The 61,414-nt window shown below is 35.2% G+C and overlaps 4 protein-coding genes across 5 annotated transcripts; 1 reads left to right on the top strand and 3 right to left on the bottom strand.

Annotated features, from left to right (window-relative positions):
• Positions 1-15,320: 15,320 nt before the first annotated feature.
• LOC125645511 (zinc finger MYM-type protein 1-like) lies at positions 15,321-17,795 on the bottom strand. The gene has a single exon (XM_048871060.1). The coding sequence runs from the start codon at positions 17,793-17,795 to the stop codon at positions 15,321-15,323; it is 2,475 nt and encodes an 824-aa protein (XP_048727017.1).
• Positions 17,796-24,274: 6,479 nt separating this feature from the next.
• LOC125650012 (circumsporozoite protein-like) lies at positions 24,275-25,898 on the bottom strand. 2 transcript variants are annotated; one of them, XM_048877951.2, is made up of 3 exons: positions 25,792-25,898; positions 24,510-25,244; positions 24,275-24,356 (listed from the first exon to the last, which is right to left on the bottom strand). In XM_048877951.2, the coding sequence occupies exons 2-3, from the start codon at positions 25,239-25,241 to the stop codon at positions 24,348-24,350; spliced, it is 741 nt and encodes a 246-aa protein (XP_048733908.2). In that variant the 5' UTR covers positions 25,242-25,244; positions 25,792-25,898; the 3' UTR covers positions 24,275-24,347. The 2 variants fall into 2 exon arrangements, with proteins under 2 accessions (XP_048733908.2, XP_056023135.1); XM_056167160.1 differs by having other exon boundaries at positions 24,275-25,244; positions 25,792-25,878.
• A 5,580-nt stretch (positions 25,899-31,478) lies between these two features.
• Positions 31,479-33,499, top strand: LOC125650010 (glycine-rich protein 1-like). Its single transcript, XM_048877949.2, has 3 exons — positions 31,479-31,573; positions 32,555-33,235; positions 33,406-33,499. The coding sequence occupies exons 1-3, from the start codon at positions 31,514-31,516 to the stop codon at positions 33,412-33,414; spliced, it is 750 nt and encodes a 249-aa protein (XP_048733906.2). The 5' UTR covers positions 31,479-31,513; the 3' UTR covers positions 33,415-33,499.
• A 4,443-nt stretch (positions 33,500-37,942) lies between these two features.
• Positions 37,943-40,072, bottom strand: LOC125650014 (circumsporozoite protein-like). Its single transcript, XM_048877953.2, has 3 exons — positions 39,990-40,072; positions 38,200-38,946; positions 37,943-38,029 (listed from the first exon to the last, which is right to left on the bottom strand). The coding sequence occupies exons 2-3, from the start codon at positions 38,941-38,943 to the stop codon at positions 38,021-38,023; spliced, it is 753 nt and encodes a 250-aa protein (XP_048733910.2). The 5' UTR covers positions 38,944-38,946; positions 39,990-40,072; the 3' UTR covers positions 37,943-38,020.
• Between the last annotated feature and the right edge of the window lie 21,342 nt (positions 40,073-61,414).

Genomic DNA, 61,414 nt, shown 5'->3' with positions numbered 1-61,414 from the left:
TTGTATTTTGAGACTACTCTTGGTACACTGATTCTGATTAGGGATATCTCCGTTTACCTGATCAGGATACAGGGTCCACGGGTGTGACCGGTCGACAGGGGAGGCTTACTCCTCCTAGGCACCTGATCCCACCTGGGGTCCGTGTTTGTCCACCTCTTTATTATGTATTACTTATAGGAGTTTTGAGATTGATCACTGTTCGTTATCTTCACCTTTCAACCGTCTGAACATCGGGAATCTATCCAGAAAAGTAAGTTATAAAACACCATTTTGAAAGGACCAATCGAAAGCTCTCCCAAAGCTATAAATGAATAGCTATAAATAACAGCATAACAGAACTTTTTAATGAAAGGTAAAGATAATAAACAGTGATCAATCTCATAACTCGTATAATGGATAACATCATTTTAGATAGCAGGCTTGATACATTCTTGACTGAAAATAAAATAATACATGATAGTCAAACACAATTTTCAAAACAACCTAGAATATCAGACCATCAATTTGTAATGAAGTGTTTAGTTTTGGTCACCAAGTTAAAGACACATTCATGTTTGGTAATGCATGTATTGAATTTGCTAACAAATATAAATATCTAGGTGCACTGCTATTCTCCTGTGGTTCATTTATGAAAGCAAAGTATGATTTGTGCAATAAAACTCTTAAGGCCTCATTCAAACTTTATAAAGTCATCAAATCTATAGATCCATCCATTAAAACAAATTTCCACCTTTTGAACATTTGGCAAAACCTATTGCCTTATATGACTATGAGATATGGTAAATACGTTCGGCACACATGCTCGAAGAAAACAGATTAATTCGATATCTTCAAAGTTTGGAAGGTAGAAAACTTAAATATTCTAATATTGCAATAATTTCAGAATTAGGTAGGTTCCCCGGTTCCATCCCTGGTGCCGGCAGGTTGTATCACACACTTCCTTTCCTATTACATTTACCGGCTCGTCTAATCCGTGGTCCAAAATTGTTGGAGAGAAAAGAATTCGTGTTTAAATTCACCTGGGTAGGTTAAATCTGAAGAGGGGGAGGGTCACCCCTCTAAATCCGCCTCTGTATTCGACTCGTGCAATATGTACGGAATCGTATTAGTGCCACTTTTTATTTTTGTTTTTATTCTTTAAACTTTAATCTGTAAAATTTACACTTTAATCTGTAAAATTTACACTTTAATCTGAAAACTTTACACTTTAATCTGTAAAATTTACACTTTAATCTGTAAATTTTACACATTAATCTGTAAATGTTTACACTATAGTCAGTAATTTTACACTTTAATATGTAAAATTAATACTTTAAACTGTGACATTTACACATTAATCTAAAAATTGTACACTTTAATCTGTAAATTTTGCACTTAAATCTATAATATTTACATTTTCATTTGAAAAATTTACACTTTAATGTAAAATTTACACTTTAATCATCATTCTGTAAATTTTGCACATTAATCTGAAAATTTTACACTTTAATCTAGAAGTTTACACTTTAATCCGTAAAATTTATACTTTAATCTGTAAATTTTACACTTTAATCTGTAAAATTTACACTATGACCTGTGAATTTTACCCTTTAATCTGTGAATTTTACACTTTAATCTGTAAAATTTACACTCTAATCTGTAAATGTTACACTTTAATCTGTAATATTTACACTTTAATCTGTACACTATGGCACGGAAATAAACGAAAATGATGTGAATATTTGTGAAATGGAGACATTACCTCAGGATCCAGAAAGTATGCAAGTATGGATATATTTCTCAGAGATATGACAGCGTATTAGTGCTACGTTTTTATTTTTATCATTTTATAGTTTACACTTTAATCTGTAAAATTTACACTTTAATATGTAACATTTACACTTTAATCTGTAATATTTACCATTAAAGTGTAAAAAAAAAAAAAAAAAAAAAAAAAAAAAAAAATGAAAATAACAATATCGCACTAATACGCTTCCGTAGATATATGAATGCTATTTACTTACCAGGTACTTTCACAATCGAGATCGATATTTTAACTTTTACTTTGCTGCACGCATATCTGTAATTAAGATATATTGTTTCATCTATCAGTTACATATGTATATATATATATATATATATATATATATATATATATATATATATATCAGACAACATTCAAAGTTTTGGCAGTATAGATCAGAAGCAACGAAGGTAAGATTCCTTCTTCTTTTTTTGGGGGGGGGGGGGTTCACCTGAGTAAACTCAGGTGACCTATTGATGCTGCTGTATAAAATCTAAATGCATATTTAGGAATAGCAGAAAAGGATGTACAAAAAATGGTGAATTTCACAACCCAGGGTTATGACTTTGACTGTGACTCCCTCACGCATAGCTCTTATCCTTAGACGAATTTGACTCCACTTTTTTGGCACACTGTTTTTCCCTATAATAGCTCTAAAACTTCATTGTTATTTCGAATTTCAAACATTTCGGTTGAGCATCACTGAAGAGACATGATTTGTCGAAATGCGCATCTGGTGCATCAAAATTGGTACCGTTTAAGTTTTACTTTATGATGAGTCCAAATTAGTCATATCTTTTGATGTTTTAATGTTAATACACCTATTATTTAAAGCCTTTCATCAGTGTATGCACTTTTGAGGGCAGTGAAGTTTTAAGAATACATCTTGTTTTATACTGTTGCTGAACATTAGAATTTAATGTTCAAAACAGGAAACATTTTCTAGATTTCATAGCCCATGGAAGTAGTGATACTTTTTCACTAGTATTTAGGTGACCGATAAGGCCTGTGGACCTCTTGTTTTTCGATACAACAAAAATTTATTGCAAATCATTTTCTTTAAGTTTATGACTACATTTGTATGTCAACCAAAAATGATAATAACAAAAACGTCTGAGTGTAGATTTGATTAAGACTGTTATATATTCGTTAAGTACTGCCGAATATGAGAAAATAAACGCTTTCATCAACAAACACAGGGGTGTACTTGCTGCCATGAAAAATTGCTGTAGATATGTATTCCCCTTTAACTTTTGTGCAAACTAAGGGAATGATTGCTTGGTTTCAAAATGCTCGTTACCGAAATGTTCGTTACTGCATTTCATAAACTCTTTGTGAATTTAAACCTAGCTGGAGTCACAGCCTTCAGAATATTGTTTGTCATCAATAACGAGTATTGGAAAAGCTTCATGATATGTAGTTTTATATGTACTCCAGGTAACGGACATTTCCTAAAACTGCATACTTTTGATATTTATCTAATCAAATTTTACAATGTAAATGATGTTTTCTTATTTCTATTTGTTTTAAATGTTCCAACTCATAATCTGCAGGCCAGGGTGAGGTCCCAAGAGAGTTTCAATTTTTTTTTTAATAGGAATGTATACATGTATATGAAAATCTGTAAAATATATATATATATATATATATATATATATATATATATATATATATATATATTCGAAAGAAAATCACAAGGGTATTTATAAATGATAAATGCAAGCATACATTTGAGTTTTATATCACCATGACGCCTAGTTATACCATCTTGTCGTGATATATTTTGGGCAAATCGCTATATCTGTCCTTCCTTGTTATAACTATTTTTGTAAAGCTTTCTTTTTTATCTTTATGAGTTTTCTAGAATGGACCACAAGATTCTCATATTTGCTTTTCTCCTGGTCGCCAAAGCATCTGGATTGAACATTCACCCAGTAAAAGGTAATTCACCAGCGTGATCGAAAGATAATGTCAACAAACACCTTTAATTTTGTAGGTGTGGTTTACATGACTTTTTTCCATAACACACCAGGTCATGTTGCTGATTATCTGAAATCCGCTAAATGGAGACAACTAATACGTACGCAAAGATTCACAATCCGATATCCTTGGACATAACGTCTAACTACAGACTTCCTGCCGGGACGATTTTTCATGCATGTAAGTCAGTGTATGTTTGATCAGCTTGTTCCCTAGTCATATGAATATCATTGAATATTTGTTTAAAGGGAAAGAACATGATGCTAATAAACATACCCAAAAATCTTTGTAATGTTTCAAAAAGAACGCATGTTATTTGTATATGATAGTACAAATTGAATGTAATTTTGGACTGGATAACAATGTTTTTGGTGCACGAGCTCTTAACGTTAAAAAAGATCCCCATTTACATACATTGAAAATCACGTTGATATTTAGTGTAGATACATTGTTTACAATATCACGCGCCTGTGATTTGATGTCTTATTCATTAAAGCCGGAAAATCACGTGACTGTAAAGACATTCTGAAGAGAAACTCCAAAACCAGAGGAAGAGACGGGTGTACACAGTCTATCCAGACAAGAAAAATCCGACGAGAGTCTACTATGACATGACCATAGACGGAGGGGGCTGGACGGTAGGGCTATTTAAATATGATTAGTTACATTAAGTTCATGTTTTATCAGTGATCACTATTAGCAACATTGGATATGTTGCAGGTGGGGCTAATGATTTGAGAAGCAATTAAGTGAAATTTCATAGAATCTTATGTTATCAAGGATGATGTTCGAGACACCCACAATAATAGAACATATTTTGAATATCTTTTATTTCAAACATTTTAGGTGATATAGAGGAGATTTGATGGTAAGACGAATTTTCGCTTGAACTGGAATGATTACAAGAGAGGATTCGGTGATGCAAACAAGGAATACTGGTTAGGTAAGTGTGTATTCTGTACCTACAGATCTGTAGGGCTCTGGTAAAATACTGAGATAGAACAGAGAACTATTCATCGAGCCACCTCTTGTAAAACAATTGCGAATAGTTGAGTCATTATATCGCTGAATTCTTGCATAGCCATCTTAAAACATTGGCATGAAATATTCTTGACATATTTTCCCACTATAAATGTGTCCAAAGATGCGACCCCAAAACTCACAGCTTAAAATGATATCGATTGTTGACGTGGCCATGGTAGGTGAACAGAGTTGGAGAGATGAATGTATAGGTGAGGGAAAGAGAAGGAAGATGCATATAGGGGAGAGGGACGGGGTTAGAGAGGGAGGGGGTTAGAGAGGGAGGGGGTTAGAGAGGGAGGGGTTAGAGAGGGAGGGGGTTAGAGAGAGGCCCCCTGTCTATTTGATAAATGGAACAAACGAATAAATTCCTTATATTGCCCATCGAAGAATATGTAGTCTTGAGACTACTTATTATTTACAGGGGTGTGTATCATTGTTCGGTGCTCATCCTAGTGCTTTTAACCCGTTACCACGGGAATAGTGTCGGTAGATTGTAGTGCTTTCTTATAAATAGTGCATGACACTGCATGTAATTTCATTTGCTGTTCCTTTGTCCTGACAAATTCATGGGTTGTTCAGAAAATTTGACCATTTTAATTCTTCGAGTCGTTGGTCATTAGCACATTGTACACAAACACACATACCAAAATTTGAAGAAAATTCTAATACCAATCGATCATATTTCTGAAGGAAATGACAACATCCATAGCTTGACCAGCGGAAGAAACCAGGAACTGCGCATTGATATGGAAAGATTCTCTGGATCCATGGTGTATGCTCGGTACTCACATTTCTCTGTTGGGAGTGAATCTTCTAAATATAGACTCTCCATCAGTGGCTACAGCGGAAATGCAGGTAAAGTTTTATTCGTTTTGCTCCTAATGACAAATATATGGGATGATGTTGCAATTATATCAGCGATGAACACTGATTGATTAGTTTTTGAAATCAAGTTGATATGATTGCCTAGTGTTGTGGTGACATGAACACTACAGTTTGTCTGTCCGTGTGTGGTTATTCATTATTTACTCTTGATGTCTACAAGTAATATGTACGAAAGCCGGATGGGCTCAGTTTTTAAAAGTGAAAAAAAAAAAACTCGTTATAAAGTATTTCGTTATAACGAGTTAGTTATCTCTTTAGAACGACTTAATTATCTCGTTATAACGAGTTGGTTATCTCGTTATAATGAGTTAATCATCTCGTTATAACGAGATAATTAACTCGTTATAACGAATTAATTAACTAGTTATAACGAGTTAGTATCTCATTACGAGTTAATCATCTCGTTATAACGAGACAATTAACTCGTTATAATGCATTAATTATCTCGTCATAACGAATTAGCTATCTCGTTATAACAAGATAGCTAAATCGTTAAAATGATATATTACGGAAACGTTGTAAGACCTTCTCTTATTCCCGAAATCTAATATTAATTTGAAAACAAGCAAGTAGCAATGATACTTAACAGATAAACAAAATGTTTCTTAATCTAGAAATTTCCAAGATAAAAAAAAAACACATGTCAACTTCGTAAGTGTTTGTAAAAATGCATATCTTATAAAATAAATGATCAAAATATCAATTTGCAGATGTTTGTAAGTTTATATATCTTACCGGTAATATTTGAATATTTTTTCGTGATATTTAACAACAGGAATAAATCCAAGCTGCTTTTAGCTTGGTCAGCCCGTATTTACATTTTAACTTATTGGTGGATAGGCATTATGTACAGGCTCATAGCCCTGTTTTTCAAAGCAAGGGAGAGGACAGTGCTATGAGAAGTTGACTTCACAGTTGTCTATAATTCTTTACAAGCAAAAATATATGAATAAATAAAAATCCATAAAAATTTAAAATCTAAATAAACACATTAAACGACGGTTTTTACTCAGAACTCAAACTTCATAATCTTAAATCGTAAAGGGGAGGGGGGGAGTTGGCAAGTTTTCCTCCTCTTCTACACGGGTTCAATTCATAGCGTCAAATGTTGTCTGACGAATTACAGTGCATGCCATACTGTGAGGACGTTCTTTCTATACTACTTTTGACTAGGGATTACTCCGATTGCCTGATCAAGATATGGGCTTACCGCGGGGTACGACTGTCAACGCTCGCTACCTTCATTTGTTCAAGCTTACATCCTTAACACTCGATAAAACTTTGAAAAGGTAACCCAATATATTTTACTTTGAATTGTAAAGATAGTTTTTGAATGTAGAAATTAACGGGAAATGTACGCTGTCAAACACGTGGCCAATGGGCCACATCGAGTAGCTGAGCCATCTTACCCCTGCCGTTGTTCAAGGTCATTAGGTCAAACCGCGAAGTATAACAAGGTATATATGCAAAATATGAAAACCCTACCATAAATAGTTGCGAGGTCGTATTGACGAACTAGATCGTTATAACGACCATAGAATTTGCGAAATGCTGACTTCAATCGAGACTGTTGAAATCCCTGTACCATCAACTTGTTTGTCAGTAGCTTACCTCGATTTAAAAACCGACTATACCCAGAACAAGCTCTTGCATATCGAATTAGTTGAGATATATAAACACCATATGCAGGTGATAATGGAATATTGCTACATAAATGTGGGAAGTTGACGATGGAGAAGCTGAAATCATCCCGTTTGTCATACAGTTGAGTTGTCTACTTTCAATAAAATATCTAAGTATGAAGCAGAAGTGGACAACTCTGTGGTGTCCTTTATTTCGAGCTCACAGGGATATATCAAATCGACATATGAATGAAAGTCATTATTGGTAATAGACAAAACGTTATCGATATATCTAAAAGTCGAATTGAAGGTCACAGCGAGAGATTTTTTCTTCTCACGTAGAAGTTTTTGAATAAATTCTGCTTCATATGAATATAAAAACAGGTCAGCTAACAAAGGAGCACAATTCGTGCCCATGGGAATTCCAACAGACTGTTGGAAGACCTGCTCACCAAAGACCACGAAGATATTGTCAATGAGGAACTCTAGCATATTTTTTATTTCAACTTCAGAGTACTTGTGCATGGAATCAGAGTGGTGTTTAACAAAGTAAGTTTTTGAATGACTGATCACTAGATATGAGTATTTCCGTTTTACGTTTTTGTTGAAGAAGCAACTGTCTATGATGTCAAAAAGTCTAGTCTTTAATTTATCGTGAGGAATGGTCGTGTATAGTGTTGAAAAGTCATAGGTTTTAATGCTATTGATTTGGGGAAAATTCTGCTATTTCAAGTTTACTATAAGTTCTTTAGCATTTTTTAGAATCCACATTTGATTTACACCACTTCTGGTATATGTAGTTGCACAGTAAGTTTGAAGTGAGAAGCAAAGATATGGGCTTGGTAGAGCACTTACTGGATCCAGCAATGTATCTTTGTTTGCATGTGACGTGGATGAGATAAGAAGTGTGGAAAATTTCACAGGGTGATATTGTTCTATCAACTTCTAAAAGAATGTCTAAATTGAAATCATAAGTTATGCGTGTTTGATGTATTCTGTATTTCTATCACACATTGAATTCCATATCTATATATTGATGGAACAAAGTCTCTTTCCCAGATCAGATTTGCACTTCTGTGAATTGTTGTGATATTACTACTGGACTTTTGCGAAAACGACTGACTTTCACGGTCAACGGCTGACTTGGACATTTAAACCTGAGTATTGTACGGAAGCACGGAATCGTTAAATATATGCAATGTCGATTTGTTGAACAGAATATAGGTAACTTCTGCCTCGCTCTTGAGCTAACTTTATAGTGATTTCTCTTGATCACGCAAATTAAGTAAAGACGAGCTTGTTCAAACCGCTGCACGTTGCAAAATGGTGACAGTGTAGTGACTCGGGTGTTTGGCTGTCCAGTGGCTTGCTTCAGGTAGAGTATGTTTGGAGCTCTGGGACTGTGTGTCCTTATACGCACGTGGTTTCGTCCTGGGGCGACGGTGGTTGTTGTCCTGAACGACAGATGCTTTTGCTAAAGAGGTGTCAAAATCATAGAAGACTCAATGCTAAGCTTCAGGACGAAGCCTCCCTGAGCAGGGGAAGTGTAGCAGACAGTAGGTAGGGATTTTTTTCTAGTGATATGGTAGAGCCTCTCTCTAAGCAACGGCGAGCGTGTTCAGATCGCTGCATGTTACAATATTATTACGGTAGGCCTGTTACGTTTCAAACCACTTGAACTTCTTTCATTTATCTGACAATTATCGAAACATATTTCACACATGGCTATTGATTCATTTCATTGTTTGCATGCATACCTGGATTTTTAACTCGCGCAGGTACCTTGTTAAAACATTACAAAAAGTCATTCAATTTTGCATCATGATAAATCAAATGTAAGTTTATCATGCAAGAGTTTTGCATTTTACTTTATCATGAAAATATATAACGGTGTTACACAACTTTATTCAATTAAACACACAAACAGATACAACACAGAACATGATAAACGTACCTACATTTCGGAATTTTTATTTAAACAATATTCTATTCACTGATAAGTAAGTGGGATTCAGCAGTAGGCATAGCCTATTTCAATCCTCTCCCTACTTCGGGATTACATGTGCATCTGCACTAATTCAGATATGTAGCTCTCTGGGGAAATATTTGGACATACCAGAGAGCTACAAATCCACCCATTATAAAAACCTCCGATTTACGGCGTAGGTCGCTGTATTCTTGCATCATAATATAAAAAATCCTAATATATTTTCCCAGTATACCGTATTTTTGTCCAAACATTTATTAAAGCCGCATGTGAACCCAAAAAGCATATCTTCAATTGATTCTGTTTGTAGAGGTAGCCATGTTAGGTAGCAGTCAATTCGAACCCCGTTGATTTTTATATGTATTCATTCTATCCAATATGAAGTACGTAAATATTGAAAAGTAATCCTAGTACGTTATGAAAACCATAAATCTGGTCCCCTTTCTCCAATTAATCTTTTCAATACTGACGTATAAAACAGAACTTGGCGGGGATGGAACTGGAATTGTTTCATCTACATGTAAAATATTTACTAACAAGAGGCCCACGGCATAGCATTGAAGAAGATCTATGCTATTTTTAAATGGTTTACACATAAACACTAAATACTAGTACCTAGTTTGGTCCCGTCCTGCAGTCAGAACGTCTACCACGGATATCATGAAATTTACAATTTCGGTAGACGCCTTCCAGCGCTACATGATCAGATTTTCTTACAAATGTAAGGAAGATTTTTAACATTATTCAATTTTTGTTCCATCCTTGCAGATGTCCTCAAGTTTATACTTTACCCCCCCCCCCCCCTTTGTCCCAAAGATGCTTCATACCAGATTTGAAAAAAATTGAATGGCAGTTACAGTATCAGGAAGACGTTAAGAATGATCAAGTGTTCACGCACGGCGACGGATGCTGACCAATTGCATTAGATCAGGTGACCAAAAATATTTATGGGGATATTAGGTCACATAGTCTTTACTGTTTTAGAAACAGTACGAGTATGGAAATGAACCGGAACAACTCTATAATGTTTGGACAACTTGACCATTTCTGTACATTACTTATTCATGTATACAGATATGTCACGAAAAAGGTTTCCGTATAGTATGCTCTTGTCAAAGTCAGCCGTTGATTGTAAAAGTCAGCCCATCTCGCAAAAGTCCATTACTCAACTTGTAGTAATGACTAGAATAGATAACATGGCTGGATGGTTTATAAATATAACAGGAGATGTGTTACAGGATATCTACTATACCAACACATCCGGACATTCTACCACACACACACACACACACAGACAAACTGGCAATGGAAATATAATTTGATAGCATGTATGTATAATCCCTGTAAATTCCTTCATTTACTATCTCGTTGTCTAGAATATAATTCTTTAAAATCATAACTAATCCAAAATTATTGAGTTAATAACAATAATTTATACTTCAAATCCATTAATACCGATAGTTCAATACACACTCTCATCACATAATCAAATGACTCATCAACCATATACTGTAGTTTACTATGCAAAGAACGACGACTCTGACAATCCCGCGTCATCCGAAGCTCTGAATTTACAGTAACACTGTAATTCATGAATTGCTAATGAAGATAATGATGAACTAACTAATAAGTTGGTTGGTTGTATATTGTTTAATCTTTCACTCATATGGAGACGTCACCATTGCCGGTGAAGGGCTGCAAAATTGCTCGGCACATGCTTATGGCCTTTGAACAGGGAGGGATCTTTATCGTGCCACACCTGCTGTGACACAGAGCCTCGGTTTTTTTAGGTCTCATCCATCTGGTGCATCAAAATTGGTGCCGTATAAGTTTTAAATTATGACCCCTGGGTCGAGGCCTCTGCTGTTGGACTGTTAGTCCCCGAGGGTCTCTACAGCCCAGTAGCTAAGTACTTCGTTACTAGCTTGAAAATACAGATGTATATTTAATTGCTGTTATAAAATTTAGAAATTCATTTCAAAATTAAGGATTATCTCCCTCATGCATAGCTCTTATCCTTGGACAAATTTGGCTCCACTTTTTTGGCATGCTGTTTTTGGCTATATTTAGCTCTAAAACTTCATAGTTATTTCGGATTTCAAACATTTCGGTTGAGCATCACTGAAGAGACTTTATTTGTCGAAATGCGCATCTGGTGCATCAAAATTGGTACCGTATAAGTTTTACATCCAAAGGACCGTCCTATTTAATCACCTCTTACGACAAGCAAGAGGCACTGAGGACCCATTCTGACCCGTGTCCTCTAATATTTCAATTACAGGTATGCTTATCAATACACATTTCCTTACAAAATAATACATAATGTTTAATGGTTTAATTCAGTGGCTATGACAATCAAGCTAATACTCACAAAGTACATAGTGTTTCATCATGTGTATCAGAAATCATGATTGTTGATATCTTTGATAATGCATAAACATTGCAAACATGACTAAAATAACACAGATAATGTGTTACATCATACCTACATCATTAAACTATCATTGTATCGCAAACCAAGAAATGGTGCGAAAATGAAGAATCGGTGGCAAATTCAATCACCGAAACATAGATTTAAAAAAAAATACTACCCTCTAAACAAACAGGTCAACAATTAAAATCATGAGGGCAACTTCGAACCCCTGGACATAATACAGGTGGGATCAGATGTCTAGGAGGAGTAAGCAACCCCTGTAGACCGATCACACTCGCCGTTAGCCCTATCTCTCGAAAAAAAAACCTCATGGCTCAGTTTTTTCTTTGTTGAACAATTCTGCAAGATACTGATCACATTTAATCATTGTATAATATACATACATATGTAAGCGATAGAAAAAACCATCACAGGAGTTATTGCCTTTACAGCATTTGTACACATAGATTACTGATTATTTGTAGGAAATATATACTTTTACACTTTCAAACAGATCACCATAAACCACCACCCCCCACCCCCTACCCCCCTTGCACTAGAACTAGGGAGAAATCATCATATTGATAATTTTTCGGGCTGGCCTTGATAAACATTCCGTTTTTAATATCAAGCCTGCAGCGAAACGATTTGCTTGGTCTCACACCGGTATACATACAAATAGACTCGTTAAGACAGAATGGATCAGCTGCATATCAACATAGGAAATGTAGGAAGTTCATCCAAAGTCAAGAAACTCGGAACCGATCATCATCCAGTACGGTGTGTTGATTAGGGGTCGTATCTTGAAATGGCCTGTTTTCATTTCAAAGGATGACATCGAGTGACAGTCCCACTTCATTTCCGGTGCAGTTTTTTCTTAAATGTTTTTGTTTTTATTAATATTGGATATGAAGTCAAAATGGATTAAATGTTTGATTTACTATTTTTATAGGTAGCGGAAGCTCAGTGGTAGAGCTTTCGCTTCGTAACTGGGATGTCACGAGTTTGAGCCCAGCTCGTGCAATGGCCGTGTCAAATCTAAGACGTAAACATAGGTAGCGATTGCTCTTTCGCCAAACGTTCGGCTAAAAACGGAAGTCCCGTGTCGCGGCGGGCGTTGGAACGTTAACGAACCCTTACCACTACGGCCGTAAGTTCTAAGCATAGGTCTAAATTTGTGATAATTCACGAATAACTGGTGACGTCTTGACATGAGTAAAAGAATTGACAGGACGTAAAACAAATAACTGCTGGAATTTATCATAAGAAAAACCGATCAACCGAAACGAAAAGTTCCTTATACAGGTTCTTTACAAGCAAGAGAAGTGCTTAAATTTTTTATCAAAAGAATTGTATGAGCGGAACCCAGTCCCTTGAAAAATTGTGTTGGATCAGCGCCTGTAATTGTGCATGTCATCACAGTTGCAGCGTCATGTGTGTGGAAAACCGACAGACAACCAGACAGACAAACAGACAAACAAGTGATATCGATAGTATGTTTCTACGAAATTGGATTACAAAGGTCGACTCATTAAAATAGTGCAGACACAATGCAGATTAATTTGAAATGTCTGAAAGCAAACACATGGGACTAAGTATCTGTTAATTATTATTTTATTCTAATTTTTGTTGCAAGTGGATGAAAAGGGACAATAAATTCACTTATAGTCCACGGACGTGCATTTGTATGATTAATGGTAATAATTAAATGAGAGACAATGTATCTGTTGACAGTGAATTAATAAGCTTTAGAACAACCAAGTCGTTATGGATGTCATCATTGTGCCTGTCAAGCTGTAAACTTTCGATTGTCATTTAGTTAGGAAATGCATCTATATGTTTAGTTATCTTGTATGCATTTATAAGATCATTAATCATTAGTTGCTTGCACTAATGAAGGTAAAATTGAGGGTCGGGCAGCATGCATTCGACCGATTGGTACCTTGTTTTTACAAATCAGATGGTTTTAAATACCATAGAACTTGCAAAGTATGACTTTAAACAAAATTGCTAAAACTCCTGTAATATTTGTCAATAACCTTTAACATTTAATAATTTATCACCCACAGAACATACTCTCGAATATCAAATTAGTTTGGAAACATAAACATAATTTGCAAGTAAAAATGGAAGATTAATGCACAATTATGGGGTTTGATTGATTGATTGATTTGCTGTTTTCCGCCACACTCAACAATTTTCAGTTATCTGGTGGCGCCCAGTTTGTATTGGTGGAGAACCCAAATACAATGTACCTGGAAAGAGACTACCGACATTCCGAAAGTAAACTTGGAAACTTCCTCACTTACCGGTGTTGTATAACAGCCTTTCCCCATAGTAGCTTTACACCCCCCCCCCCCCCGGAAAAATGGCTATATAGGGGGAAAGTCTACTATATAGTAGATCTTCCCCCATAGCAGGGTTTCCCCCTCACGTTATTTTTCTTATTTTAGAAAACAGATTATGGAAAGTAAATCAGGCTTTGTACAACAAATATTGATATTGCATAGATCTGAGTATCGAAGAGTGTATGTTGCCGATAGTTTGAATGTAGATACATGTATTTTCATAGATATACGTTTTAGAGATATAGTTTACGGTATTACTGAGAAAGTATAAAACATGCGAAAATATATATAAATTCATAAAAAGCATTTTGTGGAAAACAAAGAGTAAGCCCACTTACAATGTATCGGAATAAATCTTTATGTTCAATGATGTTCTGCAGTCTTAATTGTATCGATATCTTGAATTAACAAGAAGCGGCCTTGACGGTCACCTGAGCCCATGCATGGACCTGTCTGAAAGGCTCTTATATACAAAATCCCCCAAAGCCTTTACAATTGAAATATTTGGTAGACTGCATTATGTAACCTCTTTGCAAAGGCATTCAGTGTTTGACATATTAATTGACGGAATTTCAGATACCACCACCCTTCCAGCAAAGTCTTTCCCCAAAAGTATTACTGGGGTAGGCAGCATCTTGATCACCTCATCTTTCATCTTTTTATTTATCTAGTTCTCATATAGAATCAAAAGAACTAGACATAAGGTTTTAAGCATTATAAACATTAACTCTCTTTGACCATTTTACCCCTCCCCCATCCTGAAACCCTGCAACCTAGTTTACAAAATAAACAATTTTGTTAGATCATGAAATTTACATTTTTTTTAGAGGTTTCCTTGCCTATCATTACTATATGCTCAGTTTGTCTATTATTTGCCTCGTAGTAGAGAAGATTTTTGAAGGAATTGTCACTATATGACTAATATGACCACGCCCTAACACAGGAACCCCTGTCATGAAATTTACAATTTCAGGGCCGTAAGTAGGGTTCTAAATCAGGGGAGGCAGGGGATTGGGGGCCGCCGATTGACTTTACGACTGAAAATGACACTTTTTAAATCCCAATTTATCATGTTTGTGTTTCATTTGTACTATGTAAAGAATCGTAATATGGTGTCAAAGACAAAGGTGCTTGTCTTCATTTTAAACATATATCCTATAATATAACATTTATATTAAATTAAGGATTAGCCATTTGATAGCAAGCAGAACAAATGTCTCTTGTCAAAGCTTCACTAAAAATATTAACACATCTTGATTTGTTTGATAATTTTTATTAATTAGTCAGTGTCTGTGAATGCAAGTTCGATCTTTCTAGTTCCACTGAGATCCCATCTTTTTAACACAGCTTCTGGACTCACTTTCCCTGCATTGTCATTACGGTGAACATGCAACATGGCTAAACCACACAGTCGATTCTCAGTCATCGTTGCCCTGCACCATGTTTTTAAACGCCGCAAAGCTGAGAACGATCTCTCGCACGCACAAGAACCGACCGGTAATGTCAGAAGTAGTTTTAATATTACATGAATATTTGGATACAATTCCACATCGGCATACTTAATCGAGTCTGTAAGTGTCTTTACAGACTGCAAGTTTGCGCGGACACATGTTGCTGCCCATCTGTCAATTTCTTGTTGTAGATCATTTGGATGTGGTAAGTCATTCATGTACTCTGTTTTCATTGCATTTACTATTTCCGGATTGATCTTATTCAAAAGGGCTGGAACTAGGTAATTGCCATAGAAAATGGCTTTCAGTTCTTCTGGAAATCGGGAATTCAAATGTGAAATGATGTGGTCAATAAAAGGAAGAAAGTAGTTAACACGATAATGATCTTCTATACTCTCAACTGGTGCATTTGCTCTGTGTCTTTGCCGTTGTGCGATTCGTGGCTTTGTTGGCACAACATTATTTTCATCACCGATCGATTCGCTTCTCTCATACAGATCATGAAACTTTCTATCTGAATCAGACCTTATTCCTTGAAAAATCAACAAAAGATCACGCGCCTCTTGATGAGCCTTCACCAGGTCACAACTCTCAGACTGGAGAAGTATTGACAATGGTCTAATGTAGCCAAGCGTGTACTGTAGCATAACTACAACAACGATAAAATCAAATTTCAGTAATACAGCATGATATGATGAAGCATCGGCTGCTGCCTGACCTTTAGATTTTGACTGTACAGTTTCAAGAACATTCAGAAGGGACTTATAATGAGCCAAAAGCCAAGAAAGAGTGTCGACCCTTGACGTCCACCTCGTTTCAGACAGTTTAGGCATCATGGTTTGTCTCATTGCAGCTTCAAAAAGGGCGTCTTCATTTTCATACAGTAGGTCGAAGTCTAGGTCTTTGTTTGCTTCTTGTACCTCTTTCATCAAGATGGCCTTCCTTTTACTGACACCACAAATAAACCATGTTATTTTACCAAGTATTGTAAGCGCATTTCTTGCTTCCACCACTTTATTACATGTATTGACTATTACCAGATTAAGACGATGTGAATTACAGTGAACAAAATACTTTGCTTCCGGGTGTGCTTCCTGAATTCTTTTCTGGACTCCTGATATTGCACCGGACATTGTAGCACAACCGTCATAGCCTTGTCCTCTCAGCTTTGTCAGGTCGAAACTCCAATTCTGTCCAAGATTATGCAAAATTACGTCACTAATAGTCTGTGCGTCAGTTTGGTCAACTTCTAAAAATCCAAGGAAATCTTCGTTGACTTTGTAACCGTCCTCCTCCATATTAACATATCTTACGCAAATAGACAGCTGTGCTTTCTCTGAAACATCTGTTGTCTCGTCAGCCATAACACTGAAAAATTCGGACTCTGTACAACGATCTCTTATTGCTTCACGAATTTCCAGTTCACATAAATTAATAAATTCATTTTGAACTTTTGGCGACAAATATTTGTATTGTGCTGTCGATAAATGCAAACTCAGAACATCATCGAACTTGGCTTTCCAGTCAATAAAATATTGAAAATTGCCGTCTTCTTTACCGTCCTCCTTTATCCAGTTGCCCCGAAAAGCAATGTTTCTATGTCCAAGTCTTATTATAACGTCTATTATGGATATCAAGCATGCTCTGTTTCTCTTGATCTTTTCCTGGTGTGCTTTACTAATACTTTCTGTAACTTGTTCCTTCTCACCTTTAATTGTCATCAAAAACATCTCACATTTTTCTTGGGATAATTTATGTCTTTCTGATTTTGAATGTTTGTCTAATGCGCCTCGTTTATCTCCCATGGCGTTTTTCCAATCCCTGAATCCAATCTTTACAAATTCAGGATTTGTTTCTGATACTGTTACTGGAAATGCAATACAGTAGGCACAAAATGCACTTTCGTTTGAAAGTGAATACCGTAACCATGGTCTTTTTTCTTCCCAGCTATTGTTGTACCGCCTGCCTTGTTCGTTGACTGGATATCTAAATTTACTGTCTGGTACCCATTTATGTTCCAATAATTGTTGCCGTTCGTATTCTGTGAGATTTCTATCGATGAATTTTATTGGATCCTCATGATGAGTGAAATTCATTTGTGGATTATCTGATGGTGACGGACTTTTCGTGGTTGATGGAACATTCTCTGAGCTAGATCTCGAGGGCTCCTGCATATCTATATCGGAAGTTGGTTCTTGTGACGGAACATCAGTTGAACTAGATGGATCATGGGGCTCCTGTGGATCTTCCTCGGGTGTGCGTTTACTGAAATACGCCCCCAGTTTTGACTGTTTAAACGACATGGCTACCGGCGTCAGATAACCTGCATCAAAATATGTGCAATTCGTGATAACGGTTAGAGTGTCAATATCATCAGTTCGCAAAGTGCTCTTTCAAACAATTAAATCATAAATCAATACTATATATACATGTAGTGAGAAATTTCTGAAATTCTCCCAGGATAAAACCATAGGTAAAACCAAAAAAAATACCGATATTGCAGTAAATAAATAAATATTAAACACTACAGAAGCATAAAACATGAAGGATAAGGGGTAAATGTACATGAGACAAAGTCCCTGACCCAATAAAATACATGGTAAAATCGCAATGGAACAACGTTTTTATTGTTGTTCTTCATATTTAAGTCGCAATGATCCCATCAACAATAAGCACCGGTTTGAGCAGAAGTCATTACTAGATGTCAATCAACACAACATCCGTTCCTTTTTTATACAAATGTTCAATACACATGAAATAACGACAAACAGACCAGAAAACAATTGGCGTCGTCGACAGATTATTAACTTTTTTTTGTGTATCAATACCAGAATAAAAAACAATATTGGTCATTTCACTATTATCATATCGGGTCCCGAGGATTTGCTACTAATATCAGACCGATTTTCAAGAGTATATAATGTGGCATTTACCCGTAAATTTCATCTGGACATTCGACAATTTTTTTTTCCGAATACGACCTAACCATTAGACATACAAACAATGATTTTTTTTCATAAAGCGATAGCTTAATTAATAACAGCAGAACTTTCATGATTCAATGGGGGATTGCGAATTAGCACAGAAAGACGGACAGCGCAGTCAACGTGACTGAATACCTCTGAACTTCGTTCGTTGGTGTATTTGATTGTTTGACTGGTTGAATGGGATTTAAGTCACTTTCAGCAGTATTTCAGCCATACCATTTAGTCGGTAGAGGAAGCCAGATTACCCGGAGGGTACCACTCCAATTTTACTTTACATGCCACCGACCTTTGGCAGGTAACTGGTCAATTTTATCAGAGCGTAGTTTAATGCATCACTATGTACTGAAAGAGTCCGATATGACGAACCCCTCGAAAATAAATTATGATTATAGTTTTGACACTTACCGTTGAATTTAGCCACGGTCTCAGGACTGTGAACTGTCACGATTTCGCGGGAAATAAATAATTCAAGAACTAATGCCGGTTTACTGACGAAAAAAATCCGACAAAAAGATCGATGTCAATATTGATGTAGACAGTGTCACATCAAGTTGAAGTAAACACCTGTCATTATAAGTTTAACTATTCCTACTCAATTTTCCCTCTTCATTTCCTCTTTTTCTCTGACTTTTATTTTCTTTTTTGCCAAAAAATCAGACGAGGCAGTTGCCTCGTCTGCCTCATCGGCAGTTACGGCCCTGAATTTTGGTAGAGACATTCTGGCTCATCATTGCTATATATTCAGTTAGTCTGCTATATGCCCAGGAGTAGAGAAGATTTTGAAAGAATTGCAAAAATTTTACAGTTTATACCCCAACATTAAGGCCCATTAGGATGGTGGGTCATGAAATTTACATTTTCTGGTTCCCTCCTCCTACAGATGTTACATATCAAATTAGGTAAAGATTGGTGTAGTAGTTTTTGAGAAGTTGTTAACACTGGACGGACGATGGACAAGGGACGACGACTGACGCAGACCAATAGCAATAGGTCACCTGAGTGATCCAGGTCACCTAAAAATGTGTATTATAAATGGTATTTATAAGATGTTATACTTAGTTCATATAAGACTTTAAACTGTATCGGAGAACAGTTACGTAATTTATGTTACAAAACGGCTCCTCAAGTATCAAGGTATTAGCATTTTACAAGGAGACGAAATAGGGAGGAAATTAGTGAATCTCTTATATTCAGCTTTAGATGAATATTCATAGGATTTCCAGTTGCATTCTAGAAATGAGTTTGAAACATTCAAGAATAGTCGCTTTTTCATTTTATTTGTAAAAGAATATTAACAAAATTAAATAAAATCTACAAATCAGAGAGAAACACACATGAATGTCTGAGCAGGACAGGAGTTTTAACATTGTTATATGAAACTTTAAAAAAAAAAACGAGAGGCCCATAAGCAACATTGCTCACCTGAGAAGCAGATTCTAACAATAAACAAGCTTGAGCAAAACTATCATTATAGTAGTACTTTGATTCAGAAAAAAAATTCAAAGGTAACAACACAAAATGTATTATCTGATTATCATATCCCCCTGTAGAGGCCCTATAACCCTTCATTTAAACAGATTTAATCTAAGAATGCTTTATACCAAGTTTGGTTGAAATTGGCCTAGTGGTTTTGGAGAAGAAGATTTTGAAAAGTCGTTAATGCATTTTTACTATTTTGCTGTTATTGTGGCCCTTCATTTAAATAACCTTGAATCCCCATTATCCCAGGTAACTTTGTGCCAAGTTTGGTTGAAATTGGTCCAGTTGTTCTGGAGAAGACGTCGAAAATGTGGAAAGGTTACAGACAGACGACGGACAAGAGGTGATCAGAAAAGCTCAATTGAACGAGCTAAAAACGTTTTAGGAATGCATACTAAAAATCAAAACTTTTCCAGATTATTCTTCGTATAGGAATGCAATATGATGACATTGTCCATTTGTCAGATTCAAAATAAATTCATCTATGGAGAAATTATGTAAACGAATATGTATAAATCAAAGTACTGACAGTACAGCTGGGACTGAGTTGCACCGCCTGGTATAATGTAAAACTTATACGGTACCAATTTTGATGCACCAGATGCATAATTACGATTATATCGATAACATATTCACATATATTAATCCACCAATGACCCGAGAACAGTTGGGGGAACAGTTTCCTCTCTAAAACATCTAATTCAATTGAAAAATCCTACTTCCCCCTAAAGAGGTGTAAAGAATCATGTCTAGCGAGAGAGCGAGTTCATTCCTTAGTAGCGGGAATTTGGAACCAGGGGTAGCCAACCAATATAATTGTACAAAAGTTTACTCCACTATCTGTATGAAAAGTTTTTGTGTTTATCAATTGGAGAGAGTCAATTTTGATTCCTCGAACGATATATACTTATCTGTTTAATTTAACAAATTCTGAGTTGCCTAAATAGGTGCTGTTTTAAAAGCACGAACTATTCTGATTTTAGATTCTAAATACGTATATTATTGTTTTACATAACATTCGACTGTATGAAACGATGTTTGTTGAATTAATATATATTTCCAAAAATCCCAATCAAGGGAATTTGGAAATTAACTATCCATTTAAGATATAAAAGAAATGAATAGCCAAAAAAAAGGATTAATTTCAGAATGGAAAGAATATGTATGGGAATGGTCCGCCATAAACGTAACCGGAATGAGAAGAAGGGGGAAAATCTACTATAAAGTAGGTTTTCCGTGGGGGTCATCTAGCTTTAAAAGGGGGAAAATCCTACTATATAGCCACATCTCCGTGGGGGGGGGGGGGGGGATCAACTATATAGCCATTTCTCCGGGGGGAAAGATGGCTAGGAGGAAAGGCTGCTATACAACACCGGCACGAGCGGGATTCGAACCCGTGCCGACCAGAGGTGAGAGGCCGTGTGATATTGAGCGCAAAGCTCTAACCACTCGGCCACGGAGGCCCCTAATACAAATATGGGAAGCTGACAATAGAGAAGATGAATTCATCCCATTTGCCATAGACTTGAGTTGCTAGTTCCCGTTAGCATCTATGTTAAAGAAAATATCCAAATATGAAGCATACGTTGATACCTTTGTGTTGTCTTTTATTTTGAACTCACTAGGATCTATCAAATCGTCATATAAACAAAAATGGGTTTTATCAATTCATAAAATATCGTTGATATAACGAGTTGAAGGCTGCCGCAAGATAATATTTCTTCTCATGCAGAAGCTATTGAATAAATTCTGCATCATAAGAATACATACATTGGTAATCTAATAATGGAGTACAATTTGTGCCAATGGGAATTCCAAAGATTACATAGATATTATCAATAAGCTAGATATTTTCGATGACTGTGTGAAAATAACGAACCGTGATCAATCTCATAAATCCTATAACAAATATAAAATTTCGAGAAAGGCAAACGCGGACCCCTGGATATATCAGAGGTGGAATCAGGTTCCTAAGATGAGTAAACATCCCCTGTTAACCTCTCACATGAGCGGAGCCCTATATCTGGATCAGGTAAACGGAGTATCAACTTTAGAGCAGTTATGCGTAGAACGATAGTAGTGTTTATCAAAGTAATATCTTGGATGTCTTAGCACAGCAGACGAATATTTTCCGTGTTCATTTTGTATTAAAGAAACATCTGTCTATGATGTCAATAATCCTCTCCTTAATGAAAGGTGGAGATGGAAAAAAAAACAGTGATCAATTTCATAACTCCTATAAGCAATACAAAATAGATAGTTGGGCAAACACGGACCACTGTACACAAGAGATGGAACCAGGAGGAGCAAGCATCCCTGTCCTGTAAAGTGCTGGAAACTTTTGATGCCGTGCATTTGGAGAAAAGTTATGATTTCAAATTTATTAAGCATTCTTTGGAAGTTTAGAGAACCCGCATTTGATGTACACCACCTCTTACATATATCGTAGCACTATTCATCTGATGTTTCTCCTTCGCAGCAGTTAATATTTTTTGAGGAGCAAAGATAGGGACTCTGTAGAACTTTTTCTGTCTCCTACAATGCATCTCTGTTGATAAGGGCATTGTGTAGTTTTGGAAAGCAGTATAAATAAATACGGTAATTCACGTTTATTTGTTTCGCTGACCAGGACATTAAATGTGTTTAAAACTCACACATGATTTTTGAGAAATTTCGTCTTTGGAGAGGGAAGTTGGAGTATAAGTAGGGTCATCAAACGTGGTTAATTTGAAATACAGTTGTAATATTGAACAATGTTGTCAACTGGAACCAATACATGTTCATCTTGTAACCTCTCTGATTCTTTCATCACTTCGGGTTTACTAAACAAAAAACGACTGATAGTACGCATGTTTGTTTTAATGCATCTACACTGTAATATTATTGATAGATACGATTTGTTGAAATATTTTGGGATATTTCACTCAATTTTTTCCGTATTTCATTTTACCTCAATAAATTTTTCAATATGATATATTTAGGCACAATGAGAGCATGTTACATGTGCTATCATTGACAAAGTAAAATCTTTTGATACGGGGAATTTAAAATCCATGAATACTTTTTTAAAAAAAATCATATATCGGGTATTACTTGCAATTTCTATCAGCTACGGGTAAGCTTTTCTAACCGCACTGTAGATGAATGTATAGTCAGACCAATCTCTAGAAATGAATAGTGAATAATGATATAGATACACAATACATACTACAACCGGATATCTATTGAATTATTTGTACATGTTGTACAAAACTACAAACGTACACCTATGTAATTTCTCACTTAAGTTTATCTTACGTCTTACATGTAATAAATTTTCAAACCTCCAAAACCCTGCCTATGGATGTTCCTGAAAAATGTTAACTGAGATGCATTCCGTGTGTTTGAATGAAAGACGACGATAACGAGCAGTGACCAATCTCCTAACTCTTATAACTGATTTACAGAATAAGACATCGTAAGTCTAGTCCTAAATCAGCAGTCTGTTGGAATCCCCATCGACACGAATTGTCCTCCTTTGTTAGCTGACCTGTTTTTATATTTCTATCAAGCAGAACTTATTTTTAAAAAAAACTTCTACGTGAAAACAAAATATCTTGCTGTCGCCTTCGATTCGATAAATAGATATATTGACGCTGTATTATCGATTAACATTAATAATTTTCATTCATACATGTATGTCGATTCGATATATCGCGGTGAACTCGAAATAAAAGACACCACAGAGTCGTCCGCTTCTGATTCATACTTAGATATTTTATTGAAAGTAGATATTAACGGCAAATTAAAATGTCAACTTTATGACAAACGGGATGATTTCAACTTCTTCATCGTCAACTTCCCATATTTATGTAGCAATATTCCATTATCACATGCATATGGTGTTTACATCCCTCAACTGCAAGAATTTGTTTTGCGTATGGTCAGTTTTTAAATCGAAGCAGGCTACTGACAAACAAGTTGCTGGTGCAGGGGTTCCAACAGTCTCGTTTAAAATCAGCATTTTGCAAATTGTATGGTCGTTATAACGATCTAGTTAACCAATACAACCTATCATCGAGTGCCGTTCTTGGCATCTGATTTTGACTACGGATAACTCCGTTTACCTGATCAAGATATAGGGCTCACGGCGGGTGTGACCCGTCAACAGGCTATGCTTACTCCTCCTAGGCACCTCATCCCACCTCTGGTGTGTCCAGGGGTTTATTTTTGCCCATTTCTCTATTTTGTATTGCTTATAGGAGTTATGAGATTAATGACTGTTCGTTATCTTCGCCTTTCATGTAGAAAGGTTTTAAAACAAACGAAGACAATTATTTGTTTAACATTATTTATTCAGACAAACAGATGACAATGTATACCATTAAATAACGTTCCAAAGGAATTGATTTAGTAAACCTGAAATAATCAAAAAGAAAAACAATGTTACGTATATTTAACATTCTTTCAGTTATTAATACTTGCATTTAAAATAAAAGAGATGTTTATCATATTTTGAACCAATTTTCATCATTTTATTTCAGTAGACAGTGTATCTGATGAATAACTCACCTTGCGAGTTCTTCCGCCGAAGATAGGTCGAGATCCTCCTAAGATGATGCCATTGTTGAATCCACGAAATCCACCTGCGGCGGAAGCAGCGGCGGCAGCGTTTCTATTACCAGCAGCAGCGGCGGCGGCGGCGGCAGCATTCTGTCCAGCGGCGGCGGCGGCAGCAGCGGCACCATTTCCAGCAGCAGCGGCGCTAGCGGCAGCAGACCCTCCTCCGAGACCAAACCGTGGGAAGCCTAAGTAGGGGTTAATGCGGGAGTATTGTGAGAAGTATTGTGGGTAGTAGTTTGGGTAGTAGATTGGGTAGTTCCCAGGGAAGTAGGAGCTGTATGGAGAAATGCCGAAGTTTCCACCAGCGGCAGAAGCTGCAGCAGCAGCTCCGTTTCCATTAGCAGCAGCGGCGGCAGCAGCAGCATTTCCTGCGGCGGCGGCAGCAGCAGCAGCATTTCCTGCGGCGGCGGCAGCAGCAGCTGATCCACCTCCAACACCAAGGATCCCAGTGTTCAAACCTCCAGAGCCGATAATTCCAGTGTTCAAACCTCCAGCGCTCAATCCTCCCACGTTACCAGAAGGACCATAAGGAACATAAGGACCATAGGGACCATAGGGACTATAGGGGACGTTTCCGTAGCCTTTAGGGTAGTAGTCATCATTGCCGTATCCGTATTGTTTAGGGTAGTAGTCACCGAGGACAGAGGCAACGATACAGGCGAGGGAGATGATTCTCAGCATTTTCTGTAAATCATAACCAATTACATTAATTTTTAAATCTATATTTATCTATGAATTCAAGAACATTCAGGCAATATGAGCCTTGAAGATAAAGGAAAAACCCTACAAAACAAAGAAAAAGCTATTAATGAACAATAATCTCGAAAATAGTATATGGGGAATGAAAATCATCATTTCGATCTCTGAAGGATATTAAGCTGAAACTCTCTTATTGTAGCTGTAGATATGACGAATCATTTAAGAAATGCATTTCAATTTTGAATGAATACCAGCGTAAAACAGTGCATTTCATACCTTCATGCATTTTCAAAAATAATTTTGTTTTAAATATCTACATAACACTTTCCTTTCTGTTGGAATCTCTAGTCGTTAAAATAGATGTGCTATATTTATCAAGATCCATACGTGCGTTGTCACAACTGAAACTCTTTCATAAGTAAAATGCTATTATTATGGGGTGGTTTTTTTTATAAAGATAACTAAGGCAAAAACATTGGAAATATAAAATGATTTTGTTCAAAGTAGATTTCAATGTTGATTATACTCTTACCGTGGTGGGTCTGGACTACACTGTGCAACTGCCGTGTCGTACAGATAATGCAAAGGAGCTCGCTATTTATACACAGCAAATATTACGTCACGGGGGCAGAGGTATACGTGTGGTTTCAGTTTTTACCGTTATTAATAGCGACTTAATTATCGAGGAAATAAATTTTTTTTGATTGACAAAATGGCAGGTTTGGATTTAGAAATACTTCTTTAACTGCATGTCAATAATATGCAAATTATGTGGTAGGTTTTTGGAATATGAATCTGTTTCAAGTCCCTGTAATAACATTGGCATGAAACAAGGACTTTGAAACCGCCAGTTTCTTCACTTTCATTTTCCACCAATTACCATCATCATTGTATTTTATATGTAGTGCTTAATGTTGTTTAAAACTTTGGATGTCAATCGTTCTTGTTGGTTGCAAAATTTATAAATATTATGCCAGCATTACAAAACGCAAGACAAGGTATCATTACCAATTCCTTCGTTATTCTTGTAAAGTCTGCTTTTTCCTAACCGTGAAATGAATACGTTTACTCTAACCTAACTACCCTGTAGAAAATACAAATTGATGATTTTCGTTCAAACGAAGGACATCCACATTTTCATTGCCCTATTGTAATTAATATACCATATATCAGGGTTTTTTCCGCGTGAATTAAATTTCCGCTTTGTTCGCGACGATTTCCGAATCGTGGAATATAAATCCGCGTAAATTTATTTCAAAGTTTTGATTTTGTAATATGGTGAAAGTTCTGTGTTCAGTGTGCTTTGTTTCCCCCTATATCCGATGAGCGCCAGGGAACAGGTATGTAAGCCTCGGTGTTTATTTAATAAAGGACAAGCTAATTAAATGGGCCAGGTTCTTAGCTTCAATCAATGTATAATTATACCGGAGCTACTCCTTGGACGAATTTGGCTCCGGTTTTTGGCACTCTGGTTTTACTTTATCTCTTACAAGTTTATTGTTATTTCGAATTTCCAAAATTTCGGCTTGAGCATCACTGAAGAGATATTTGTCGAAATGCGCCTATGGTGCATCAAAATTGGTACTGTATATTAAGTTTTACATACATGTAACGGTACATGGTTAATGGCCGTTTTAAACTGAAAATTATCGATAAATATTTTGTATGAGTACCATTATAGCTAACGAACAGTGACTTATGTTACTATACCGCCAAATTGTACATATTTACAATATACTAGAGTGTAAACAAAAGTGCAACATTGTTTTTGAAAACTGGTTCGCAGCACAGGAGTGTGATCAGCTGAGTGCTTCTTCCGAAATTGACGAGGTGAAGTTCGATTTATCTCACCCGGATGAAGCCACTTGGAGCAAAATGGCTGACAAAGCTCTATGATTACGTGCGAACAAAACCCGAGATCGTCAGAGATGGATTCACACAAGCAGGAATATCATCCTTATTGAAATTTGATTATAATTGCGAGAGTAACTCAGAAATCCTGTAAATCGTTTCATTGACTGAATTTTTGCATAAAACATTACGAGTTATACGTACAAATGCTGGATTTCCCCCCAATTTCTTCTTTAAGTTTAAATAATCGTGAATTATATTTTCGCTATGACTTTGAACTAGTGAAAATTTGATTCGTGTAAATTTAATATTCTACTGTTTTAGGTTCCGATTTGCGGAAAAAACATGACGCGGAAAAAAATCCAGATATATGGTATAATGTCCGAATATGAATATGTAAGCTAGTTTATTTTAAAATTTCTGTTCATTTACAACCTCTCCACGTGTATCTACATGTAGCTTCTTTGTCATGAGATAAAACGAGTGCATTATATATATATATATATCTTGTAATTGCTATATGAAATTCACACCTTATGTGAACCCAATGTCGATCAGGTAAACGGAGTAATCTGTAGCCAAAATCATTGTGCCACGAACGGCCTAACAATCGGAATGAAACACGTCAGACAGCATTTGATCCAGTGATAGGTTGTATTGATGTTAATGAAACAGAACGTTTATGAAGTCCATGGTCTGAACACTTGCCCATGCATCCTTGTTTTTTTCCCCCTGAATTTATCTATTCCTGTATTAGACCTTAGAAACACAAATACAATGCAAAAGAAAGAAAAGAAACGATAACAGTAACATTTTCTGGCTTAAATGATCTGCTATATTGTAGTTCACTGCATTTCTTTGGTAACTTTTTTTATTGTTAATCCTTCAAACTGCACTGTATTTATATGTTTTCTTATCTTCTGTTTCTTTATTTTAAAAGGCTACACTGACACATTGCATAGAATTCTGTAAGGCCGTAAAATATCAACTTCTGATTCCTTTGTTCGTATTCATCACATGTGTGCATTTAAAACATCATTATTCCATTGTATGCCAACCTAACAAAACTTGTTACAAAGGTTAAAATTCGCGAATTCCATGTGACTGTCAACAAAGTTTACATATTTACAATTTTTGTAAATAGTTCCTTCAAAGTTACAGTGTAGGTCTATAGAATAAGATTTGTACGATCAAGCAAAAAACATATACTCTTACTCTTAGTTCCCATAATACAGATCCTCTTAGTTTTCAGGCTTTATCATAAAATTCCCATAATACAGATCCTCTTAGTTATCAGACTTTATCATAAAATTTCCATAATACAGATTCTCTTAGTTATCAGGCTTTATCATAAAATTCCCATAATACAGATACTCTTAGTTATCAGGCTTTATTATAAAATTCCTATCCCAGATATTAAGTTTCTCCGCTCTCAGTAGTATATGTATGTGCATGAATTTCACACGATTAATATTTTACTTCAGAAAATGAATTGTGAAGCAAAAGATTACATTCCTATCATTATAATATTATTGTGCAATTCTTTAGTATGTCTCAGCAAATTTTAAAGCCGTAGGTTGAAATTAATTTCCTGGTAATCAATTGGACAAATAATATATCTCCATGATAAATGTTGCGGTTTTCAATATGAAGAGGATATAATGAAAACTGAAGAAAGCAGTGAGCAGTCTCATAACTCTTATAAGCTATGTTATGATACATTTGTGCTTCTTTTTTATCTCTATGGAAAAACTTCCATAATTAACTTTATCCAATGAAATAATTAAGTGCCTCACGGCGTCTTGTACGCATAAAACTGATCTCCGTATTGTGCAGTATTCATTACATTGTTACACGTGGAAACAATTTCGATATTCCAACATCACTTTCGTGTAAAAATATTAATGACGATACGTTTTATTATAGTCTCAGAAGAATATGGAAGAATTCAGAAAAAAGTTTGAGATAGAAATAACAATTAAAGATTTTTGTAATGAAAGAGAGAAAGAAAGAGAGAAAAGCAGAGAACTATCCCTCTTTCGTTTCTTTGTCTTCTTTTCACATGTAATGTATTCAAAATGGAATTTCCAACAGAACATGTTTCCCGAAAAGAACAATGGTTCATATAGCAACAAAACATTCAAATTCCCGGTAAGGTTTTGAATCCAAAATTCACTTTCATCATTTAGCTATCATTGCTAATCATCATCAATTTCGTTTTCCTTTCAATGTCTTAGGAAACTACACAATTAAATTTAAAATATTTCAGACAGATACACTTGAAGGAAAGAAGCTACAAGCGATCAATACACCTAATGACCACGAGAAGGTGAAGATAATAAACAGTGATCAATTTCATAATTCCCATAAAGAATTTAAAATTAAGATTACGGCAAAACAAGCTCCTCGCTCCAAAAGTGGGAGTAGGTGCCTAGGAAGTATAAGCGTCCGTTAATGAATTTCTACTGTAAATAGTGGAGAAAATGAATCATGTTCGTAAAGGAGCAATTCAGTAAAAGTTTTACTATTCAACACACTGTTCATTTTTTACGACATTCTACCAGGAATGGCGTTAAATATGTCAGAAGAGTTCTTCTATACACAAACCTATGTTTCGAATGTCAATGATGCACCTTCATATATTTCGTATTAGATTTCATAATTTCAAGCGCACAATTAGGTCCATGATATTTCATACCTCACCAGCGTAACTTACGGTGTGAATAAACCCTGGGGAAGAGAAAGTAAAACAGCAGTTAATCTATTGCCCTTCAGCATGACATTTATATATATCGACGACATTTTATCTATTGACAATAATTTTCATTCGTATGTAGATTCGATATATTCCAGGGAACTGGAAATAAAAGACACCGCAAAGTCTTCCACATCTGTTTCGTACTTAAATATTTTATTGAAAATAGATATTATCGGCAAACTAACAACTCAACTGTATCACTAATGGGATGCATTCAGCTTCCAATATTTATGTAGCAATATTCCATTACCCCTTGCACTTGGTATTTATATATCTCTTCTGCTTCGATACACAGGAACTTCTTCTGTGTATGATCAATTTTTAAATGACAAATACGTTGAGTTATAGTGATTTCATGTCAGCTTTTCGCACATTTGATGGTCGATATAACGATCTAGTTTGCCAATACAACTTTTCATTGGGTTACATGCTTTCTGACGTGTTTCATACAGATTGTTAGGTCGTTTTTAACACACTGATTCTGATTACAAATTACTCCATTTACCTGATCGATATAAAGGTATCATGGCGAGTGTGACTTTTCAACTGGGAATACTTGCTCCTATGCACCTGATCCATTTCAGGTATACCCAACACTCTTTTCTCTATTTTGAATACATATAGTGATTGCTCTTTCACAAACCGTTAGTATGTAAAAGTGAGAATCAAGGAGCTGTCGGATATGGCTTGAAAAACGAAGAACCCCTGTCGCAACAGGCGTTCGTATGATGGAGAACCCCCACTGCTATGGTCCTGAATTTTAAGTATAGGTCTACATTTCTGCTAGACTTTTTTACATTCATCTACAAGAACTGTGAATTTGCCATTTTTGCGGTCTCATACAAATCGAAGCATCAATCATAAATAAACATAACATCAAATTATTAAAAAATCAACCGATTAACTTGTTTTGAGATTGCAAAGAAGTCTACATATATATCTTTAAATAGAAAGGAAGAAACATAAAATCAAAATGTTTCAAAATCAATCAATTAACATTTACATGTATATCATTGATTTTTCGGAACTTCCTATGAATCATATATTCACATCTTATTTTCTTTTGAAAATATGCTGTATAACGAAGAAAGATTAAGCTCATAAACCCCACAACAAATGTAAAATTAAGAACAGGGCAAGTATGGGCACGTGAAAACAATAAAGGTGGGAGCAGATGTCTATGATAACTACATACTCCATGTTTTGAAATAGCTTATACATGTAATAAAGAGAAACTAGTTTCCATTCTCAATTCATAATGGAGCATACCGCAACTTTCACATTATGTCTTGTTACCCAAAACAATATCTTATACAAAAAGAAAGCAAAGGATAACAAACTACTGATTCATACTTGTAGAACTGGTCATGCCATGACACATAGAATCTCACTTGACCAGACAAAGGTAAAGCGTATGAAATTTTTAAACCTTATTGTTCTTTTTTTTTAAAATCAGCATTGGTTTATAGTTTGGAATTGAACATGCATTTATTAAGAAAACAGTGCTGCACTCATTGTCAACGGTTGCAATTTTACGCTAAAACCTTGTTTTAATCTCAAAATTATTTCCTTGACAATTAAATGACACAAACATCACCACAATGATGACCCTTGGTGATGACGAAACGATTCCTGCAGTATATATATGTGGTCACAGTCTCCGTACTGCACGTCATTCAGCAGAGTGAAGTCCAGCCAAACCAAGGTAAGACTAAATTCATTCAACACTACACGGTGTATGTATACTTATATTGAGATTCACCTACATTGTCATGGGAGCAAAGGCAAACAAGCCTGATGAAAAATTGGTACAATTATGATATTTTTTATCTTGTACTTGACAACAAATGTATTTAATTCAAACAAAATGACCTATCTAATTATTCAAACTTGAAGAATTTACTTTTCATACAATCGACGACACTTAGGAATAAACAAAACTTGCTAACTAAGTTTGACCTACAATCCGAGGGTAATTCACAACACATTTACAATGTTCTGAAGTTCTGTTTTGAAATATACTTCTGGCGTTAAGGTCAATTTCCTGCGATACTGAAACCAAAGATATGGTCTCTTTAGGATTTTGACATCAGCAAATCAATTCGAAATAAAATGAAAATTGTGAAATTACTTTATTTAAATGATTTAAATAGATACATGCCAGGGTTTTTTCATTCATGTAGATTACATAAGAGTTCCAAACTCTGCAAGTTAATATTCAAAGATTAAACCCCGTAATGGAAACTAATGATTTTAATATTTCATTTCCAATGTAATTGCCTTTCTTGTCTTTACAAATTGCAATTGTAGTCATTTTTCACAAAGGCGTTGCAATTTTAAACAATGCTCATATCAATCTCGATATACAGTGTATATAGTGTGCCTATTTCAATGCCTGAAACATTAGAAATAAAAAGTATATAAATCGGGTACATTGATATATTAAGTTTATTTTGTATCCTTATATTATAGGAGTTATGAAAGTGATCAGTGCTTGTTATCTTCACATTTCATGAAACAAAATTTGACGTGTTCTCGGAATGAAATTTATCAAAAATTACAACAACGTTTATTGGTAATCTTAATTTCACATTAAGTAAACTTTATTTCATATACATTTTAGGACCAGGAATGGTTCTTATGACAACTTATCCTTTCTATTCAATGTCATTGGTTGTATCTACAGAAAATGCTGAGGATCATCTCCCTCGTCTGTATCGTTGCCTCCGTCCTCGGTGACTATTATCCTGACTACTACCCTAAAAATTACGGATACAGCCCCTATGGTCCCTATGGTAATATGAGGGGACTCAACACTGGGTTTATTGGAGGGCTCGGTACTGGAAGTTTCAACACAGGGTTCCTTGGTATTGGAGGTGGATCAGCTGCAGCTAGCGCTGCTGCCGCGGGAAATGCTGCTGCAGCCGCCGCCGCCGCCGCCGGACAAAATTCCGCCGCTGCTGCTGCTGCCGCCGCCGCTAATGGAAACGCTGCCGCTGCCGCTTCTGCTTCTGCTGCCGGTGGAAGCTTAGGCGTTTATCCATTCAACTACGTCAAACCTTGGAGCTACTACTCACCATACCACTTCAACTTCCCAAGGTTCCCTTACTACAACCCCTACTTCAGCTACTCACGGTTTGGTCTCGGAGGTGGGTCTGCTGCCGCTGGTGCCGCTGCTGCAGGAAATGGTGCCGCTGCTGCTGCTGCTGCCGCTGCTGGACAGAATGCAGCCGCTGCTGCTGCCGCCGCCGCTGCTAATGGAAATGCGGCCGCTTCCGCTGCTGCCGCCGCAGGGGGATTCGGGGGATTCAACCACGGCATCATTTTTGGAGGATCTCGACAAATCTTCGGTAGAAGATCTAGAAAGGTAAGCTATGTGTAATGAAATAAAATATAAACTGCGTGATTAATTGATGAATTTCGTCTTTCTTTGTTTAATTTAAACGTTTTATATTTCATGAAATAACATTGGTACCTTCTCTCATACGTAATTTTTAGACGCACATTTAGCATCATCATTTGTCTTTACAATTTCAGGTCTATTAACCGGATTTAATCAACTGACTGTTCTGCTGTGGATTGGATTATTGACCCATTTTCTAAATAAAAGCTCAATATAAAGCATATCATTTCTATGTCTCACAGAGTTTATTTATGTTTCTCACAGGTATTTTCGTATCTCAGCAAATTATCAAAACTCTATTGAATACATTGACGGAGACGACATAGCTAAAAAGACTACATAACTGCGACATTATATTTAAAAAAAGAAAATAGAGTTTTGAATATCGAATTAGAGCATTGAGCAATATTTTGCAAATTAAAGGTTTAATGTGATTATTCAAATATCTTATGATGTTGAATCAAAAAATGAAAATGTTTACTGCGGTGAATTAAAGGTTTCACGACGGTGCATCAACATTTTAACTATTGTAAATTCAACAGTTAAGAATGATAGATAGATTTATTCAAATTTCATCATGGTGAGTTAAAGGTTTACCACTGTGAACCAAAATATCAAATCTTTACTACGTTGACATAAAGGTTTTATTGTGAAGCAAAACCTTTACTAGTATGGTCAGTCAAAGGGTTAATTGATGCTTTCTTAGATATTACAATTAAATATTTTACTTGGATTGAATAAGATCCGTACTATAAGGAATGAAAATATCAAAGATTTTCCTGCAGTAAAGCAAATGCTCTTGCGGGCGTTGGCACGATATTAAAACAACCTAGCTGTTACAGCTATTGACATGATTTTCGTTATTTCGTCAAACGCTGGTGAGGACTACACTTGGGTGAAAAATTCTTGAATGGGATGTAAAACAACAAACAAAAGCAGAAAAAAATTAAATTTTCCGTTCCCTTTAAATTCGTAGGTCTTCTATATTCAGACAATGGGATTTTCCACTAATCAGTATTGTGTACTGCATCGTTGTTTTACATTATTGTTTTGATTTTATGATAAATGCTATTTCAATATAAAACTTCATTTTTTTAACTATCATTATTAATTCGTTCTGAATTACAATGAGGAAAGCATGTCGGTAAATCATCATAACAAGCTCCTTCTAGAACTAATTGGTATTTAAAAGCAGATGTTTTGTAGTGAGCGTAGCGAGTGTGGTCCTTATGGTCGTCCACGTAGAGAGTTATTACGGCAACACAAGGTGTAAAATAAATTTAGCTAGAATAAGTAGTGAAAGACTGAAAAGATAAAGTACCATCATAAAAAAAAACCATTATTCATCCTAACTTTGGGTACCTCTAACTTCAATACCTTTGATGTTTTGAATATTTTCTGATAGTCTGAACTTGGCGTACTTGGTAAAAATCATCGGTGACTGAAATAAAGTGTTAAAAGAAAAAATGAGTATAGTTTTAAGTAGCTTTCATCAACCTTTGGGACACTTCCTTTTTTCTGCCTCCGAAAAATGTATAGCATATTCCAATGCGATAGATCCACGTGGAATCACAGTCGTCCATTGTGTTAATGAGTATATGATGAGAACGAACAATAATCAATCGCATGGCTCTATCAAGGAATACAAAATTAAGAGTTGGACTAACAAAATCCCTGAATATTACAGTTGAAAGGTGAAGATAAGGAACAGTTTTCAATCTCATAACTCCTATACACAATACAAGATAGAGTTCGGTAGAACCCTGGATATACCAGAGGTGGAATCAGGTTTCTAGGAGGAGCAAGCATCCCCTGTCGACCGGTCCCACTCGCCATGAGTCCTATATCTTGATCAGGAAAACGGAGTTATCCGTAGTCAAAATCAGTGTGCTAAGAAGGTCTCAACAATCGGTATGAAACGAGTCAGAGAGCATTTGACCCAATGATAGGCTGTATTGGTAAACTAGATCGTTATAACGACCACACATTTCCAAAATCCTGACTTTAAACGAGACTGTTGAAACCTCTGCACCATCAACTTGTTTGTCAGTAGCCTGTCTCGATTTAAAATCTGATAATACGCAACACAAGCCCTCGCGTATTGAATCAATTGAGAGATATAAACACCATATACAGGTGATAATGGAATATTGCTACACAAATATGGGAAGTTGACGACGGGGAAGCTGAAATCATCCCGTTTATCATAAAGTTGAATCGTTTGTTTGTCGTTAATATCTATTATCAATAAAATATCTAAGTATGAAACAGAAGTGGACGACTCTATGGTGTCTTTTATTTTGAGTTCACAGGGATATATCGAATCAAATATGAATGAAAATTATTAGTGTTAATAGATAACACGTTGTCGAGATATCTTTTTAAATAAACTTGGCATTCATTCCACTTTTGGTAATTGTACTTATACTCCAACTAGCATTTCGAAAGATGAAGTTCTTCAACACCATGCTTCAGATTTAGGCATATTTAATATTACAGTCAATGGGTCCAATGAACATGAGTTACCGTACCCATACTGGATTCCTACCCTTCATTAAAAACCCTTACAAACAAAGATACATTGCTGGTTTCAGTAAGTTATCTACCATTCCCCTATCTTTGTTCTTCACGAAATTACTAACTACTGTGAATGAGAAACTTCAAACGTACTGTGCGACTACATATGCCAGAAGTGATGTAAATCAAATGTGGATTCTAAAAATTTCTAATTAAATTTTAGTAAACTTGAAATTGCAAAGCTTTTTTCAAATAAACAACATAAAAATGTTTAACTTTTCAACACTTTAAACGAGCATTCCTCCCGATAAATTAAAGACTAGACTTTTTGACATCATAGACATTGCTTCTTTAACAAACATGGAAAACGGAAATATTCATATCTAGTAATCAGTCATCCAAAAGCTTATTTTCTTAAACACCATTCTAATTCCACGTACAAGTACTCTGAAATTCAAATAAAAAAAATATGCTGGAGTTCTTCATTGACAATGTCTTCGTAGCCTTTGGTGATCAAGTCTTCCAACAGTCTGTTGGAACTCCCATGAGCATGTGTTGTTCTCCTTTGTTAGCTGACCTGTTTATATCTTATTTAATCAAAAACTCCAACGTGAGAAGAAAAAATATCTTGCTGTGGCCTTCAATTCGACATTTAGATATATCGACGATGTTTTATCTATTAACAATAATAATTTCATTCATATGTCGATTCGATATATCCCAGTGAACTCAAAATAAAAGACACTACAGAGTCCTCCACTTCTGCTTCATACTTAGATATCTCATTGAAAATAGATATTAACGGCAAACTCGAGATGATTTCAACTTCTCCATCGTCAACTTCCCATATTTATGTAGCAATATTCCATCATCCCCTGCTTATGGTGTTTATATCTCTCAATTGATTCGATACGCAATAACTTGTTTTCCGCGCATGGTCAGTTTTTAAATCGAAGCAGGCTACTGACAAACAAGTTGATGGTGCAGGAGTTTCAACAGTCTCGTTTAAAGTCAGCATTTCGCAAATTCTGTGGTCGTTATAACGATCTAATTTGCCAAACTATTATTGGGTCCCAAGCTGTCTGATGTGTTTCATACCAATTCTTAGGCCGTTCTTGGCACACTGACTTTGACTACGGATAGCTCCTTTTACCTGATTAAGATATAGGGCTTACGGTAGGTGTGACCGGTCGAGAGGGGAAGCTTAATCCTCCTTGGCAACTGATCCCACCTCTGGTGTATCCAGGGGTTCGTGTTTGCTCAGTTCTATATATTGTATTGCTTATAGGAATCATGAGATTAATCACTGTTCGTTATCTTTACCTTTCAACAAAATGTCTCTTTGAAGGCCACAAAAGGAGATTTTTCTTCTCAAGTAGAAGTTTTTGAATAAATTCTGCTTTGTAAGAATATAAAACAGCTCAGTTTACAAAAGAGCACGATTGGTACCCATGTGAATCAGGTGCATAGGAGGGGTAAGCTTCCTCTGTTGACCAGTCACAGCCGCCTTGATCCCTACACATATCTATTTTGTATTGCTTATGGGAGTTATGAGATTCATCACTGTTCGTTATCTTCACCTTGCATTCATCATGTAAACAGAGTACATGTAATCCACAGTCAAATAAATAAAATATTTAAATAATCACGGTAAGCCTTTGATTTGCAAAATATGCTCAATGCTTTGCTCCGATATTTAAATATCCCTATTTCTCTCTTACTTTTATTTTGTACAATTTCCTAGTTATGTTCTCTGTGTAGCGATGTCGTTTCTTTCAATACATTCAATGTAAAACGTATTCGGTACCAATTTTGATGCACCAGATGCGCATGTCGACAAATAATGTCTCTTCAGTGATGCTCAACCGAAATGTTTGAAATCCGAAATAACAATGAAGTTTTAGAGCTATTATAGGAGAAAACAGTGTGCCAAAAAAGTGTAGTCAAATTCGTCAAAGGATAAGAGCTATGCGTGAGGGAGATAATCCTTAATTTTGAATTGAATTTTTAAATTTTATAACAGCAATTAAATAATTACATCCGTATTTTCAAGCTAGTAACGAAGTACTTACAGGTTGTTGTTTTTTTTATTTACTGACATACGAAAAGACCTGTGAGAAACATATATGAACTCTGTGAGACATAAATATGAGATGCTTTATATTGAGCTTTTATTTAGAAAATGGGTCAATAATCCAATCCACAGCAGAACAGTCAGTTGAACAAATCCGGTTAATAGACCTGAAATTGTAAAAACAAATGATGATGCTAAATGTGCGTCTAAAAATTGCGGATGAGAGATGTCACCAATGGTATTTCATGAAATATAAAACGTTTAAATTAGACAAAGAAAGACGAAAATCACCAATCAATCACGCAGTTTATATTTTATTTCATTACACATAGCTTACCTTTCTAGATCTTCTACCGAAGATTTGTCGAGATCCTCCAAAAAGGATGCCGTGGTTGAATCCCCCGAATCCTCCTGCGGCGGCAGCAGCGGAAGCGGCAGCATTTCCATTAGCAGCGGCGGCGGCAGCAGCAGCGGCTGCATTCTGTCCAGCAGCGGCAGCAGCAGCAGCGGCTGCATTCTGTCCAGCAGCGGCAGCAGCAGCAGCGGCGGCACCATTTCCTGCAGCAGCGGCACCAGCGGCAGCAGACCCACCTCCAAGACCAAACCGTGGGTAGCTGAAGTAGGGGTTGTAGTAAGGGAACCTTGGGAAGTTGAAGTGGTATGGTGAGTAGTAGCTCCAAGGATTGATGTAGTTGAATGGATAAACGCCTAAGCTTCCACCGGCAGCAGAAGCGGCAGCGGCAGCGTTTCCATTAGCGGCGGCGGCAGCAGCAGCAGCAGCGGAATTCTGTCCGGCGGCAGCGGCGGCGGCTGCAGCAGCATTCCCTGCGGCAGCAGCGCTAGCTGCAGCTGATCCACCTCCAATACCAAGGAACCCTGTGTTGAAACTTCCAGTACCGACCCCTCCAATAAACCCAGTGTTGAATCCCCTTACGTTACCATAGGGACCATAGGGGCTGTATCCGTAATGTTTAGGGTAGTGGTCATCAGTGCCGTATCCGTAATGTTTAGGGTAGTAGTCAGAATAATAGTCACCGAGGACGGAGGCAACGATACAGGCGAGGGAGATGATTCTCAGCATATTCTGTAATTATAACCAATGACATTGAATAAAAAGGATAAGGTGTCATAAAATTCCTTCCTGTCCTGGATTTCTTGAAAGAAACTTAAGTCGAAACTTACACTTAAGTCTGAGATTTTTTTCGACTGTTCAAATCAAGGATAATTCAAATCCATGTATGAATTTCAGACTTATTCGAGAATTCCAAGTCTGGTCCTAAAACGTATACCAAACAAGGTTTACCTAATGTGAAATTAAGATTTCCCACATACGTCGTTGATTTTTGATAAATAAATTTCATTTATGAGAACACTTGAATTTTTCAATGTCATATATACTTATATTAATGTACCCGATCTATTTACTTTCATTTCTAATTTTCAGGGCATTGAAATATCTACACAATTTTTATTTATATTCTGATAGGTATGGCTTACAACTACAACGCCTTGAAAATGATCATAATTGTCATTTGTAAAAACATCAAAGGCAATTACATTGGAAATGTAAACATTAGAATTATTAGTTTTCAATACGGAGTTTAATATTAGAATATGAACTTACAGAGTTGCTCACTTTTATTTAATATTCCTGAATGGAAACGAAACGGTTTGTATCTAATCAAAACATTTGAATAAAAATATTTTCACACATTTCCTTTTATTTCAAAATAAATTGCTGATGCCAACGATGCTACAAACACCACATTATCGGTTTAGATATTGCAGAAAATTGACCTTAACGCCACACTCAAAACAGAACTTGTGCACAGTGTAGATATGTAGTTTGTGAATCACCCTCGGATTGTAGGACAAACTTAATTAGCGATTCTCATTTTTCGAATTATCGTGGATTGTATGAAAAGTGAATTCTTCAAGTTTGAATAATTAGACAAGTCATTTTGTTTGGATTAAATACATTTGTTATCAAGTACAAGATAAAAAAAAAAGATCATAATCGTACAGATTTTCCATCAGCTTTGTTTGCTTTTACTCCGATGACCAATGTAGATGAATTTCAATATAAGTATACATATACTGTGTAGTGTTGAATGAATTTAGTCTTACCTTGGTTTGGCTGGACTTCACTCTGCTGAATGACGTGCAGTACGGAGACTGTGACCACTATATATACTGCAGGAATCGCTTTGTCATCACCAAGGGTCATCATTGTGCTTGTCTTTGTGTGGTTTAATTGTCAAGGAAATAATTTTGAGATTGACAGTAACAATTCTGGATTTAAAAAAATATTCAAAATAAAATTGCAACCGTTAACAATTAGTGCAGCATTTTTTCTTAAAAAGTGCATGTTCATTATCAAACCATAAACCAATGCTGATTTACAGAAAGAACAATAAGGTTGAAAACTGCATTCGCTTTTCATTTCTTTGGTCAGACGAGTCTGTATATTGGCATGACCAGTTCTATGACAATGAATCAGTATTTTATTTTCTTCGGTGTTTTTTTTTTGTTCCTTTTTTGATTGTTTTCTTTTCTTTCTTTCTGTATCAAAATGATTTTGAGGAACAAAATTCATAGTAAGTTCAGGCAAAGAAATAAATATTGATTTTGAAACATTTTGATATCATGTCTCTTCAGTTCTATATAAATTAATTTATCATATCTTCTAGAACACGTGTTTTATTATGAGTTAAATTAAAGCCACTACCATTGGTTACTATTTTCATCATGCAACCGTAAAACAGGTATTCAAGCAAAGCACAATCTTCCTCATTCGAAGGCTTTTCTTTGCCGCATTCACACACACACACACACACACACACACACACACACACACAGTTTGCACAAAGTTACGATATTGTTTTAGTTATGAACGCAGCATGTGCTTCTACTAATATGTATTTTTTATTATTACAGATGAAGTTGAAATGAAAACTGTAATATATTTGTACGTTTAATAAATGCGAGCATATCAGCACTTCTTTCTCTTAACATGTGTGTTGTTATATTGTAAATAATTTATGTTCGTTTGAGTGGAACGAATTAGAACATAAACATAATTTGTGTGCAATCTCGGAAGCAGGTAATAGATTCATTTTGGAATAATTGGATGTTATATCTATTTATTTAAGATTTCTGCTTCGATTTATATGCATCCTCAACAACGTTTAATTCACATATCTGGTAGATGGATGTAGAGGGTTCTAAAATATGTTTTGCTTGTTTTACTTCTCGTCGAGAATTATTTACTCATATTGAAACGTCTCCAGCTTTAAGTTAAGTACCACAAATTTAGACATATGTTTAGCGCTCAGGGCCATGGCACTGAGGATTATTTAATGTACCAACGCCTGTCGCAACATGGGAGCTACGTTTTCAAGGTCATATGAGACAGAATCGTGATTCAAAACCTTGATACCTGTTTGGCGAAGAAGCAATCACTACTATATTTTTCGTCTTAGGTTTGACACGGCCATGACAAGAACGGGGCTCAAACTAACGACCTCCCGGTTACAAAGCGACCGCTCGTCTGAAATATAATAGAATTCAGGTAAATGAACATCAACCTCAAAGTATCCGTCTGCATTAAAATTAACATTGACATAACTAATTTTTGATAACTAAGTAGTATTTATTGTAAAGATGGTTGTCGTCTTCAATAGATTAACTGGTTCAATTAGGTTTATTCACATAACAATTTAAAGGACGCATCGCATGTTTCAAAACTTATTAATTCTCTTCATGCCTAAAAATACTTTACATGTGGTTTAAATAAAATATTTTGCGTAGTTTTCAAGATTAAAAGCAATGAAATTCAAATTTTTGCGATATGCATATTTACTTCTATATTTCAAGTGACATTATGTTTGACGTCATGTGCGTTATAAGCAAGGTGAAGATAACGAACAGTGATCAATCACGATCTAGTTTGCCAATACAACCTATCATTAAGTCAAATGCTGTCTGACGTGTTTCATACCGATTGTTAGGCCCTCCTTGGCACACTGTTTTTAACTATGGATAACTCCGTTTACCTGATCAAGATATAGGGCTCACGGCGGGTGTGACCGGTCGACAGGGGATGCTTACTCCTCCTTGGCACCTGATCCCACCTCTGGTATATCCAGGGGTCAGTGTTTGCCCAACTCTGTATTTTGTATTGCTTATAAGAGTTATGAAATTGATAACTGTTCGTTATCTTCACCTTCCATGCGACGGTTTGAAAACAGTCGTTAGCCATCTTATAAATAGATTAAATTTAATCGACAAAAAGACCAATTATTACGTTAACAGATGGTAAATAACATTACATTAGGGTATTTTGTGCCGTTTAAGAATGTACTAGTGGTTTTGAGGTATGAAGGAAAAGACGTGAATATTTTTTGTCGGCGCAAGGACTTTTCCATAAGAAAACCAGTAGCCATTGTCCATGTGCTTTATGAAAATGCATCTGGACAGAGACCCAGATAAACTACGAGAAAATGTTTATATCGAAGCTAAGCACTGCTAGGCCTACAGCATATGCATTCCGTTCTGGTCTTCAAATTCAATACACACTCGCACCAACTGACCTTTACCTTGTAATAACATATAAATTGTGCTCCCAGTTTCTACCAACTGGTAGATTTACAAAAAATTTAAAGATCTAATATAATTAAACGTTTAATTGTATATAATAAAATATTGTGTTTCATAATTTTTAATTGAATTATAATGCTTTCATTATTTTTAACGAACGGATTACATCAATACGTCCAGTTTAAATTATAAACGCCGTGCTCCCACCTCCTAACGACGAGTAGATCACAATTTTAAAAAAAAAATGATGATAATAAAATTGCTTTATTGAAATAAAGTATTGGGATTTCCAGTATGAATTTCATTAAAAAAAATTATTTTCGAATTGCACCCGTGACAGTAGGCCTAGGCCTAGTTGTCAATAATGTGACGTATCCTAATTTATCTAATCCAATAATATATTTAATAATAATTGCACTGTTTACTTTAAAAAAAAACAACGCTAATTACTGATGTTTAGAGGAATAACATTACCAAATAGTGTTTAGACAGCGACCCATGCAAACAGTATTTACTCGCAATTGCAGATTTCATACTCGCTTTCCTCACTAATTTGGGGATTTACATAACTATTTGTATGCACTGGTGGCTGAAACATATACGACTCGGGAAATTTGTTAACATTGAAATAAATGTTGTCCACGGTGAATAAATTAGGTCCCTAAAACCCGAGTTTTTAAAATATCTAACACTGTTTTTACAATCAGTTGATTGAAGAAGGTCGCATATGACGTCACTCTACCGCGTGACTACGTAACTAATTAACGATACTTTGAAATTGGGACTTAGATATAAGTTCGTATGGTGGTTGATTATCGCGAACGAAACTATTAGAATTAAATATTATAAGCATAAGAAAGACAAAAGGCATTTAATTTTATATACTTTGGAAACATGCGATGTGTCCTTTAAGACGGTGTGGTATAAAGTATTATGGATGACAAGTACCTAACGTCGCCCCTGGAATTATGAAGCCTGATATCTATGGAAGTGAATCGTTGACATTTGAAATACATGTATACATTTATGATACAAGAAGTCATGTGATGTATTTAGCGCCATTCATGAGAGATTGTCGTCAAACATAAGCAATATGTTAAAAAGTGAAACTCGTTTATTTGTTAAAAACAAAAAGCTCGCATTGAATAACATGCTGTATTTTCCCCCACATTTATATAAGGAAGTTACCCTACTCCGTGTTACCCTACTCTTAGATCTAGATCTTTTATAGGAATCATGAGATTGATCACTGTTCATTATGAAAAGTGAAGATAACGAACAGTAATCTCATAACTAAAAGCAATACAAAATAGAGAGTTGGGCAAACACTTGATCGGGTGAAAGAGGTTATGCGTAGTCAACATCAGTGTGCCAAAAACGACCCAACAATCGGTATGAAACACACCAGACAGCACCTGAACCAACTTTTTCATGGTCCTTAGTTGCATTGATCACTTGTAGCTTCTTTCCTTTAAATGCATGTCTGAAATGTTTGAATTCTGATTTTGCATTTTCACAAGACAGTAAAAGGAAAACAAAATCAATAATGAATATCAATAACAACTAAATGACAAACATGAATTTTGGATTCAAAACCTTACCAGGAATCGGAATGTTTTGTTGATATATGAACGATCGTTTTATTTAGGAAGTATGTTTTGTTTGAAATTCCATTTTGAATGCATTAAAAATGAAAAGGAAGACAAAGAAACGAAAGAGGAGCATTTATCTTTCTTCTCCCCCCCTCTCTCTCTTTCTTTTTTCTCTTTCAGTCATTGCAAATATCTTTAATTGTTATTTCTAAATCATCTCAAATTATCTTCTAAATTCTTTCATATTCTTCTCGGAGTCAAATGAAATATATTGCCATTAATACTTTTACACGACAATGGAGTTCAACCGAAGATTATCAAAAAATATCAAAACTGTTTCCGCGATTAACCAGGTATATGAATATTGCGTAATAAGATCTTGATGTATACAAGACGCCGTGAGGCACTCATTTGTTTCATTGGATGAAGTTTATTATGGAAATTTTTCTATAGTGATAAAATAGCACTAAAAGTAGAATAACATAACACACTCTTAATGTTTAAAACCGCATATTTATCATGTAGAAATACAATTTGTCCACTTAATTACCAGGAATTTATTTCAATTTACCGCTTTAAAATTTTGTAACATGAAATATTAACCATGTGAAATTCATGCACATACCACTGAAAGCAGAGAAACTTGATATTTGGGATAGGAATTGCATGATAAAGTCTGATAACTAACAGTTTTAAATAGGAATTTCATGATAAAGAGTAACTGTTTTCTTCCTTGATCATATGATATTCTATAAACCTAGCTTTCACGGAACTATTCAAAAAATAATAAAATAATAATAATAAAGTTTTAAAGGATTTTTTTTTAGAATCCATAGTTGATTTACATAACTTCTGGCATATGTTGTGGTACAGTACGTTTGAAGTTTCTCCTTCTCAGATGTTAATAGGGTCGGAAAGTCTCGTTTACTTTCACTTTCGATTTACTACTTTCGGGCAGCAGTCGATAAATGTCACTTTGTTTTGCTTTGGTTATGCTCAGATGACAGCCTATATAGATTCCCTACTTATGCAAAAAGAAGTGGATTTATAGATGCAGGTAAACAAGTCATAATACTTATATTTTTATAGTTAAATCACCGATTCAGAACTCAGAAGCAGTGAGCTCTACCCCCGACCGGGTGATTGATCTAAAACATATTTTACTGAATATTTTCGATAAAAAAAAAAAGCTGTTCAGTTGAAGGGTTTAGTTTTTTATGAGTTAGAACTAACATTCCATGACACAATTATGCAGTACGTTACTTTTGATAAAGGAGACAAAATGAATGCAAAGGGGACGGGGGATAAAACAATTAGCTGGGTAAAGTAAATGTATGCAGGTATCTATTTGTACCATGTTTTGTCAATCTCCCTGATTAATAGTTGATCATATAAACTTGTAATAACACATTTTTATGGGATGCTGATAGCTGGGGGGGGGGGGGGGGGGCACATTTCCAAGGCAATGCAGTTTCTCATTTTCATTATGTTTTAATTAATAATGACATTGCTTATGTTTTTATTGTGACCCTCACGGAAAATGCTACCAATATGGAAACGAAAAAAATTCAAAGATGATTGGGATCACTGAAATAACATGTTTTTACAATATTTACATAATACAGGACCTAGAAAAAGTTTTTGATACACATGTACTTCATTTCTGTATATGTGTTTGTAAAACACTATGCCTCTTGTGACAACAAAGAAATAGTAAACATTCACCCATACATTCAGATCTTAAATTAATTCAATTTAGATTGTGGCGTTTGAATTCTTCTTGAAAATGAAAATTTTGATACAAGATCGACAAACATAACACTGGATTTAACTTTAAAAATGAATAACTAGTCATTATCTGACAGCAACTACATCGTGCAAAATTTGTCACACAGTAAAGGCTATCCCTTGTGTAGCACAATTGTTCTGAATTTTATCCTGGATCCACCTCTGATGGTGATATTGTTGATCACTGAAGTGTATTGGAGATGTTGAAGCCAGATGATATATGATTTTTGCTAATAAAGGATTTAATATATTTGATAAACTTCAATCAGGAGTGACATTGAACATATCACCTTTTCTTTCATCAAAATCTCATTTCATTAAGATTGAAGCACAGTTGTTACAAGACCAGGAAGAGTCAAATTCATGTGGAGTGTGCAATTGAATAATTTAAAACATCCATATTCTAAATCATATACCCTCACAATACAGACATATATATATATAAGATTTTCAACTCTGTGTGACTCTTGTACATTTGCAAATCCTCTACTGAAGGAAATAGCTGATATGATTTTAGTTTATTTATTTAGGAATAGGCACATATACAAAATAAAACTAATGGAAGACATTTGAATTTTCACAAGTCTGTCTAGTTGGTTATTGCAGAGAGGGCACAAAGGCTCAATCATGTATGCCAAGTATAATTCCCATAATTCATCTCGTAGGATGAGAATCACTTCCATGTTCATTGGTGTTCAAACTATGAAATCACAAGTGGTGCCTGTGAGGTAAAGCTGATGGAGAACTTGATGCCAATAACCATGGCTCTCTTTGAGCTGCAGCGTACCTTCCAGGTTGCACTCTGAAAATTTTACCCAAAAAAATATATTAGAAAAGACTGACATCCACTATGTCTATATAGTATTCATAAAAATATCAATGCTAGATAATTCTTATTTGGACATTCAACATTTTCTTATAGCATAATAAAATTTATTTACTTATACCGCTGTCTGATAGAATTTGTAAAGAAAAAACTTTATAATGATATCTGCATTTCTCTAGTAAAAATCCCTATATCTTTGCACAGGCATCCTCTGCTGTTACAGAGAAAGGACATTTTTAAAATTTCTATATTGTCTGGAAATTCATTCATTTTTGGTGAACCTTTATATTTTGGGATCACCTGAATTTACATGTATAAAGGTATTTATTACAGAATGAATATCATTTAATATTGATAGATTGTAGAGCATATATTACATAAAGAGCTCTGGTGAGTTACCAATATTCTGATTGCCTGGTGGATACATTTCTCAAATTGTCATAGCTTTACGAGGTGCAGACTTAGGATGCTTTATCCAGCTGTGTTGTTTGCCCTTTTATATCTAAAAGATTAACAAATTAACACTGTAGTTATTGTCACACAAAACATGTAGATTATGCACACTAAAATGCAAATTGTGTATCTGGACTAGTCAATATTTCATAATAGACATATAACACGTTCTATCAATTCAGCTGAAATTCAGATAAACCAAAATTCATAAGATATACATGTATTTATACCTACAATCCATGAAATATGCCAGTGGCGGATTTAAGGGGAGATAGATCTCCACCTCATGACCCCCCCCCCCACCCCACCCCTATTTGAATTCCTGGGTCTGCAATACTAGTATATATAGAATTGCACACTAAAATGTTTGTTGACCATCTGGATTAGTGATAATTCAGCTGAAATTCAGATAAATAAATAAAAATCTTAGATGCCAGTCGCAGATTTAACCCCCCCCCCCTTACGAATTTCTTGATCTGTTCCTGTATGAAGTTTTACATACCAAATGTATATACTATAATATTATAAATTACTGCAACTACATAGTGGAAACAAAACTGACTCGTGGGACTTCCATATGTCATTGATATGATTGGTGTCGGTAAAAAGTTCTGTCTTCATTTCATAGAAATAATTTAGATAAATTTCTAAATGAAACTGTAAAACGTTCAAAATCATAGAATAAAATAGGGCTATATATCCATGTTATACACAACAGGAACAAGTTTTATTCTTTTCTAGTGCTCTAGCGTTTTCACTCGATGCAGATAATTACTGGGGGGGGGGGGGGTACCACAACATCAATCAAGAATCAGTCTAATCAGAACTACGCAAATATATTGCTGTAATAACTCAGAGCTCTATCTAGAACAAATTTTCAAATCCCAGTTGTTATCCACCGCTCTCTCGCTTTTTGTAGTAAGCTCTATGTGGTTTTGAACGTAGCGAGTCTAGTACATTATTGATAATGCCATCCTGACAACTGCCCGGAAGTACGATTTCACGTTATTTCTCGCGAGTCACATGACGAGACTTTCCGACCCTATATTTTCGTGAGGAGCAGGATAGGGGCTTGGTAGAACATTATTCGAACGAGCAATATCTATTTCTTTGTAGCGGTTTTTCTGACATTTGTGAATCCAGTATAGGTATGCTAACTCATATTCATCCATCCCATTAACTTGGATAATATGTGTCTAAAACTGAAGCTTGATTTTGAAAAATTTCATCTTTGGAAAGGCCAGTTGGGGTATAAGTACAACTACCAAAAGCTGAAATAATGCCATGTTCGCTTAAAATACAGTTGTATTATGAGCCTTACAAAGACAATGTTGTTACAAGCTTTGCCAGCAAAAACCAAAACACATTCCTCATATAACCTATCTAATTCTTTGATCACCTCTGGTTGACTAAATACAGATGGATAGATGGTACGTACTTTTATTTTGAAGTGTCTAATATCATATTTTGATATTCCTCTTAAACTTTCCAACCATTCAGACATTGAATGGTGAAGGTAACGAACAGTGATCAATCTCATAACTTCTAAAATCAATACAAAATAGAGAGTTGGGCAAACACGGACCCCGGGACACACCAGAGGTGGGATCAGGTGCCTAGGAAGAGTAATCATCCACTGTCGACCGGTCACACCCACCGTGAGCCCCATATCCTGATCAGGTAAACAGAGTTAAATCAGTGTGCCAAGAACGGCTTAACAATCGGTATGAAACACGTCAGACAGCATTTGACCCAATGCGAGGTCGTATTGACGAACTAGATCGTTATAACGACCATAGAATTTGCGAAATGCTGACTTCAATCGAGACTGTTGAAATCCCTGTACCATCAACTTGTTTGTCAGTAGCTTACCTCGATTTAAAAACTGACTATACCCAGAACAAGCTCTTGCATATCGAATTAGTTGAGATATATAAACACCATATGCAGGTGATAATGGAATATTGCTACATAAATGTGGGAAGTTGACGATGGAGAAGCTGAAATCATCCCGTTTGTCATACAGTTGAGTTGTCAGTTTGCCGTTAATGTCTACTTTCAATAAAATATCTAAGTATGAAGCAGAAGTGGACGACTTTGTGGTGTCCTTTATTTCGAGCTCACAGGGATAATACCTTTCAACATGAATAATAGAGACAAAATTAGCAGATCACACGACTACAAATTCAACATGTATAATAGAGACAAAATATAGCAGATCACGTGACTAGAAAAAATGCCACTAACTAATACCAAGTGTACTTTGGTCAACAATTCAATGACAGGCCTGTTACATCATAAAAAATACACCTATCCACTACTCATATTTTACCGGAATTAAGAGAACAAAAGTAACATGTATGTGAATATCAACAAAATAATGTGTAAAGGTGGGGTCATCGCCCACAAGTTGAGAAGACCATGGATCTTTGAAACGACCCCACCCCACCATTTATTTGTTGGTTTAATAAAAACAAATTCATTTCTCGGAAATGGACCAATTGAAAGTCACCATAAGCAACTTCGTATCACGCGATGATTGTTAGAGACATACACGTTTTGTAAATGTACAGTGGTCTAAATCTTCAAGCTGATTATCCAAACGAAATCTCATTATTTAAATGAGATTTGAACACAGACAAAATTTGAATACTGAAATAACAAGAGGCCCATGGGCCACATCGTTCACCTGAGTCACCTTGGTCCATATCAGAAGATTTTCCATATCTATTTGCATGTAAAACCGTAGTCCCTATTATGGCCCCAAACCTACCCCTGGAGGCCATGGTTTTTGCAAACTTGAATCTACACTATGTCAGAAAGCTTTCATGTAAATGTGAACTTCTTTGGCCCAATGGTTCTTGAGAAGAAGATTTTAAAAGATTTTCCCTATATATTTGTATGTAAAACTTTGATCCCCTATTGTGGCCCCATCCTACCCCAGGGGGCCATGATTTTAACAAACCTGAATATGCACTATATCAGGAAGCTTTCATATAAATCTCAGCTTTTCTGGCTTAGTGGTTCTAGGAAGAAGATTTTTAAAGATTTTTCCTATATATTTGTATGTAAAACTTTGACCCCCTATTGTGGCCCCATCCGACCCCCGGGGGCCATGATCTTAAAAATTTAGATTCTGCATTATATCAGGAAGCTTTCATATAAATCTCAGCTTTTCTGGCTCAGTGGTTCTTGAGAAGAAGATTTTAAAAGATTTTTCCTATAAATTTGTAGGTAAAACTTTAATGCCCCCCTTGTGGCCCCATCCAATCCCCGGGGTCCATGATTTTAACAAACTTGAATCTGAACTACATAAAAAAAAAACAAAAAAAACCCCAACTTTGACCCCCTATTGTGGCCCCATCCGATCCCCGGGGGCCATGATTTTAACAATTCAGAATGTGTACTATATCAGGAAGCTTTCATATAAATCTCAGCTTATCTGGCTCAGTGGTTCTTAAGAAGAAGATTTTTAAAGATTTTTCCTATATATTTGTATGTAAAATTTTGATCCCCTATTGTGGCCCCATCCTACCCCCAAGGGGCCATGATTGTTACAATTTAGAATCTGCATTATATAAGGAAGCTTTCATATAAATCTCAGCTTTTCTGGCTCAGTGGTTCTTGAAAAGAAGATTTTTAAAGATTTTCCCTATATATTTGTATGTAAAACTTTGATCCCTTATTGTGGCCCCATCCGACCCCAGGGGCCATGATTTTAACAATTTAAAATCTGCATTACCTAATAAAGCTTATCTATAAATTTCATCTTTTCTAGCCCATTGGTTCTTGAGAAGAAGATATTTTAATGACCCTACCCTATTTTTACCTTTTCTTGATTATCTCCCTTTGGAAGGTGGCCTGGCCCTTTATTTTAACAATTTAGAATTCCCTTCACCTAAGGATGTTTTGTGCCAACTTTGGTTGAAATTGGCCCAGTGGTTGTTGAGAAGAAGTTGAAAATGTGAAAAGTTTACAGACGGACGGACGCCGGAATACGGGTGATCAGAAAAGCTCACTTGAGCTTTCAGCTCAGGTGAGCTAAAAACGTTATGATCGAATCAGCATTGGTATTTCTGAGCATGATAGTATTTAGGTACATTGATTGCATAAAAGAGCATTTTGGATGTGTATCTGAATTTCGATTGTAGAAATAAGTGAGAAGATTTAACAGATTGATTACATAATTAACGGACAAGCATATTATTGCAAAGAAAATCAATATACGGTCAGAGGGCATTGATCTCATCTGTTGAGTTAGTTCAGTGGCAGTGGTCATACTTATTCTGTTTGGTTATTTATTTTTCAAGCATCTTCAATCTCATTAGCTCTGTAATGATGCTGATTTTTAACTTATTGATGTCTTGTAATTTTTACATGAAAAGGTGAAGATAACGAAAAGGTATTATTCACAAATCTATATCAATAAAATGTTTACAGGTGCGATGACCCAAGTGTATTAGCTGCTGTAAAAAGAATTATGAAAAGGTGAAGATAACGAACAGGGACCAATGTCATAACTCCCATAAGGAATACAAAATTAAGAGTTGGGCAAACACGGACCCCTGGACACACCAGAGGTGGGATCAGGTGCTTAGGAGGTGTATGCGTCCCCTGTTGACCGGTCACACCGACTATGAGCCATACATGTATATCTTGATCAGGTAAATGGAGTAATCCGTGGTCAACATTAATATGAAACACGTAAGACATCACTTGACCCAATGACATGTTGTTCTGACAAACTAGATCGTATAACGTTAACACTTAATCCAGAACATGGCTTGTTTTATCCATTTTCATGATTCCATAGCACAGAGATATATAAAAAGATGATGTGTGATTGGTTTCATTAAACACGGAACTACATGACTGCTGAATAGAAGAAGACACATGCTCATCATTTATCAACCATGAAAACTAAGATATCTTTAAAACAAACTAACAATGATAACAGATAGGTATATATGTTTAACTAATCAAAGGGAAAGTAGCTGACAAAGTTTCTTTTACAGAGCTGTGACATCATCAAGCACTTAAATGTAAAACTTATACGGTACCAATTTTGATGCACCAGATGCGCATTTCGACAAATAATGTCTCTTCAGTGATGCTCAACCGAAATCTTGGAAATCCGAAATAACTATGAAGTTTTAGATCTCAACATAGCCAAAAACAGCGTGCCAAACAAGTGGAGCCAAATTCGTCCAAGGATAAGAGCTATGCATGAGGGAGATAATCCTTAATTTTGAAATGAATTTCTAAATTTTATAACAGCAATTAAATATACATCCGTATTTTCAAGCTAGTAACGAAGTACTTAGCTACTGGGCTGTAGAGACCCTCGGGGACTAACAGTCCACCAGCAGAGGCTTCGACCCAGGGGTCATAATGTAAAACTTATAAAAATATAATATAAATCAAATAATATAAATAAATATAATAAATATAAATCAACGGAAAAACAATGAAATTATCCACATGTTTCAGTTCATTAAGTGGATAAAGTTGTCCAAAGACATCACCTTCAAGAATTCAAAATAATGGGAAGTGCCAAGTTTATATCATACTTTCCAAATTTGTTCAGGCTCAATTAAATGTACATGACTATTTTTTATTATATACTGATGGTAGGACAACACCTGTATTATCTGTCATTGATAATTATAGGCACATCAACAGGAAACGTACCAAAATATATTCAATAATGTCTAATAGTAATTATGTTTCCTGTTGATTACATAACTTAATTATCGATATACATTTCTTCATATTTTCTTAACCTTGTCTTTACTATAGACGTAAGATTGTGGTTGTGACAGACAAATCAAGTGGCACTCCACCTGCTTAATTCATGCAAATAGCTTTAAAAACAGCCAAGACTATATCTAGAAAATGCTTGACCTTAACATTTTGATAATTTTTACTGATAATTAGCTATCGTAAGTCCTTATGAAATTAAGTATCATTACTTCCATAATGTAAACTATGGTTCATCTGAGGCAAGCTCCAAACGTTTCGATGTATTTAGGTTGTGTCTTTGCAATTTTACATCACATTCGTAAATTTCTCATTTAACTCATAAGAGGAAGTGTTATGTGTGTAGGTGATGTGACGTAGCAATGAGAAGTTTCCATTGTGTAATCTTCAGTTATTGACAATCAAACCCGTAGACCTCTAAGCCTCTTACAATTGTTCAATAATATCTCTGAATCAAGGAAGACACGGCTTGTTCAGTCCATACAATCTTATAAGACTGACAGTATTTCCTTATTTAATTTTTTCCCTGAACGTTTTGAAAAACTTTTATTATCTTCACCGTTCATTTATCTACAGACCAATGATTCCGTGTAATATCAAAGTATTTGTCGTCCTTACAAGGAAAGGAAAAACTTATGATTGTATGTCATTTCAAATTATTCAGAAGTAAATCCAATGGTTTAAGACAAGTGGGTGAAATAGTTTGAAATAACTGATGCACAACGGAAAACCCTTTATTATCTCCCTAGATTTTGCAACTGAAATTGACAATTACAATAGTTCTTTTACAATTTTATGTTAGCTACCAATTATCTCATGAAAAGCGAAGATAATGAACAGTGATCTATCTCATAACTCTCACAAGAAATACAAAATAAAGAGTGGGGCAGACACAGACCCCTGGACACACCAGAGGTGGGATCAGGTGCCTAGGACGAGTAAGCATCCCATGTCGACCGGTCACACCCGCCGTAAGCCCATGTACAAAAGAGACAAAACAGATACAATATTTTGTACTGTTTGTGAAGAGGTGGAAAAGAAATATCATCTTATGATGTGATATATAATATGATTAAACCATTATATAGAGTTCTATATAAATCAAATTACTCTAAGGCGCTTTACAAGGGTAAGAAGAGGAATGTAACAATAAAACACAATTGAATAAAATTAAACAACAGTATGACACAAGATCTTATATCATTTCCATACGGATTCAATGATAATGTATAAAATGTAGGAAAATTGACTAGTACACAAGGAAATAACATGAATGTGATGGGACTTTTCCCAAATACACAAAGAAGTAAATGCAGTCATGGACTTCATTCATATAAAAGACCAAGTATACATGAAGTCAAGCTTGATTCCCTTTAACCACACGTCAACAAACAATTAGTTCCTTATCATATTCGCACAAAACTTTACTCTGTTCCATTGAGAGTTTTGAATACGTTATTTGAAGAAGCCAAAGCTAGTCCATCCTTGGAATTTTCAACACCAGAATATAAACTGAACTCTATGATTATTGATATCACAGGCTCTTTAAACCACGCGGGTTATGGATGATATTCCCACTGAATCATGCCGCCAGTTCCTTAAACGCAAATTTACTAACAAAGGAATAGAGGCCGTCAACATTATAAGCAACATTCTTCGTCATAAAAATTCAGTCGTGTATTCCAACATATAACGTTATAACGATCTAGTTCGTCAATACAACCTATCATTGGGTCAAATGCTGTCTGACGTGTTTCATACCGATTGTTAAGCCGTTCTTGGCACACTGATTTTGACTGCGGATAACTCCGTTTACCTGAACAGGATATAGGGCTCACGGCGGGTGTGACCGGTCGACAGGGGATGCTTACTCCTCCTAGAGACCTGATCCCACCTCTGGTGTGTCCAGGGATCTGTGTTTGCATAACTATCTATTTTGTATTGCTTGTAGGAGTTATGAGATTGATCACTGTTCATTATCTTCACCTTTCATTTAAGTCCAAGTGTACAGCCTGTATTTCCTACAAATATACTTCTACTATTGTATCCAATCTTTTTAATTACAAAATTTACAGTGCCTAGATATAGACCATCCTAAACTTAATGCACCTATGTGTTCATATGCTTCGTCTTCTGTCGATACAATACAATACAAAGACTTATACAGAGCCCTAATCAATTAAAAATCTCTAAAGCGCTTTACATAAAAAGCATACAATTCAAAGTTAAAAACAGCAATGTCTTATATACAAAATGATTTTAATACACTGAGATTCTTTAAAAGAGTTTGTAAATAACCCAGAATTGTCTTTTAGCTAGATAATAAAAGCAATATTTAAAAAAATGAGTCTTTGAGTGTCATTTACAAATGTCCAGAGATTTAGCTTGGCGTAATCCGAGTGGTAAGGCATTCCACAGTTTTGGCGCGGAGTAGTCAAAAGGAATGTTTCCATGAGTCTGTGTTCTTATTTGTGGAACGTTTAGAAGCATCCCATTTCCCAAACGTAAATTTCTTGGAGGGCAATACGGGGTAATAATCTCACTAAGGTAGGTTGGTCCGGATTTTTGAACTGCTGACTACCTAACATGGCTACGTCAACAAACGAAATAATTAAAAGCTGTGAAGTTTTGGGTCGTATGATGCTATAATGTATATTTGAAGGTATATTTGGACACACGTATAATATGAAACTATGTTAAGAATTTTTTGATAATAAATTTATCAGACGGCGATGCAATGATATAGCGATATAAGGCTTCAACCGTGCGCATGTTTTTGTGCGCCGTAAATCGGTTTTTATAAGGGGTGGATCTTTAGTTCTCTGATCTGTCCCAATATTTTTTCAGAGAGCTACATTTCTGCAGCTACTGAAAACATTGATTCACCATATATATTTGCTACTGGAATACATATCATCTTATCCACGCAAACTGTTTAACGATTATTTACCTTGTTTGGTCTTTAAAAAATTCTTTCAAAGCTTTGCAAATTTCACAACGGTTTTTCGTAAAAGACACCCTTTTATGCCTTTGTCAACACCTTTTACTAAGAAAAAATGCAAGTTCTCGTTAGCAACCTTGTCTTTTAAAACACAGGTATTGCATGCTGTATTCGGCATGTTTGTTGCGAGTCCTATTCACAAACTAAACAGTGTCCAGGTTGGGAGCTTATTTCAAACTCTGCACATTGTAATAAACAGAGATTTGACATGAAACATTTAGAAAAAACTAAAACTGTGTTTCAATTTAGAAAAAATTCTGGATGGAAAACGTAATGTGAAAAATATGTTTTTGTGAAGGGATTTGAACCCGGTCATTTTAAAAAAGAAAACATCTTTACATTTAAAAGTTGACGACCTTATCCATTGAACCACGCAGTAGACCATAAATTACTAAGAAAAATTAGCGTACAGGTGAAGTTGAAAATAATATCAGTGAAGTCGTTTCGATTTTTTTGATTTTACAAAAAAGAATGCCCCTGTGAAACAAAATTTCAAAGCGACAGTTCTTTTTTAAGAAAACTCGAAGAACATATTAATGCTAAAACAAATTTGTTTCACGGAGGCAGTTTTTCTAAAAATCATATAAATCGCTTATTGCTTGATTTAAACTCGAATTATTTTGGCTTATTTTTGTCAATACACGTCTTCTAAACTTATTTTCAAAAATGTTTGAATCAAGACAAAAGTTCAAATTGGTTTGTTCATATATTTGAATAACTTAATTTTATCGATCTATCATGCAACACTTTTAGGGAAATTAACATGAGACGTGCAACACCTTCAAATTTGTTACTACAATATAATGTACAAATATTTCAAATCACTAATATGGAATGAAAAATAAACTAATCACTAGAATTTAAGAATTCATCTCATAACTCACTTAATCTTAACTATAGTAGTTTGATGTATAGTTTGAACAAATATATGCTTGGTCTCCCTACGAATTCAAAATTTCAGAATGGGACGTACAACTTACAAACAAGTAGGGAAGTGTGCAGATTCCATGAGTTTCTGTAGACTTTATAAGGCTAATTCATGGCATGATTGGCTGTCTCTCTTTGGACATCTTAGGTCGGTAAGAAACATCACTCTTAAACAAATTCTGGATACTGTAAGATTTTCACTTCATCTGTTAGCAAGGTAATCCAGCTGTTGGCGACAGATAGTCTTCTCGATGCTGAAGTGTAGTTTCCTTTTTTAACAATATTACTATATTCAAATACTATTACTATATTCAAATACTATTACTATATTCAAATACTATTACTATACTGTCAAGATGGCAATATATTTTTCTCTCTGACAGAATGTACAATTCTTATCATCTCTAATTTTGATTTTGAATAAGTATGAGTTTGAAGCTAAAAGTTTGTTCAGAATTCTGTATTGAAACCATTGCAGTTTACAATTACTTGTAACTTTAAAGGGCAATCTGAAAATCATTTTCCATTCTGTGTCATTTAATTCAAATATTTTATTCCACTTTCTTTTACCAATAGGTTCTGTGCAGTTTTGATTGAGAAGAGTATAAAATTGTCTTGATTTTTTGCATCGTAGAAGAGTATATATATATACTCGACATAATCAGAGGGTTTGTTAATTTAATTAATTTTTTATCAAACTTAACTTTTTTTCATCCATGCTTTAATAGCAGTTGTAACACTCATATATTCTTTTTAAAAAATTATTTTCACCTGTGGATCAATGTTACAGAAAGATTCATAAGTCGGGAACAAACCCTCTTCATCAATAAGGTCATTAAGGTATTTAATATTATTGTGAAACATGGATTTATTAAGAAATGCTTTCCTACCCACAAGAAAGTTAGAATTGTAAAATATTGGAGTATCTGCTGTTACTGTAAATGGATTTTGTTTATGCTGTAGCTCAATCCAAGAATCAAATACATCAACTCAAAACTTGTTTTTCAGCGATGTCTTTATTTTTTTTATGTATTCTATTCCACATGTAGTAACTTTATTAAGATCTAAATTTGGTATGGAATTATGCAAACCCCTATCTGCAAAAAGAAGTTGTCTCATCCAGAACAATTTTAAAGAGGCTATAAAAGCCATTACATTGATAATTTTTAACCCACTATCCTCATATTGCTTTACGATTACCTCTTTTTAAATTCTATGTTGAGAATGGCTCCACAAGAAAGAAAAGAATAGTTTATCTAATTCTTTACAATAGCTGTCATCGGGATTTGGAATTGCCATAAAAATATGATTTAATAGAGGCAAGACCAGTTTTGATAACAGTATTTTTTCCTATTGTTGTCAAAAGTCTTTTCTCCCATTGATTTAAAATAGAAGAAGAAACAATTGAACATTTCTTTTGGGAATGTGATCGTGTTCAGCATTTCTTAAGAGAATTTGAAGTTTGTTTTGAACATAAGACCAATCTTCAAATATCAATAACAAAAAATAATTTTATTTTTGGATTCTTGGATAAAGAGAAAACTATACAAAATAATCTTGTTCTTTGGCTGAAATATTATATCTACACTCTGAGATGTAAAGGGAAGACACTGAATATAAATGTTGCGATATCGCTAATGAATACATTTTATGAAACTCAAAGACATATTGCATATAAAAATGGTGAAAAAGATTTGTTTGACACCTGCTGGAACCGCTGGAATCAATTATTTCATTGAGTCTTTGGTTTGTTTGTTTGGGTTTTTTTTTTCTTTAAAAAAACAAATTTATATATATATGTGTGTGTGTGTGTGTGTGTGTGTGTGTGTGTGTGTGTGTGTGTACCTTTAATATATTAGATAATGACTGTATGCATCTCTCTCTCTCTCTCTCTCTCTCTCTCTCTCTCAGAAAAGAATATATACATAACCTTTGGTAGCTTGTTATAAACATGTTGTACAAGTTTCTTTGCAGAATGTATGTATATTTATTTATACTGTATGTATGTTTTAAAAACAATAAATATAAAAAAAGATATATTTTTCTCTTTATGACGTTTTGAAAATACATTGAAAAGAGAGCGAAATAAGTATGTAAATAGCCCTCCGTCTTAATGAATGCAGAAATAAGTGTACAAATGTCCATTCCTGTTAATGAATATAGAACAAGAATGCTAATGAGTCAAAACCTCAGAAGAAAAACGTTGTTACATTTCGTCAGATTTACAGAAATTTCAAATAATTATCCCCAGTCAAGTGTGAACAGCTTACAATGAAAATTAGTAATGGCATTTTTACAATGTTCAAACATCTCTCTTTCACTCTGTTTTCTGTCTATCTTCTTCCATCTCTTCTATTTGTCTTAATGTTTATCGTTCTTTCTATTTGCTGATCTACTCTCAATATATTCTTATGATGTATAATTGCCGTCTTGGTATGATACTGTGATGAAATTTGAATTGTACATGAGTTGTTGCCCTTTGCATTATTATATTTAATCAGTACTTTGGTAATTATTGGTGTGATTAGCGCATGCTCTTTGTTATTTAGATAACCAGAACGACCAGTGTATGTAATTGTGTTATAAATCGTTGTTCTTGTCGTAATTTATTTCTTTATGGGTAGTTCCAAAACCCAATGAACTGTGTATTTACGGGAAAATGTTTTATTTACTCAGTTTAATCAGTTTTTAATCAGTTTCTTTATTTCGGTGAGCCATATGGCTCCTTGGATTCACACACACACACAGAGAGAGAGAGAGAGAGAGAGAGAGAGAGAGAGAGAGAGATAATACATATATATAAAGATATAATATATATATATATATATATATATATATATATAGGCAGTACAGTATATATAAAGATATAATACATACATGAACAGTATATTGAAGACAAAAATATATTTTTTCATCATTATATCCAAGCTCAATACCAACTTTATATCTATTTGACAAATAAGGATAAAATTTTATTGATGATTATTCGATACGCAAGAGCTTGTTCTGCGTATAGTCAGTTTTTAAATCGAGGCAAGCTACTGAAAAACAAGTTCATGTCACAGGGGTTTCAACAGTCTCGATTGAATTCAGCATTTCGCAAATTCTATGCTCGTTATAACGATTTACTCCGTCAATACAACCTATTATTGGGTCAAATGCTGTCTGACGTGTTTCATACCGATTGTTAGGCCGTTCTTGGCACACTGATTTTGACTACGAATAACTCCGTTTACCTGATCAGGATATAGGGCTCACGGCGGGTGAGACGATCGACAGGGGATGCTTACTCCTTCTAGGCACCTGATCCCACCCCTGGTGCGTCCAGGGGTCAGTGTTTGCCCAACTATCTATTTTGTATTGCTTATAGGAGTTATGAGATTGATCACTGTTCTTTATCTTTGCCTTTCATTAATGAAGACAAACCAGTAATGATCAAATTGAGTGAATATCTAATTAAAACTTTCAGAAAAAGAGGTGATGTTATAAAACTGCAAAAATGCATCTAGTTTATTATTTATATTTTGGTACATTGTCCATTTAATTTTGTATATACAGGGTCCGAAATTGGAATAACCCTATCTCAAAGGACACTTAGGTGATAAATAAGAAAAAAGTAATTTCAATATTACATTGTATATTGATAAATATTTTAAAATCATTGTTAAAAATATTTTATTGGTTTGAAATTACCAAACACACGACAGAACAAGAAGCATGTGATATTTTCCAGATATTAGCTGAGTGTCATGAAAGTGACAGAAAAAAATAAATACTCTTCAACTGAATGAATATAAGGAAATAGTAACATACAAAATCATTGGTATTCAGTCGCATGTACGGTAAAAGAAAAATGTGACTGTTGTTTTTAATGATCTGTTCAATATACATGTATGTTTCTATTATTATCTTTCTAATCTATCACCTAAAATAATCATCGATTTGAAATACTTCGCAATTCTAACGAGAAATTCGGGTAAAGATGTGCATTTGATAGTATCCATCTATTTCATTGGCGCTTCATGCAAATTTAATGACAATCCGTTCCCTAATATCATGCAGATAGTTATAAAACAACCAAGGCTCTGCCATTTTAATACTGGTAATTATCTATTGTGAATCAATTTTTCTTAACCTAGGAAATTTACTCGCCATCGCTGATTTAATGAAGGTGTAAATCATTAATCATTTATGTAAGACAATTGCACGTGTTGATATATCTAGATTTTCTCATTATCGGTGTATCAAGAGAACTATGTAACATACATTTCAGTATGACAAATAAAACCTGTAGTATGCAACATATATGTGAATATAAGGCTTTTAAGATATTGAGTTATGTGGAAAATATTAAACATTTAAAAGAAATATAAGAATAAGGAATTTATACAGAGCTCAAAGTGCACGAGAGGGAGACCAGAAAACGTAAAATAAGGAAACACATAACCACCAGACGGGAGACAAAGAAAAGCCTTAGATAAGGCTACAGAGAGCTAGATTACACGAGAGAGGGAAGAAGAGAGAGAGAGAATATAAATGTTTCAATATTGGTAATTATAATGCCATATTTTTGTTCTTTTGATGCCGACCTCTCAGCAATAAATCG

Source organism: Ostrea edulis, chromosome 5 (assembly GCF_947568905.1).
Source record: "Ostrea edulis chromosome 5, xbOstEdul1.1, whole genome shotgun sequence".
Lineage (NCBI taxonomy): Eukaryota > Metazoa > Mollusca > Bivalvia > Ostreida > Ostreidae > Ostrea > Ostrea edulis.
The sequence above is the reverse complement of the archived record's forward strand: the minus strand, read 5'-3'. Positions and strand labels throughout refer to the sequence as shown.

What these genes read in the sequence shown, in the direction of transcription:
- LOC125645511 (XM_048871060.1), bottom strand. Translation starts at nt 17,795, where the DNA reads ATGTCGTTTAAACAGTCAAAACTGGGGGCGTATTTCAGTAAACGCACA.
- LOC125650012 (XM_056167160.1), bottom strand. Translation starts at nt 25,241, where the DNA reads ATGCTGAGAATCATCTCCCTCGCCTGTATCGTTGCCTCTGTCCTCGGT.
- LOC125650010 (XM_048877949.2), top strand. Translation starts at nt 31,514, where the DNA reads ATGTGGTCACAGTCTCCGTACTGCACGTCATTCAGCAGAGTGAAGTCC. An exon ending in TGAAGTCCAGCCAAACCAAG is followed by an intron (nt 31,574 to 32,554) that starts GTAAGACTAAAT and finishes TTGTATCTACAG; the next exon opens with AAAATGCTGAGGATCATCTC.
- LOC125650014 (XM_048877953.2), bottom strand. Translation starts at nt 38,943, where the DNA reads ATGCTGAGAATCATCTCCCTCGCCTGTATCGTTGCCTCCGTCCTCGGT.